General features: G+C 44.1%; 1 protein-coding gene across 1 annotated transcript; it reads left to right on the top strand.

Moving 5' to 3' along the window:
• Positions 1 to 15,460: 15,460 nt before the first annotated feature.
• On the top strand, positions 15,461 to 67,270 carry LOC123991130 (trace amine-associated receptor 13c-like). Its single transcript, XM_046292398.1, has 3 exons — positions 15,461 to 16,410; positions 65,023 to 65,290; positions 66,956 to 67,270. Exons 1-3 carry the CDS (start codon positions 15,461 to 15,463, stop codon positions 67,268 to 67,270), a joined length of 1,533 nt encoding a protein of 510 aa, XP_046148354.1.
• Positions 67,271 to 67,835: the final 565 nt, after the last annotated feature.

The following is a 67,835-nucleotide window of genomic DNA, read 5'->3' as shown; positions in this document are numbered from 1 at the left end:
GAGCCAACATCTTAAGACATCAGTCAGGAATTTAACCTTTTGTAACTAGGGGGCAGTATAAAAACGTCCCCGTTTTAAACAAGATATTTTGTAACGAAAAGATGCTCGACTATGCATATAATTGACAGATCAAATCAAATCAGCTTTGGATAGAAAACACTCTGACGTTTCCAAAACTGCAAAGATATTGTCTGTGAGTGCAACTGAACTGATGTTACAGGTGAAACCCAGATAAAAATCCAATCAGGAAGTGCCGCATTTTTTTAAACCGCCTCATGCCAATGACTCCTTATATGGCTGTGAATGAGCTACGAATGAGCTTATGTTTTCTACGTATTCCCCAAGGTGTCTACAGCCTTGTGACGTCTTTTTTATGCATTTATGTTCAAGAATAGCCGTAAGGGACCACGTTTAGCAAGTGGTCACATGGTGGCTCCCTCAGAAAATCTTGCGTAAAGTACACAAGTCGCCATTTTTCCAAAAGCTTCTTATGAGAAACCATAATATATACGGATATATTATCCAATTGTCATGTGAAAAACACCTTGAGAATTGATTCTAAACAACGTTGAACATGTTTCTGTCGATATTATGGAGCTAATTTGGGAAACATTTTGGTGTTGTAGTGACCGCATTTTCCGGTCGATTTCTCAGCCAAACGTGACAAACAAATGGGAGCTATTTCGCCTACAAAAATAATATTTTTGGAAAAAAGGAACATTTGCTATCTAACTGGGAGTCTCCTGAGTGAAAACATCCGAAGTTCTTCAAAGGTAAATTATTTAATTTGATGTGTCTCAATATATTTCATTTGTGATTTTTATGAATAGGAAGATTTTGTAGGAAGATTTATGTCCGCTGCGTTATCCTAATTCGTTTGAGGCTATGATTACGCTCCCGGATCCGGGATTGATAGTCGCAAGAAGTTAAAGCTTAGTCGCAAATGGGTCTTCCAAATGGAAAATGACCCCAAGCATACTTCCAAAGTTGTGGCAAAATGGCTTAAGGACAAAGTCAAGGTATTGGAGTGGTCAACACAAAGCCCTGACGTCAATCCTATAGAAAATGTATGTGCAGAACTGAAAAAGCGTGTGCGAGCAATGAGGCCTACAAACCTGACTCAGTTACACCAGATCTCTAAGGAGGAATTGGCCCAAATTATTGTGGGAAGCTTGTGGAAGGCTACCCAAAACGTTTGACCCAAGTTAACCTGGCTTTTGGTGAGGGGTTCCACTAGCGGAACGGGTTACCAGAAGCACATTTTTTTAAATTGTACACCTGTCTGGGAACGGGGTTTCCCGTTCCGCTAGCGGAACCCCTCGCCAACAGCCAATGAAATTGCAGGGCGCCAAATACAAATCAACAGAAATCAAATGTCTCGAACATAGAAGTATTTTACACCATCTGGGACTGAGTAGGTGGCAGTTTACTCTGGGCGCACTATTCATCCAAAAGTGAAAATGCGGCCCCCTATCCCAAAGAATTTAAACAATTTAAAGGCCATGCTACCAATGTATGTAAACTCCTGACCCACTGGGAATGTGATGAAAGAAATCAAATCTGAAATAAATAATTATCTCATATTATTCTGACATTTAACGTTCTTAAAATAATTTGGTGATCCTAACTGACCTAAAGCAGGGAATTTTTATAGGATTAAATGTCAGGAATTGTGAAACTGAGTTTAAATGTATTTGGCTAATGGATATGGAAACTAGCCACTTCAACTGTATAGTTATTTACATGAGTATGCATCAATAATAAACAGAGTAGCAGCAGTGTAAAAGAGGCAGGGAGGCAATGCAAATAGTCTGGGTAGCCATTTGATTAGCTTACAAAAATAACGGCGAGCGTTAAAAGCCAGCCCTGCCAATGAAATGCAAGATGTGAAACTGAAGTTTTTTAGACTTCCAATATTCAATACAACAAAATAAGATTCGGAAGGATGGCCTTGTGAAACTACAGGACACGTCACGGCATATGTCATTTGGCCAGTGCATTATAAAATTGACAGTAAGGCAGTTGATAAGATGGTACATCTTTATGGTGTATTTGCTAATGGCATTTCATAGGAACATTCCATAGACTTGTAAAAATGTCCATCTGAACTGAATTATGAAACAATGATTCAAGTTGAGGGAGACAGTTACATAATATTTGTCAGAGATCACCCTGCAGTAGTCTGACCCAATCATATTGTTTGTATAGTTTGTTATTGCCTCAGATTCCAGAGGGACCTGTTTGCACTGACCTGCAAGGCTCTGTAATAATGACACTTACATCACTCTACCAATTAAAGGTATCAAATAAGAACACACAAACACGCGTGGGCGCACACACACACACACACACACACACACACACACACACACACACAGTCAGACACACACACACACACACACAAACACACACACAGTGAGACAGACACACACAAACACATACACACATCTAGTACACTGTAATTTCATCTCTCTTCACCTTCACGATTCTCAAAGAGCATATTGCATCAGCAAAACTCAACCTGTGCTCTGTGACTGATGTCACTGGCACAATAATGTAAGTGTACACCTCTTTAAATTATGTTAGTTTGACTTTAAGTTTCTCACATCAGAGGGTCCTGTTATCACCTGTATGCACGGCTCCGGAATAATGAGGTTCAAAACTCTAAGGAATTCTACCAATTAAAGGTGTTGGAGACACAAACACTTTACTCAAGGGACCCAATAAGGCCCCAATAGAGCATAAACATTCAAAGTGACCTGATCAGAAACTCGGCATCCTGTGTGGAAAATAAACATCTTAATCGTCCAAGAGGAAAGTTCCTCTTCGACCGAGGCAAAACTGATCTGAAACTCCACATCCTGCATGGAAAATAAATATCTTAACCAATAGTCCAAGACGAACGTTACTCTTGAACCAAGGCCGAGGGTGACACTGACTTTGAAGTACCAGGCAGGGCTACATCATTGTGAGAGTCTGACTCACCTCTGCTACACATTTGACATTTCAGTCATTTAACAGATGGGGTGAGGAGTAATTTCCATTTAGCCACTCTACCATAAAGGCCTGATTGGTGGAGTGCTGCAGAGATGGTTGTCCTTTTGGAAGGTGCTCCCATCTCCACAGAGAAACTCTGGAGCTCTGTCAGACTTACCTTTGGGTTCTTGGTCACCTCCCTGGCCAAGGCCCTTCTCACCTGATTGCTCAGTTTGGCAAGGCGGTCAGATCTAGGAAGAGGTCTTGGTGGTTACAACACTTCTTCCATTTAAGCATGATAGAGGCAACTCTGTTCTTGGGGACCTTATGTGCTACAGAAGTGTTTTGGAACTCTTCCCCAGATCGGCGCCATGATACAACCCTGTCTGTGAGCTGTATGGACAATTCCTTCAACCTCATGGCTTGGTTTTTTCTCTGGCATGCACTGTCAACTGTGGGACCTTATACAGTGGGAAGAACAAGTATCTGATACACTATTTTTGCAGGTTTTCCTACTTAGAAAGCATGTAGAGGTCAAATTTTTATCATAGGTACACTTCATCTGTGAGAGACGGAATCTAAAACAAAATCCAGAAAATCACATTGTATGATTTTTAGGTCATTGCATGACAAGTATTTGATACATCAGACAAGCAGAACTTAATATTTGTTACAGAAACCTTTGTTTGCAATTACAGAGATCAAATGTTTCCTGTAGTTCTTGACCAGGTTTGCACACACTGCAGCAGGGATGTTGGCCCACTCCTCCATACTGACCTTCTCCAGATCCTTCAGGTTTCAGGGCTGTCGCTGGGCAATACGGACATTCAGCTCCCTCCAAAGACTTTCGATTGGTTTCAGGTCTGGAGACTGGCAAGGCCACTCCAGGACCTTGAGATGCTTCTTACGGACCCATTCCTTAGTTGCCCTGGTTGTGTGTTTCAGGTCGTTGTCATGCTGGAAGACCCAGCCACGACCCATCTTCAATGCTCTTACTGAGGGAACTAGATTGTTGGCCAAGATCTCGCGATACATGGCCCCATCCATCCTCCCCTCAATAAGGTGCAGTCGTCCTGTCCCCTTTGTAGAAAGTTATAGAAATAATAATAGAAATATTATTATTATTATTATGTAGAAAGAATGATGATTCCACCTCCATGCTTCACGGTTGGGATGGTGTTCTTGGGGTTGTACTCATCCTTCTTCTTCCTCCAAACACGGCGAGTGGAGTTTAGACCAAAAAGCTCTATTTTTGTCTCATCAGACCACATGACCTTCTACCATTTCTCCTCTGGATCATCCAGATGGTCATTGGCAAACTTCAGACTGGCCTGGACATGCGCTGGCTTGAGCACGGGGACCTTGCGTTCGCTGCAGGATATCAATCCATGGCGGCGTAGTGTGTTACTAATGGTTTTCTTTGAGACTGTGGTCCCAGCTCTCTTCAGGTCATTGACCAGGTCCTGTCGTGTAGTTCTGGGCTGATCCCTCACCTTCCTCATGATCATTGATGCCCCACGAGGTGAGATCTTGCATGGAGCCCCAGAATGAGGGTGATTGACCGTCATCTTGGACTTCTTCCATTTTCTAATAATTGCGCCAACCGTTGTTGCCTTCTCACCAAGCTGCTTGCCTATTGTCCTGTAGCCCATCAGGTCTACAATGTGCAGGTCTACAATTTGATCCCTGATGTCCTTACACAGCTCTCTGGTCTTGGCCATTGTGGAGAGGTTGGAGTCTGTTTGATTGAGTGTGTGGACAGGTGTCTTTTATCCAGGTAACGAGTTCAAACAGGTGCAGTTAATACAGGTAATGAGGGGAGAACAGGAGGGCTTCTTAAAGAAAAACTAACAGGTGTGTGAGAGGTAATTCTTACTGGTTGTTAGGTGATCAAATACGTATGTCATGCAATAAAATGCTAATTAATTACTTAAAAATCATACAATCATACACTGTTACCAAATGTTGCATCTGCACTCTTCTTCAAATAAATGTGTTTTAGTCAAACAATACTTTAACTTCTTAGAACTACACTAATTAGCATAACGCAACGGACAAAAAATCTTACTAGAAAATATTCATATTCATGAAATCACAAGTGAAATATAGTGAAACACAGCTTAGCCTTTTGTTAATCACCCTGTCATCTCAGATTTTGAAATTTATGCTTTTCAGCCAAAGCAAGACAAGCATTTGTGTAAGTTTATCGATAGCCTAGCATGGCATTATATCCAGCTAGCAGCAGGCAGCTTGGTCACGAAAATCAGAAAAGCAATCAAATTAAATTGTTTACCTTTGAGCTTCGGATGTTTTCACTCACGAGACTCCCAGTTAGACAGCTAATGTTCATTTTGTTCCATAAAGATTATTTTTATAGCCGAAATGCCTCCGTTTGTTCTTCACATTTTGTTGAGAAATCCACCGGAAATTGCAGTCATGACAACGTCGAAATATATTCCAATTTAGATCCATAATATCGACAGAAACATGGCAAACATCAATTTTCAAGGTGTTTTTCAAATACCTATTCGATAATATATCAACCTGGGACAATTGGCTTCTTAGTAGGAGTGAGAGGAGCAATGGCCGCCTTTGTCTATTACGCACAAATCACTCTGAGAGCCACCAGCTGACCACTAACGCAATGTTGTTGTTCACACTCATCTCTCGAAATAAAAGCCTGAAACTATGTCTCGTGACTGTAGACACATTAGGGAAGCCATAGAAAAAGGAATCTGGTTGATATCATTTTCAATGCTCAATAGGGAGGCATAGGAACGCAGAGGTTTCAAAATAAGAGTCACTTCCTGATTGGATTTTTCTCAAGCTTTCGCCTACAATATCAGTTCTGTTATACGCACAGACAATATTTGTAGGGTGTTTTCTATCCTAAGCTGTCAATTATATGCATATTCTAGCATCTTGTCCTGAGAAATAGCCTGTTTACTTTGGGAACGTTATGAAAATACTGAAAAAATGAAAATACTGCCCCCTAGCCTCAAGAGGTTAAACGTCTTCTACTCCAGAACCGCTCAGAACCAATTTTAGTATATAGCATCTACAGACCCAAGTCTTCAAAACGCAATGTTTTCAAAGACTCTAGTTAAAAAAACATAGCAGTTATAAGCTATTGAACTTTCATGATTTTTTCCCCCTGTCCAACAGTGCCACCATACAGCCAAACTAAACCATACTTTACAGATTAGCTACACTCATGTCGATGAGAATGTGTGCCAAATTTCATCACTCTGAGTGAAACTGATCAAAAGATCTAAACATATTCTAGTGCCACCGTGTGTTTGATCTCAATGTGCTTAGATATGTTCAGTCTTGAAAGTGTTTGGAACACGTGTACCAAGTTATGTTACAATACAAATATCATTGTCTGCGTTACATGCATTTATGTGCTAAACCACGCCCACATGAAGTGTTGATTGGTCAGTAGCGGCCATGTTGTTTGAGATGGTAGCCATTCTGTCAAGCCAAAGGAGGAGACATGGAATTTTTGATTTTGATGGTTGACTTTACAAAAAGGAAGGGGATTAAAACAACAAAGCATAAAATGTTGTCTTGTGACACAGAGGCTAGATTCCAGTGGACTCTTGTCTAATCTTTCACACAAGTGTGACCCGATTCAGGAAACTAGGCATATGTCGCAAGTTATGACTTCACAGGAGAGCTGTTGATAAAAAAAATGTTTTATCAAGATGCTTGTTTTTTTACAGAAATGCCTTCTCAAACATGTAAAATTTAATTATGTGTATGCTCTCCACTTTCTGGAGGACCGAGTTTTTAAGTCAGTGGAATTTGAGTGTGATAGCTAAGGAGATGGAGAAAACACCGGTCTGGATTACATACATGAAGGGCCCTTTTCGGCATTTGCTGTATGATCGATGAGAATATCCATATTGCAAATGTACGGTCCTTTACTAGACATCCGCGAATGTTTTTAAAACTGGTGCACGGCATCGGGCCGTGCACCAGGGCCAGATCTTCCAGGAAGATATCGCATGAAGTCACACGGACATTCGGTTTCCGTTTTATACAGTTTTCAAATTTTGGTCATTTTTCTGCTGCTCCTGAAAATGACACCAAATGGCAATCCATCAAGCCACTATGAGGTCTACCTGTGTTGATTCTAAGCTTCCTGGAGCAACCGGAAGCGGTTAAATTCACCTTAAATGTGTTTTTATATACCCAACCTGCAGTTTGTAATAATCACTACATTCAACCCTTTGTAAATCAGTCAGTTCTAAACGTAAATACTTTAAAGGATTCTGTAAAAGCCTACCCCAATGCTGGGAGTCTCACTGGGGCTTGTGATCCTGGTCGCATTCCAGCCATTGTGTCTGTGAGGGTGAAAATGAAGAAAAGTAACAGAACAGTGAAACCGTATACCTTTCTAGATCCAGGCAGTATAGCTACATTCTGTACAGAAGCACTGCTTCAAGATCTCAAGGTCCTCTGGAAGAAGAACAGACATTCCTCTCAAGACCATGAACAAAGCAGAAAGTTGTGAGTACCTTCGCTGTGTCTGGCTTGTTGATAAGCAGCCTTGATGACAGCAGCTGTATCAAATCTTATCTTCAGCAGCTTGTGCATTCTGTGTACTTTTCTGTGATGTATTCTTCTTTTGACTGAAGCATTGTTGATATTTTTACAATTCTGTGTTCTACCTAAGATTCCCTTGGAAAAAAATGCTGAAAAGCATTTATCATACATGGAAGTATTGTTTTTTTCTACTCTACTGTTCTGTAGAAACTTGTGAACCCAACTATGGTTTGTGACTACTATGATTTAACATTGTAGACAATTCAACCACTGGTGAAATCCCCTCACAATAATCTCATACTGTGTTTTTAGTATATGATTAAATTGAACACTGACTCCCATTCCACGCATCTATCATTATATTTGCTGGTCCTGGTAAAGTTGAATTTTATGAACGGATTTCATTCAATTTGAGTCATTTTAAACAGATTTGTTAAAGGGGAATTTCACCCTGGCTCTGCCACGGAATATATTCATTACTATATTAACGACATTACGCTTTTATCATAAACATCACAATTATCCAAACCAGAAGCTAGAACTAGCACATTTTAATTTCACTGGTAGAATCGGGAAGTGTATTTATCTGCTCGTAGTGAACCACAAAGTCTGGCATTCATAGTGAATGCTGATACTGCCCACTAAAATAGATGAGGCGTGCCCACAAACTTGGATGATGTCATTGTATACATCGAACAAACAACACACAGCAATTTCAGATGTTCTTTCACCATTCTATCGTCCAAAGATTTACCCTGATGCTGCCAATGGCTTGCGGCTATCAAGAAAGAAGCTCCTTACGATGACCAAAGATTATCAGAGGGATTTTCAGGCTGAACTGATATGTTATCCATTTCAACGACAGCTGAGAAATTATGCAATACCATCAAACAAAATTATGATTTTGTTGGGGGGGGTTTCACACCAAACAGAAGATTCTTGATTGAAGGTAAATAAGAGTAGCAATCTGGTAGCCATCTATTACACCCTTTTCTGGAAAACACTCCCTTACTAAAAATATAATTCATAGTAGTTAATAATAGGTCTCTTTGTAAAACTCAGGCTCTCTGGAGGTTATTCTGCAATGCCCTGCTGAAAAATACCCCAAAGTGGCAGCATTTTTTACACAAGCATGAGGGAGAGGACACATCTTGTGGTTACAACAGTAATGATACAACCACCTAATATTTCTCTCTGCAGATTCTCAAAACACAATACAAATACATGTCTACAAAATTCCCCTGCAAAGGTCTACTATTGACAATAACGATCTGTCAAAGTCAATGGGCTGGGGGAGGTTTATAGACTGTACTTTGAGATTTGGAAGTGGGGTTTGTCTGTCCAGGGGTATACTTAGAAAGTAAATGTATTATTGTGTACGAGAGTGATTGAGGTGCCATTTCTCAATCTTCCATACACAACAATTCATACTGTGCAAGAACTGCCCTCCTTAAGACTTTTCACACCATCTTTAGCCTCACAAAAGCAGCTCCCAATGACCCTCATTGTCACGCCGTGACCTTGGAGATCCTTATTGTTCTCTGTTTTCTTGCCATGTGTGTGTGGTTCCCAATCACAGGCAGCTGTTTATCGTTGTCTCTAATTGGGGATCATATATAAGCTGTCATTTTCCTTTTGGGTTTTCTGAGGTCTTGTTTTCTGTTTAGTGTCTGTACCTGACAGAACTGTTCGCTTTCGTTTTCGCCATGAGTTTTTTTGATAATAAATATCATGAACATTTTCCACCCTGCGCTTTGGTCCATTCCTTTCGACGAGAGCCGTTCCAGAATGTCCCACCAAAAACAAACCAAGCAGCGTGACCAGGAGGAGCAGGGATCCTGGGTCCGGGAGAAAAGGGAGTGGAGGACATCCTGGACCTGGGAGGAGGTAATGGCAGCGGACAAGACCCTGCCATGGAAGCAGGCGGAGGTAGCGAGAGAGGAACGGCGACGATACGAGGAGTTGAGACAACAATGGAAGCCTGAGAGGCAGCTCCAAAACATTTTTGGGTGGGGGCACACGGGGAGATTTGCAGAGTCAGGGTTTAGACCTGAGCCAACCTGAGCCAACTCACCGTGCTTACCGTGGGGAGCGTGTGACCGGTCAGGCACCTTGTTCGGCGGTGATGCGCACTGTGTCTCCAGTGCGCATTCACAAGCCCGGTGCGCTCTGTACCAGCTCCCCGCAGTTGGCGTGCTAGAGTGGGAATCCAGCCAGGACGGATTGTGCCGGCTCAACATTCCTGGTCTCCGGTGCGTCTATTCAGCCCAGGTTATTCTGCGCCAGCTCTACGCACGGTATCCCCAGTTCGCCAGCACAACCCAGTGCAGCCTGTGCCAGCTCCCCGCACTTGCCAGGCTACAGGGAGTATTCAGCGGTTTGGCTGTGCAGGGGTATGCTAAGACAGTACATTTATTGTTGTGTATGAGAGATCGTTGGTAGGATAGTTTGGCGATGTCATTTACAAAATAGTCTCCAAAACTCTACTCAGAAAATTGGATGTAGTCTATCACAGTGCCATCCATTTTGTCACCAAAGCCCCATATACTACCCACCACTGCGACTTGTATGCTCTCATTGGCTGGCCCTCGCTTCATATTCATCGCTAAACCAACTGGCTCCAGGTAATCTATAAGTCTCTGCTAGGTAAAGCCCCGCTCACTGGTCACCATAGCAACACCCACCCGTAGCACGTGCTTCCGAAGGTATATTTCACTGTTCATCCCCAAAACCAACTCCTCCTTTAGTCGCCTTTCCTTCCAGTTCCCTGCTGCCAATGACTGGAACAAATTGCAAAGATCACTGAAGCTGGAGCCTTGTATCGTCCTCACTAACATTAAGATTCAGCTGTTAGAGCAGCTTACCAATCATTGCACCTGTACAAAGCCCATATGTAAAACATTCCAGGACCGTATCTCTCCAGGAACATGGTTGCAGACCCCAGTTCTACATTTTTTATTGTATTTTTTTATTTCAACTTTATTTAACCAGGTAGGCCAGTTGAGAACAAGTTCTAATTTTTAACTTTGACATGTAGAATCACCATAATACATGGATATTTTCTATCAATCTTCAAAATGTGTCTGCCTTTATGGATTCACAGAATATATTTATATGAGCTGTACAGGGCTCTGTAGCATCAAACAGACGCTAGACATTCAGATATCCAAAGAATGTTTAAATGTCAAAGTCTAAAATACAGGGGGGTGTTTACACTATTCAATGCTAACTCAAGAGAACTGGGTATTCAACAAGAAGGTTATATGGTAAAAGCAAAGTAAAATGTTTTACTATGTGTAGTACAGTTCAACATGTGCAAGTGTGTATTGGGTGTAGAGACACACGGAAAACAGATAACTGTAGCTACAGATTGTTACACCAGTTAATGTGATTTACCCAAAGATTTTTGCCGACATTTTGTCTATTTCAAGTCTTCTCTCATTGATCGAGACAGGAGGGTGTCCATCACAAAGTGCTGCATGTCATGATGACAGAGATCTCTAAATCAATGAAAGAAGACTGGAAATAGACAAGATGATGGTGTACACATTGTTGGATTACTTCATGGAGCAAAACAACTATTTATTTTAGGAACAGATCAATTTTCTAAATTCAAACTGGCCCCCTGAAACGGGACACGGACATTTTATGAGACTCCTGCTTCCCCGAATCGAGGATGAAGACCACATCGATAAAGTTGGTTAACAATTATCTGTGCTACACCAAACAGTACCTATCTTGTAATGGATACCAAAAATATTTGGTTAAATCTGTAAGGACCGATTCTGGAGTAGAGAAGCAGGTACGGGGAGCCAACATTAAATCAGGAACAGACAAGGAACAAGATATGAACACGGGTAAACAATGACAAACAATAATGAATACTGAAGCGGGGAACAGAGCGGGGGAACAGACAGATTTAGGGGAAGTAATGACAGAGGTGATTGAGTCCCGGTGAGTCTAATAATCTCAGATGCGTGTGACGAGGGAAGGCAGGTGTGCGTAATGATGGTGGCAGGAGTGTGTAATGCGGGGCAGCCTGGCGCCCTCGAGCGCCGGGGGGGGAAGAGCGGGAGCAGACGTGACAAAATCACATTATCTGGTGTAACAATAGGTAGCTAAGAGAACTGGTGGTCATGATGAAATTGCCATTCACAAAGAAACATATAGTATGATCAGTGTAGTAAAGATCAGGGAATACTATGAAAAGAGTGATGCCATGAGCAAACTGCCATTCAACTCGCCATGAGTCATTTTCTTGAAATCCAGCAGAATGTTTTAATCCCTCGAGAGGGATACAGTTCACAGCATACAGTTCTGCTACAATGACACACTCAGGCAAAGGAATTCTGTTTGTGTATCTAGAATCCACTCCAGGAAGATTGAACTGCCAGCATTTCATCAACATTAGGGTAGACTGTTTGGACATGCATACATGTGTGCAGGCAGAGAGATTACATTTACACCAATATCTAGCCTAATAGAAATAAGTATGACATAACCCTCAACCTTTGCACAGTGACCATACCATACAAATGTACCTAGGTAGGTAGAAAGACAGTACCTACCTATAGCCATGTCTATTAGGCATGCTTATGCTACTTTTTTAAATAGTAAAACCAGCTTCAGTTTTAGAGATTTACAACAGTAAATTGTTGTATTATTGTTCCTCCTCACTCTTTGCTAGTAAACATAGTTAGCTAGCTTGCTTGATATACAATACTTGTTATTTACATCTGTTTGGACTCCTATATTGCATCATGTCTCTCATTCAGTGGGCTTGCAATTCATCCACAGTCATAATCATAACCAATGTCAACCCTCATCAATTATGTTACATAGCTAGCTAGTAAACACGATTTACAGTTCCTGATGTTACACGTTTGCAAACAATTTACAAACACGAGGTGTGGAACATAACAAGTTAGCAGGTGCCATGCTATCTACCGTTAGCTAGCCAACTCCATTCCTGTGCTAACGTTTGCTGGTAAAGCTAGCTTTAGGTGGCTGGTTGTAATGTTGTAGCTTGCTGTTTAGTAGCCATATCTACGACTAAAATGTAATCTATTTTAGCCATAGATATGGCTACAGGTAGTTTTTTTTAGCTAACTTAGCTAGCTAACTACCTAGCTAGCTACCAAAAATATAAATAATTGAATTTCCCATCACAGTAACACAGTAGTATGTTAGCCAGTATTACACAATATGGGTTTCAGTAGATAAACTAAAGCTAGCTAGCTAGCTAGGTGGCTTGCAGAAAAAATTACTTACTAGGCACCGCATTTGTCATCTACCCTATTGGTGCTGGAATTGGCTGTAGCTGAGTTTCCCAACTCTTTGTTTCGAATCCTCTTCGCTATATTCTGGATGAAACATGTTGAATGTTACCATGTAGCTAATAGAACATAAGAACAAATGTTGCGTTGAATTTGGTGAGAGGAGTCACTTGAAGCTATTTTTTGCCCAAAGGATTTTGTTGTTAGAAACCACCTCCTTTTAAAAAAAGCATGCCTTGGGGAGAGACCGGGGACAGAGCATGAACCACCGCCTAACATAAGATGTAGTCTTTTAGAGACTGGAATTATCTGCTTGTATATTTAACAATGAATCCGCCAATAGGAACATCGCTGAAAGACGTCCAATGGCTCTATCGAACAAAGACAACCATATTGTATAGTGCAATCAGTATAACATAAAGCCTTCGCAAAATGTCACAAAGCAGGACTACATTTTTATTTACTTGGTAATTATGTATGAAACACATCTCACTTTCCTAGAAATGCCTCGGATATGGTGAAAACAAGCCCACATTCCCAAAGTGTCACGACTTCCGCCGAAGTCGGTCCCTCTCCTTGTTCAGCGGTCGACGTCACCGACCTTCCAGCCACCGCTGATCCACTTTTCATTTTCCATTTGTTTTGTCTTTGTTTTACACACCTGATTTCAATCGCCCAATTACTTGTTCATTATTTAACCCTCTGTTCCCCCATGTTTTTTTTGTGAGTGATTGTTTGTTGTATTTTTTGTCATGGTGTGCATTTATTTGTTACTTTGTATATTTGACATTTTGAGTAAAATTACGTTGATTACTCATATCAGCAGTCCTTCGCCTGACTCTGTACACCAGCTATACCTAGGACCCATTACACTCAGGCTGAAATTCCCCTTTAATACCACAGCTAATAGTCTGCGTGCCAGAACATTCTATAACAGCATCCCCATTCATAGACCTAACGTTACACTGTTTGAACGCCATTTATAATACATCTAGTTAGTACATAATCAATGCAATGATAATAACATCATCATTGAGATAAAATCACTATGTCTCTAGTCTATTGTCTTTGTTTATTGTGTGTCGATTGGTTTAAAACATATAGCCTACCTTACTTTTATTAGTTCCGAAACAATCAGCTTGCTTGCAAGAGAAGATGTTGCTCCCAAAAAGAATGGCTTATTTAGACAGTAGAGGTTTCCCTGAAGAATGGGCAGAGACGTATCATCTTACCACATTTCTCAGACGCCTAACCAGTGCATCTTGTTTGCAACAAAACTGACTCTGCTTGCAAATTATTCGATCTGTGTCATATAATTCCAGTCAATGTAGCCTACATTCAAAAGTTACCTTTCCACCCCAGAGAGAGGCCCAATGCCGGACAATTTAAGCTTTAACTGCTGGCTACTCTTCTGTGGTTTAACCCAGCAAGATAAGGTCACAAGTGACTCCCTAAACGCTGCCTCAATTGATAGCTACATAGAGTTCGAAATTGTTAGGCTATTACCAAAGCACCTTATACCACCCACCACTGCGACCTGTATGCTCGAGTCGGATGGCCCTCGCTACATATTCACCGCCAGACCCACTGGCTCCAGGTCATCTACAAGTTCATGCTAGGTAAAGCTCCGCCTTATCTCAGTTCACTGGTCACGATGGAAACATCCACCTGTAGCACACGCTCCAGCAGGTTTTTCTCACTGATTAACCCTAAAGCCAACACCTCAACTTTAAACATCTTCTATCTCAGCAGCTAACCGATGGCTGCAGCTGTACATAGTCCATCGGTAAATAGCCCACCCAATTTACCTACCTCATCCCCATACTGTTTTTATTTATTTACTTTTCTGCTCTTTTGCACACCAGTATCTCTACCTGTACATGACCATCTGATCATTTATCACTCCAGTGTTAATCTGCAAAATTGTAATTATTCGCCTACCTCCTCATGCCTTTTGCACACAATGATGTATATAGACTCTTTTTTTATTTTGTTCTACTGTGTTATTGACTTGTTAATAGTTTACTCCGTGTTGTTGTCTGTTCACACTGCTATGCTTTATCTTGGCCAGGTTGCAGTTGTAAATGAGAACTTGTTCTCAACTAGCCTACCTGGTTAAATAAAGGTGAAATTAAAAATTAAAAATTAAAAAATTACTTGACTTGACAAGCAAAATATATATTTTTTTACTACACCCTGGCCAGCTAACATGTGGAGTGCTGACATGTCTCCTGATGTTGTGGGTTCTGTTCCAAACTGAGCAATGACAAAACCCAAAACTGTTAGTCTTACACAGTTATGCTATTTCCCATGTAAAACATTGAGCAAATCATCAAAAGTACTGTAATTTTTCCATTAAAATGTCAGTCAGGCCGAAGGACAGGCTAGTTGGCAACATCCAATCTTGTCATAAATTACATCATGCTTTCACAAATGAATTTTTTATCCAACCCCTTGTTTTTCTGTGCTCACTTGCCTATGTTTTTTGTGTGCGTGCGCGTGCGCGTGTGCAGAGAGACTCCGGAGGGTAATGGCTGTCAGTCATTCAGGGATAAATAGAGAGGCAGAGCTCAGAGTTTGTCAGATGGAGGACCTGACAGGGTCACACACAGGACAAAGCAGGATCGGGACCTCAGCATTTTGATCATTTTCTACAAATGGAGGAACATGAAGATGTTCAATATTGTTTTCAAGACAGAAACTCTTCTTGCAGAAAGGCTTTGCTATCGTCATCTATCTATATAACACTGTACATCTTCTTCTCATTGATTTCAGCAGTTACAGTATTTTTGAACGTACTGGTGATCATCTCCATCTCTCACTTCAAGCAGCTCCACACTCCAACCAACCTGCTCATCCTCTCTCTGGCTGTGGCAGATCTCCTGGTGGGACTGATTGTGATACCAGTAACGACTGTAGCATTAATGGAATCATGCTGGGGTTTTGGGGAATATTTCTGTGTGTTTTATTTCTACATCACTTGTTTATGTGCTTCTTTATCTCTGGGCAATTTGGTCTTGATATCTATTGACCGCTATGTTGCTGTGTGTGATCCCTTATTGTACCACTCTAAAATAACAATAACAAGAATGATGTGTTGTATATCCATTACCTGGTGTTTTTATATCATATATGATGCTGCTATTATAAACATATTTGTAAATGTACAGGTACCCAGTCAGTGTTTGAAAGAATGTTTTATTGTTGAAGGGTATATGTGGGGTAATATAATTGACCTTGTAATTACAATGGTTGTCCCGTGCTCTATTATTATAACACTTTATTTGAAAATCTTTGTGGTGGCCAGATCACAGGCCAGAAAGGTATTTTCAAAAGAGGCTGCCAGTGTGTCTGGTGGTAAAACTGTACAGGCAAATAAGTCTGAGAGAAAAGCAACAAAAACTCTGTCTATTGTTGTTATCAACTATCTCATTTGTTGGATTCCAATTCAATTTTATTTATTTTTTCTTTTCATTGACAATGTATCATTATTCATAATCAGTTTTCTTCCACTTGTTAATTCCTTAATTAATCCAATAATTTATGCTTTCTTTTATCCATGGTTCAAAGTGACAGCTAAAATTATTTTAACTCGGGTGAAGTTAAGGTGTTCATAGTTCCTATGTTTTTACTCCCTAGTTTGACATAATTATGTTATACTATTTGTTGTTTTTGTTTCTTTCATGGAACAATATATTGACACTACCTTGCTCTGTGTTCTCATCATAGATACATGTGGTGTTTTTTGAGAATGATTTGGCTGGATTGGATTGGAATGACTTGGAAAAGGCATACGCTTGTTTTATAGAAGACATTGTAGTCATTTTGGGTTGTATATTCCAAATACTAAAGTCTGTGGTTGTTCCATATTATTTAATGATCAATTCTATGCAATTATTCAAAAAGTACATTTTGTGGATGTCTGTAGGTTGGTTAACATCACCCTCTAGTGGCTTAATTGCGACACAGCGCCTTTAACAAGTGGAGTACTGTTTAAATGTACAATACCTCATGATATCAGATAACTTCCAGGTCTAAATCAATGGTCTATTGTATAAGTATTTGATGGTAAAATGTAAGAAGATGCAATTATGGGTAACCCTTTATAATAACATTCAGTAATAAAGCATTTGTAAGGCATTTCCAGTTTGTTCACCATTTATTAATCATTATTCCCACGTTAGTTAAGTGTTACTCAGCTAGGTATTCTCACATTTATAAATTACTACTATATGCAATAATGATTAAACACAATAATGCAGGAGACCACAGCAGACACTTCAATCTCAACATACTGGCTATGAACACTACCACTACTCTCACTACATCGGTGCTGCCAGGTCAGGGGTCACACCAGATCAGCTCTGTCAGATGCTGTTGAGTCTGAATGAATATAGAGATTAGTAAGACTTTATAATAGCACTTTGTAATAAACATTTTATGATGGATTAGCAAATAGTTTATTCATTATTCATTTATCATTACTCTCAGATGTGTTTTAGCAAGCTAGGTATTCCCACATTTATAAACAACTTACATTTACATTACATTTAAGTCATTTAGCAGACGCTCTTATCCAGAGCGACTTACAAATTGGTGCATTCACCTTATGACATCCAGTGGAACAGCCACTTTACAATAGTGCATCTAAATCTTTTAAGGGGGGGGGGTGAGAAGGATTACTTGATCCTATCCTAGGTATTCCTTAAAGAGGTGGGGTTTCAGGTGTCTCCGGAAGGTGGTGATTGACTCCGCTGTCCTGGCGTCGTGAGGGAGTTTGTTCCACCATTGGGGGGGCCAGAGCAGCGAACAGTTTTGACTGGGCTGAGCGGGAACTATACTTCCTCAGTGGTAGGGAGGCGAGCAGGCCTTCTTTAGTATGTAATAATGATTCATAAGATGTTTATTAAATATCCTTATAAACCACTTACTGATCATTAGTCAAGTTGTTTGCTAGTCTCTAATCTAAAGGGAGGACTATTCATACTTTCTTAATACTTTGTAAATGTTTGAACAGTGACCAGATTAATTTATCACAAAAAGATGGACATGCTATTGGTAGACTTTCCAGCAGTACCTGATGCTCCTTACGGTTTCAAAATGACCTAGAACATATCAATGGTTAAACAATAAACACACAACACAGAGGATGTTGAAGGAAATGTATTGAACATTTTATTCCAAAACAGTCACACTGTTGTAGTAGTGTGCTGAAGGATGGTAACATTATTGTCTGTTGGCAGTGACTACCAAAACCAAAGTGTGGATTGCAGTCACTCATGAGAGCAGTTCATAGACTGCTTTCCTTGGTAATAGAACCAATATATGAATACATCATTGAACTGAACATTATGTTTAAATGGTTACCACCTCTAATACACTACAAGTGAAGTTGTCCAAATACATACTACTTTTTCAAATGGGGGGACTAGATACATAAGGTGTTTTTGAAAATTCCCTCAAATAAAAGGTGACATTCTCTAATGTCTCCTCATATGAAACATTTGATCTCAAATCCAAAATGCTGGGGTAAAGAGACTAATTTCTAAATTGTTTTACTGCAGTGTTTTACACCCACTGGGCTCACACTGGTGGAATCAACGTCGTCATGATGAAGTTGCTGGTGTCGTTCAGTTGGGAACGGGCAATATCTGTGGCAGCGGAGCAATGATCCAGTCCTGGCAGAAACATCCTTGAAGTTGATATGGAGGGCCTCACCATGAAGTAGACAGCACTCCACTTCTGTAGAGGGCGTCACCATGAAGTAGACAGCGCTCCTCTTCTGTAGGGGGCGTCACCGTGAAGTAGACAGCACTCCTCTTCTGTAGGGGGCGTCACCATGAAGTAGCACTCCTCTTCTGTTAGCTTCCAGATCTGCCAGTCAACCAGTCTCTTCCAGATCTGCTAGTCAACCAGAATCTTCCAGATCCGCCAGCCAGCCAGGATCTACCGGAGCCTACTACCTGCCTGAGCTTCATCTCAGTACTGGGCTTCCTCTCAGTACTGGGCTTTCTCTCAGTACTGGGCTTTCTCTCAGTACTGGGCTTTCTCTCAGTACCGGGCTTTCTCTCAGTTCCGCGCTGCCCCTCAGTCCCGAGCTGCCTCTCAGTCCCGAGCTGCCCCTCAGTCCCGAGCTGCCCCTCAGTCCCGAGCTGCCCCTCAGTCCCGAGCTGCCCCTCAGTCCCGAGCTGCCCCTCAGTCCCAAGCTGCCCCTCAGTCACGAGCTGCTCCTCAGTTCTGTGGGGTTCTGGGTGAGGACTATTAGGTCATGGTCGGCGGTGAGGGTGGATTATCCCAGGACGCGAAGGGGAGGAACTAGGACATTAATGGAGTGGGGTCCACGTCCCGAGCCGGAACCGCCACCATGGGCAGACGCCCACCCGGACCCTCCCTATGGTTTTGAGGTGCGTCCGGGATTCCGCACCTTAGGGGGGGGTTCTGTCACGCCTTGGTCTTAGTATTTTGTGTTTTCTTTAATTATTTGTTCAGGCCAGGGTGTGACATGGGGTTATTGTATTGTCGTATTGGGGTTTTTGTAGGCATTGGGATTGTGGTTGATTAGGGGTGTGTCTAGTATAGGCTTGGCTGCCTGAGGCGGTTCTCAATCAGAGTCAGGTGATTCTTGTTGTCTCTGATGGGGAACCGTATTTAGGTAGCGTGGGTTTCACTTTGTATTTCTTGGGTGATTGTTCCTGTCTCTGTGTAGTTTCACCAGATAGGCTGTAATTAGGTTTCACGTTCCGTTTTGTTGTTTTGTATTTGTATTCAGTTATTTCATGTACCGCGATTCATTCATTAAAGACATGATTAACCACCACGCTGCATTTCGGTCCGACTCTCTTTCTACAAACGAAGAACGCCGTTAAACTTATACACACAATGTAAGTGGGTGGAATAAGAATATGTACATGTAAATATATGGATGCGCGATGGCCGTCCGGCATAGGCAAGATGCAATAGATGGTATAAAATACAGAATATAGTACATATGAGATGAGTAATGTAGGATATGTAAACATTATTAAAGTGGCATTATTTCAAGTGACTAGTGATACCTATATTAAATCAATTTATTAAAGTGACCAGTGATTTGAGTCTGTATGTTAGCAGCAGCCTCTCTATGTAAGTAAGCATTTCACTGTAAGGTCTACTACACCTGTTGTATTCTGCGCATGCAATAAATAAAATTGGATTTGATTAGACCGTTGCTCCACTCGGAAGCAAATAATCATGTCTAACCTTTAACCTTTTAAAAATAGTTCTCAGGGGGAGCATAATATGATGTCTCTCTCTCTCTCTCTCTCTCTCTCTCTCTCTCTCTCTCTCTCTCTCTCTCTCTCTCTCTCTCTCTCTCTCTCTCTCTCTCTCTCTCTCTCTCTCTCTCTCTTTTTGTGTGGTTGGAGACAGGTGTGCTGGAGTCAGAGCAGATCCCTACCAGCTGCAACCCGTTCCATAAACAGCACCTCTACATATAATCATTCATGCCACCTCCACTCTACCAGATCGTAATCTCTGCTCAGTCAGTTGTTATCCGAGCCTTTTGTCAATTCTCTAGATCCTGTTGCCCTGCTGTGCTTGTTTCCCTGCCTTACACCGTTTTGTCTTCTAATTGCAGTACTGCTCTGTCTCTGGCTCCTGTCTCCCGTACCACATCTCACCACCAACCACCTTGCTCTGGACACCCCGCCAACCCGGATGTCCTAGCCGTGTCTGAATCCTGGCTCAAGAAGGTCAACAAAAATCCTGATATTTCGATCCCTAACTATAACATTTTCCGACAAGATTGAACTGCCAAAGGGGGCAGGTTGCCTGCAGAGATCTGTCAAACTATCCAGGTCTGTACCAAAACAATTCAACCTTCTACTTTTAAAAATCCAACTATCCAGGAACAAGTCTCCCACCGTTGCCGTTTGTTATAGACCCCCTACAGCCCCCAGCTGGGCCTTGGACACCTTACGTAAATTGATTGCCCCCCATCTATCTTCAGAATTCGTACTGTTAGGTGACCTAAACTGGGACATGCTTAAAACCCCGGCCGTCTTACAATCCAAGAGAGATGCCCTCAATCTCAACCTACCAGGTGTTCAACAAGGTTCTCAGTGATCACTGTGTTCAACCAGGATCTCAGTGATCACTGCCTCATTGCCTGCATGAGTAATGGATCCGTGGCCAAACGACCACCCTTCATCACTGTTAAATGCTCCCTAAAACACTTCTGCGAGCAGGCCTTTCTAATCGACCTGGCCCGGGTGTCCTGGAAGGATATTGACCTCATCCCGTCAGTAAAGGATGCCTGGATGCTGTTTAAAAGTGCTTCCCTCACCATCTTAAATAAGCATGCCCATTCAATTGTAGAACTAAGAACATATAGCCCTTGGTTCACCCCAGACTTGACTGCCCTTGACCAGCACAAAAACATCATGTGGCGTTCTGCATTAGCATCGAATAGCCCCAGAGAAAATCAACTTTTCAGGGAAGTCAGGAGCCAATATACCTCGTCAGTTAGGAAAGCTAAGGCTAGCTTTTTCAAACAGAAATTTGCATCCTGTAGCACTAATTCCAAAAGGTTTTGGGACACTGTAAAGTCCATGGAGAATAAGAGCTCTTCCTCCCAGTTGCCCACTGCACTGATGCGAGCAAACACTGTCAACGCCAATAAATCTACGATAATAGATAATTTCAATAATCATTTTTCTAAGGCTGGCCATGCTTTCCACCTGGCTTTCCCGGCCCCCGCCCCCACCTCCTCTTCACCCAAATACAAACAGCAGATGTTTTGAAAGAGCTGCAAAATCTGGATCCCTACAAATCAGCTGGGCTAGACAATCTGGACGAGACAATCTGGACTCTCTCTTTCTAAAATTATCTGCTGAAATTGTTGCAACCCCTATTACTAGCCTGTTCAACCTCTCTTTCTTATCGTCTGAGTTCAACCTCTCTTTCGTATCGTCTGAGATCCCCAAAGATTGGAAAGCTGCCACAGTCATCCCCCTCTTCAAAGGGGGAGACACTCTAGACCCAAACTCTTATAGACCAAAATGCATCCTGCCCTGCCTTTATAAAACCTTCGAAAGCAAAGTTAACAAACAGATCACCGACCAGTGTGTCAAATCAGAGACCTCTGGCAGTCTCTATCGGGGTGCCACAGGGGTCAATTCTCAGGCTGACTTTTTTATGTATACATCAATGATATCACTCTTGCTGGTGATTCTCTGATCCACCTCTACGCAGACGTCACCATTCTGTATACATCTGGCACTGTGCTAATAAACCTGCAAATGAGGTTCAGTGCCATACAACACTTCTTCCGTAGCCACCAACTGCTTTTAAATGCTAGTAAAACTAAGTGCATGCTCTTCAACTGACCGCACCCTCCCACCCGACTAGCATCACTACTCTGGAAGGTTCTGACTTACAACATGTGGACAACTACAAGTACCTAGGTGTCTGGTTTCCTCCTTTCCTGTAAACATACAGGAACTCAAATCCTTCTGTTCACCTGATTTAGAATTCCTCACAATCAAATGTAGACCGCATTATCTTCCAAGAGAATTCTCTTCGATTATAATCACAGCCGTATATATCCCCCCCCAAGCAGACACATCGATGGCTCTGAACGAACTTTATTTAGCTCTTTGCAAACTGGAAAACATTTATCCGGAGGCTGCATTCATTGTAGCTGGGGATTTTAACAAAGCCAATCTGAAAACAAGACTCCCTAAATTTTATCAGCATATCGATTGCGCAACCAGGGGTGGTAAAACCTTGGATCATTGTTACTCTAACTTCCGCGACGCATATAAGGCCCTGCCCCGCCCCCCTTTCGGAAAAGCTGACCACGACTCCATTTTGCTGATCCCTGCCTACAATTAAAACAAGAGGCTCCCACGCTGAGGTCTGTCCAACGCTGGTCAGACCAAGCTGACTCCACACTCCAAGACTGCTTCCATCACGTGGACTGGGACATGTTTCGTATTGCGTCAGATGGGAATATTGACGAATACGCTGATTCGGTGTGCGAGTTCATTAGAACGTGCGTCGAAGATGTCGTTCCCATAGCAACGATAAAAACATTCCCTAACCAGAAACCGTGGATTGATGGCAGCATTCGCGTGAAACTGAAAGCGCGAACCACTGCTTTTAATCAGGGCAAGGTGTCTGGCAACATGACTGAATACAAACAGTGCAGCTATTCCCTCCGTAAGGCTATCAAACAAGCTAAGCGTCAGTACAGAGACAAAGTGGAATCTCAATTCAATGGCTCAGACACAAGAGGCATTTGGCAGGGTCTACAGTCAATCACGGACTACAAGATGAAATCCAGCCCAGTCACGGACCAGGATGTCTTGCTCCCAGGCAGACTAAATAACTTTTTTGCCCGCTTTGAGGACAATACAGTGCCACTGACACGGCCTGCAACGGAAACATGCGGTCTCTCCTTCACTGCAGCCGAGGTGAGTAAGACATTTAAACGTGTTAACCCTCGCAAGGCTGCAGGCCCAGACGGCATCCCCAGCCGCGCCCTCAGAGCATGCGCAGACCAGCTGGCCGGTGTGTTTACGGACATATTCAATCAATCCCTATACCAGTCTGCTGTTCCCACATGCTTCAAAAGGGCCACCATTGTTCCTGTTCCCAAGAAAGCTAAGGTAACTGAGCTAAACGACTACCGCCCCGTAGCACTCACTTCCGTCATCATGAAGTGCTTTGAGAGACTAGTCAAGGACCATATCACCTCCACCCTACCTGACACCCTAGACCCACTCCAATTTGCTTACCGCCCAAATAGGTCCACAGACGATGCAATCTCAACCACACTGCACACTGCCCTAACCCACCTGGACAAGAGGAATACCTATGTGAGAATGCTGTTCATCGACTACAGCTCGGCATTCAACACCATAGTACCCTCCAAGCTCGTCATCAAGCTCGAGACCCTGGGTCTCGACCCCGCCCTGTGCAACTGGGTACTGGACTTCCTGACGGGCCGCCCCAGGTGGTGAGGGTAGGCAACAACATCTCCTCCCCGCTGATCCTCAACACGGGGGCCCCACAAGGGTGCGTTCTGAGCCCTCTCCTGTACTCCCTGTTCACCCACGACTGCGTGGCCACGCACGCCTCCAACTCAATCATCAAGTTTGCGGACGACACAACAGTGGTAGGCTTGATTACCAACAACGACGAGACGGCCTACAGGGAGGAGGTGAGGGCCCTCGGAGTGTGGTGTCAGGAAAATAACCTCACACTCAACGTCAACAAAACTATGGAGATGATTGTGGACTTCAGGAAACAGCAGAGGGAACACCCCCCTATCCACATCGATGGAACAGTAGTGGAGAGGGTAGCTAGTTTTAAGTTCCTCGGCATACACATCACAGACAAACTGAATTGGTCCACTCACACTGACAGCGTCGTGAAGAAGGCGCAGCAGCGCCTATTCAACCTCAGGAGGCTGAAGAAATTCGGCTTGTCACCAAAAGCACTCACAAACTTCTACAGATGCACAATCGAGAGCATCCTGGCGGGCTGTATCACCGCCTGGTACGGCAACTGCTCCTCCCTCAACCTTAAGGCTCTCCAGAGGGTAGTGAGGACTGCACAACACATCACCGGGGGCAAACTACCTGCCCTCCAGGACACCTACACCACCCGTTGTTACAGGAAGGCCATAAAGATCATCAAGGACATCAACCACCCGAACCACTGCCTGTTCACCCCGCTATCATCCAGAAGGCGAGGTCAGTACAGGTGCATCAAAGCTGGGACCGAGAGACTGAAAAACAGCTTCTATCTCAAGGCCATCAGACTGTTAAACAGCCACCACTAACACTGAGTGGCTGCTGCCAACACACTGTCATTGACACTGACCCAACTCCAGCCATTTTAATAATGGGAATTGATGGGAAATTATGTAAATATATCACTAGCCACTTTAAACAATGCTACCTTATATAATGTTACTTACCCTACATTATTCATCTCATATGCATATGTATATACTGTACTCTACATCATCGACTGCATCCTTATGTAACACATGTATCACTAGCCACTTTAACTATGCCACTTTGTTTACTTTGTCTACACACTCATCTCATATGTATATACTGTACTCGATACCATCTACTGTATGCTGCTCTGTACCATCACTCATTCATATATCCTTATGTACATATTCTTTATCCCCTTACACTGTGTATAAGACAGTAGTTTTGGAATTGTTAGTTAGATTACTTGTTGGTTATCACTGCATTGTCGGAACTAGAAGCACAAGCATTTCGCTACACTCGCATTAACATCTGCTAACCATGTGTATGTGACAAATAACATTTGATTTGATTTGATTTGGTTAAACTGTAAACTCTCCCTCCAGACTCACATTAAGCATCTCCAATCCAAAATTAAATCTATAATCGGCTTCCAATTTCGCAACAAAGCCTCCTTCACTCATACTGCCAAACATACACTCGTAAAACTGACTATCCTACCAATCCTTGACTTTGGCGATCTCATTTACAAAATAGCCTCCAACACTCTACTCAGCAAACTGGATGTATTCTATCACAGTGCCATCTGTTTTGTCACCCCCCACTGCGACCTGTATGCTCTCGTTGGCTGGCCATCACTACATATTCATTGCCAAACCAACTGGCTTCAGGTCATCTATAAGTCTTTGCTAGGTAAAGCCCTGCGTTATCTCAGCTCCCTGGTCACCATAGCAACACCCACCCATAGCACGCGCTCCAGCAGGGATATTTCACTGGTCATCCCCAAAGCCAACACTTGCTTTGGCCGCCTTTCCTTCCAGTTATCTGCTGCCAATGACTGGAATTAATGGCAAAAATCACTGAAGCTGGAGTCTTATAACTCACTCTGTAACTTTAAGCACCTAACTACCTCATCTCCATATTGTTATTTCTCCTCTTGCTCTTTTGCACCCCCATTATCTCTCCTTGCAAATCATCATCATGCCAAGTCAACAAACAGATTACCGACCATTTCGAATCTCACCATACCTTCTCTGCTATGCAATCTGGTTTCAGAGCTGGTCATGGGTGCACCTCAGCCACGCTCAAGGTCCTAAACGATATCTTAACCGGCATCGGTAAGAAACATTACTGTGCAGCCGTGTTCATTGATCTGGCCAAGGCTTTCGACTCTGTCAATCACCACATACTCATCGGCAGACTCGACAGCCTTGGTTTCTCAAATGATTACCTCGCCTGGTTCACCAACTACTTCTCTGATAGAGTTCAGTGTGTCAAATCGGACCTCTGGCCTCTAATTGCTCTTAAATACAAGTAAAACTAAATGCAAGCTCTTCAACCTATCGCTACCCGCACCTGCCCGCCTGTCCAACATCACTACTCTGGACGGCTCTGACTTAGAATACCTGGACAACTACAAATACTTAGGTGTCTGGTTAGACTGTGAACTCTCCTTCCAGACCTATATCAAATATCTCCAATCCAAAGTTAAATCTAGAATTGGCTTCCTATTTCGCAACAAAGCATCCTTCACTCATGCTGCCAAACATACCCTTGTAAAACTGACCATCCTACTAATCCTCGACTTTGGCGATGTCATTTACAAAATAGCCTCCAATACCCTACTCAACAAATTGGATGCAGTCTATCACAGTGCAATCCGTTTTGTCACAAAAGCCCCATATACTACCCACCATTGCGACCGGTACGCTCTCGTTGGCTGGCACTCGCTTCATACTCGTCGCCAAACCCAGTGGCTCCATGTCATCTACAAGACCCTGCTAGGTAAAGTCCCCCCTTATCCCAGCTCACTGGTCACCATAGCATCTCCCACCTGTAGCACACGCTCCAGCAGGTATATCTCTCTAGTCACCCCCAAAAACAATTCTTTCTTTGGCCGCCTCTCCATCCAGTTCTCTGCTGCCAATGACTGGAACGAACTACAAAAATCTCTGAAACTGGAAACACTTATCTCCCTCACTAGCTTTAAGCACCAACTGTCAGAGCAGCTCACAGATTACTGCACCTGTACATAGCCCACCTATATTTTAGCCCAAACAACTACCTCTTTCCCCACTGTATTTAATTTATTTATTTATTTTGCTCCTTTGCACCCCATTATTTTTATTACTACTTTACACATTCTTTGTAGTGGCTTCCTTTCGTCTTTACCATAGCCACTGCCCAAGCCTGAAGCGGGGTTGTTTGGTACGCATACAGTCCACACTCAAGGTTTCCAAACGGCCAAACATTCAATGACATCCAGGGATATGGTGCAACAAAAATGTTTATTCTTCTTATATCTAACAAATAAATGAGTCTCCAATCAACTTAAAGCACAAAATACTTGATATGGAAAATACATATTATGACCTGTATGTCTGTATGGTCAAAAAAACTATACCGCTCCCGCATCTAGCAAGGACTCCCTCTCCCGAAGGCCCAACTTCCTGCCTTTATCCTAACACACTTACCACAATACAATGAATAGGCAAGAGGGGGGGCAAAAACTAAGTTACACTAACAACAAATGAATATATCTCAATCGGGTAAATATATATCATAAAGGTACGTACCTAATATTTCATCATTTACATTAATATTTAATATATTTACACAAATATACATGGAGCTCCATATGTTAGGTCTTTTATACAAATATGTCCAAATCGGCTCTAACATTCTTCCATACCTTAACCTCTTGCTCCTACCTGACACGCAGGCGTCCCATCTAGACATCTGGAAATGCAAATGCACTACGCTAAATGCTAATAGTACTAGTTAAAACTCAAACGTTCATTAAAATACACATGCATGCATTGAATTAAAGCTACACTTGTTGTGAATCCAGGCAAAAAGTCAGATTTTTCAAAATGCTTTTCCGCGAAAGCATGAGAAGCTATTATCTGATAGCATGTAACACCCCAAAAGACCCGCAGGGGACGTAAACAAAATAATTAGCATAGTCGTCACTACACAAACCGCACAAATAAAATATAAAACATTCATTACCTTTGACCATCTTCTTTGTTGGCACTCCTAGATGTCCCATAATAACTATTGTGTCTTTTTGTCGATTAAATCGGTCCATATATAGCCTAGATAGATCTATGAAGACTGTGTGATAAACAAAAAAAAATAGCGTCTTATAACGTAACGTCATTTTTTTTAATTAAAAAAGTTGACGATAAACTTTCACAAAACACTTCGAAATACTTTTGTAATGCAACTTATTAGGTATTAGTAAACGTTAATAAGCGATCAAATTGATCACGAGGCGAAGTATATTCTTTAGCTGTCCGTCTGGAAATAATGTCTGGGTAAATCTCAACCAAAATATCCGGTCGGAGGCTTGAACAAATGGCTTGTCTCTTCTTCGTTTGACCAAGAAACAAAGCCTAGGCAAATGACAAGACTGTTGACATCGTGTGGAAGCTGTAGGTATTGCAACCTCAGCCCCAATTATTGTGGTTCGCCTTTATCAATGGGTTGAAGTGGCGGATGGATATATATTTCCATTTTCAGTGATCAGATTTTCCTGCGCTTTTCGATGAAACGCACGTTCTGTTATAGTCACAGCCGTGATTTAACCCATTTTATAAACGTCTGAGTGTTTTCTATCCACACATACTAATCATATGCATATACTATATTCCTGGCATGAGCAGCAGGGTGCTGAAATGTTGCGCGATTTTTAACAGAATGTTCGAAGAAGTAGGGGGTAGGAGTAACAGGTTAAGGAAAGATTTCGGCAGTTGCTGTATGGTTAGTGAGAAAGTCCATATTGCAAATGTACGGTCCCTTACTAGACGTCCAAAATCGTTTGTAAAATTTGAGGATGGCGTCGGGCCGAGCGGCAGGGCCGGACCTACCAGGAAGTCATCAAATGAACTTTGACGGACATTCGGTTTCCGTTTTACAAAAATAATAAGATTTTGGTCATTTTTCCACTGTCCCGGAATATCCCACAAGAGGGCATAAGCAATCATATTGCTATTGGACAAAACATCACGATTCACGACGGGGCCTTATCTCGAAAACTGAAAATATTTCGAAGCCGAAACTCGGTGAGCGTAGGTTTGGCATAATGGGCAGTTGGCCCCGAGCAAGATGGCGTCTAGGCCTCAACGGTTTTTGTTTATGGCCATTTATCTGGGATTTAAGGTCCAAAATGAAAATAGAGAAATTATTTTTCCACTTCACGTCAAAGTAAAGGAGACTCCGGTGTCAATAAAAAAAGAACCAGCCATGTATCTATCGTCATTTAAGAGAAATTGTACGATGACAGATTGGTGATGTTCACAGATAGGTGTTTTTTTCCCAACGGTTACAGATCCAGTTGCGGGGTGTTCTTACAAATCTTTTTAAAGTGTGCTGCGGAGCTCTGCGAGATTTCTGTGATTTTCTATGATTTTCTGAAATAACACACACTCACTAAACCCTCTGTAAATGACTCAGTTCTTAACGTAAAGACTTAAAACTCAGGATTCTGTAAAGGTATACCCCAATCAGGATATGAGTTTATTTATAGCTTCCTGTGCCAACCGGAAGTGCCTTAAATGGTGTCACAGTGGCAGTTTCCAAGGGTTAAAAAGGTCAGATCTTTTCAAAACTTCATATGTGTGATTAGGCAACCCCCATAAACTGTAAGTCAGTCATTTCTCCCAACAGATGTCAAAGAAAAGCTCTCTCTCACACACACACAGAAACACACACACAGCAAGGATGGAGTGACAAAGTGCGGTGCTTAAAGACACACAAAGCCTACAATGGCATTTCCATATTCTCTAGGCCGTGCCAAGTTCAACGAGATGCCCCGCTTGACCGTAGCTCGCTCGGTCTAAGCACAGCGACCATTAGAAAAGTAGGCCCAAAATGAAGGCTGGCCCTCAATGTCATTAGCTTTTGGGTGACAGTGAGAGAACTGTTAGGGTGAGAAGCATAATTCGACCTCAGGTACGTTCCTAAGGTCCTCCCGATCCGTGCAAGCCTAACCTTGACCATGTGGCATTAACCCTTAATAGTTAAAAGAAGGTGTTTACTTCAAAGAGTTTGCATTGACTTCTCTCACTATAGGAATACATTGCATGCACCCCTAAATTCAACCTGAAGCCTATATGGGTAATGAATGCCGTATGATCCTGTCTTTGGTAACAGTCCATCAGGCCAGTATGAGGTCTACCTGTGTTGATTCTAAGCTTCCTGGACCAACCGGAAGTGGTTAAAATCACCCTAAAAGTGTATATCCATACCCTGCCTGCAGTTTGATAGACATAGTGCATTCAACCCTGTGTAAATCAGTCAATTCTAAACGTAAAGACTTAAAACTCAGGATTCTGTAACAGCATACCCCATTGAGGATATGTGTTGACTTATAGCTTCCTGTGCCAACCGGAAGTGCCATAATTGGTGTCTCTTGGGCTGTTTCGAGGGGTTAAAAAAGTCAGATCTGTCCAAAACGTCATATGTGTGATTAGGCAACCCCCATGAACTGTAAATCAGTCATTTTTCCCATAAAATTTCAAAGGAAAACTAAATCACACATACACACAACTTGGAAGGAGGGACGTATTGGGGTGCGTAGAGACTGACAGTGGCTCCAATAGTTAGCTTTGTTCGAGCTAAAAAAGAACCGTCAGACCTAGAGTTCCGAAACTTTAGAATCCTGTTCTAGACCTCAGGTCGATAGTGCGTGGTGAGTTAAGTGGCTCTAGAAGGTTCTCGGACCGAGAAACAGCCTCATACATTTGCAATGACTTCAATTCATTTTGACCATTACGAAAATGACGACATTTAGAAAAGTCTCAGAGACACAAGACTAGGTGCATTGAAACCGGTTCGGCCCATAGAGACGGACCCCAACGTTCCTGTCTGATAGCTCATTCAAGGACCCCATAGCAAGGCATGGAAAAAAGTGGATTTTCAGCACCAATTAGGGTTTTATTCGGGCACCGAAGGACCTATCGAGCCGAAACTCGGGATTCCGGATCGCCTCACATAGGCCTTCACATAATGTCCGACCTGGACCCGCAGCTAGAACGTAACTATGTGTTTTACGTTTTTATTATGTTTTAAACTAAAGGCGCTGTGAATTATGGGCCTGCTCTGACATATGTGATAGTTGGCTTCTAAATGAGTTGGAAAAAGTGGTTTTGGTGTCAATTGGTATCAGTTTGGTGTCAGAATGACATCTAATTGACTCATGGACACTGACTTGCTAGTTGACTTTTGTACATTAGCAATATGTTTAAACGGAGAGGGACCCTCACCAAAATGGCATTCTGAAATCAACACAAAAAATGTCATCACCATAGTCTCCAGACTGTGCCGACTTCAACGAGACGCCCCGCTTGACCGTAGCTCGCTCTGAGTGCAGTGACCTTGAAAAAAAGCAGAACCAAAATGAAGCCTGGCCCTCAATGTAATTTGCTTTTGGGTGACAGTGAGAGAACCGTTAGGGTGAGAAGCACAATTCAACCTCAGGTACGTTCCTAACGTCCTCCCGATCCTTGCAAGCCTAACCTTGACTGTGTGGCATTAACCATTAACAGTTAAAAGAAGGTGTTTACTTCCAACAGTTTGCATTGACTTCTCTCCCCATAGGAATACATAGCCTGCACCTCTAAATTCAACCTGAAGCCTATGTGGGTTATGAATGCCTTATGAATCTGTCTTCTATGACAGTCCATCAGACCACTATGAGGTCTACCTGTGTCGATTCTAAGCTTCCTGGAGCAACCGGACGTGGTTAAATTGACCCAAAATGTGTTTTGATGTACATAACCTTCAAAGGTGAAAATGACTACATTCAATCCTGTGTAGATCGTAGATCAGTTAATTCTTAACTTAAAGACTTAAAACTCAGGATTCTGTAAGTTTCTATGTCAATCAAGACATGTGTTTACTTATAGCTTCCTGTGCCAACCGGAAGTGCCTTTAATTGGGTCACACTGTCTGTTTTGAAGGGTTAGAAAAGTCACATCTCTCTAAAACTTCATATGTGTGACTAGGTAACCCTCCTAAACTGTAAATCAGTCATTTCTCCCAGCAGATGTCAAAGAAAAGCTCTCACACGCACACACAGCAAGGATGGAGTGATAAAGTGCGGTTCTCAAAGACACAGAGAGCAGGCAATGGCATAAACATAATCTCTAGGCCGTGCCGAGTTCAACGAGATATCCCGCTTGACCGTAGCTCGCTCGGTCTAAGCGCAGCGACCATTAGAATAGTAGGCCCAAAATAAAGCCTGCCCCACAACGTCATTTGCTTTTGGGTGACATAGAGAGAACCATTAGGGTGAGAAGCACAATTCGACCTCAGGTACATTCCTAAGGTCCTCCCGATCCGCGCAAGCCTAACCTTGACCATGTGGCATTAACCCTTAATAGTTAAAAGAAGGTGTTTACTTCAAAGAGTTTGCATTGACTTCTCTCACTATAGGAATACATTGCATGCACCCCTAAATTCAACCTGAAGCCTATATGGGTAATGAATGCCGTATGATCCTGTCTTTGGTAACAGTCCATCAGGCCAGTATGAGGTCTACCTGTGTTGATTCTAAGCTTCCTGGACCAACCGGAAGTGGTTAAAATCACCCTAAAAGTGTATATCCATACCCTGCCTGCAGTTTGATAGACATAGTGCATTCAACCCTGTGTAAATCAGTCAATTCTAAACGTAAAGACTTAAAACTCAGGATTCTGTAACAGCATACCCCAATGAGGATATGTGTTGACTTATAGCTTCCTGTGCCAACAGGAAGTGCCATAATTGGTGTCTCTTGGGCTGTTTTGAGGGGTTAAAACAGTCAGATCTTTCCAAAACTTCATATATGTGATTAGGCAACCCCCATGAACTGTAAATAAGTCATTTTTCCCATAAAATTGCAAAGGAAAACTAAATCACACAGACACACAACTTGTAAGGAAGGACGTATTGGGGTGCATAGAGACTGACAGTGTCTGCAATAGTTAGCTTTGTTCGAGCTAAAAAAGAACCGTCAGACCTAGAGTTCCGAAACTTTAGAATCCAGTTCTAGACCTCAGGTCGATAGTGCGTGGTGAGTTACGTGGCTCTAGACGGTTCTCGGACCGTCTAGAGTCATGGAAAAAAGTGGATTTTCAGCACCAATTAGGGTTTTGCTCGGACACCAAATGACCGATCGAGCCCAAACTTGGGATTCGGGGTCGCCTCAGCTAGGCCTACACGTAACATAAGAAATGGACCCGCAGCTAGAATGTAACTACGTGTTTTATGTTTTTTTTATGGTTTGAACCGAAGGCGTTGCGAATTTTGGGCCAGCTCTGAAGTATGTCATAGTTAGCTACTAAACGAGTTGGAAAAAGTGGGTTTGGTGTCAGTTTGTATCAGTTTGGTGTCAGAATGATATCTAATTAACTGATGGACGGTGACTTGCTGGTGACTCTTATCCAGTTGCAATATGTTTAACCAGAAGGGGGTTATGGTTCCCATTTGGGAACGAACCCTCCCACGTTCACCTGGAACGTGGCGCAATGGAACGCAAAAAATATTCTTAGAAATATTTAACCTCCACACATTAACAAGTCCAATAGCTCAAATGAAAGATAAACACCTTGTTCATCTACCCAGCAAGTCAGATTTCTAAAATGTTTTACGGCGAAAACATACCAAATATTTATGTCAAACCACCACCAAAGACACAGCTAATTTGAATAGCCAAGTTGAACAAAATATGCAATCAACAAACGCAGGATTAAAAGAAAAATAATTCACTAACCTTTTGAAAATCTTCATCAGATGACAGAAATATAACATGTTACACAGTACATTTATGTTTTTTTCAATAATATGCCATTTATATCCATAAATCTCTGTTTACAATGACGCCATGTTCAAAAAATGCTACTCAAATGTCCGGAGAAATGATGATAGCTCCGTCAGATAACGTCAGATAACAAGCAATACACATCATAAACTTTAACTAAATATACATGTTCTACACGTAGATAGAAAGATACACTTCTTCTTAATACAACTGCTGTGTTACATTTATTTTTAACGTTACAGAATTCGTTCACTAGGCTATAATATGAGACGGCGCTCAGAAATTAGAATTACGTCTCCTCTATCTTGGAGTCCACAGAAACCCAAATTTACCACATAAATATTCCCTTACCTTTGATGTTCTTCCATCAGAAGACCTGGAAGGAGTTATACTTACCAAACACATCGTTTGGTTTTGAAGTCTGTGTCTTTAGGTTATTTTCATCCACCTCTTTCATCCACCTCTGGCCTGCTCGCCTCCATACCACTGAGGAAGTACAGCTCCCGCTCAGCCCAGTCAAAACTGTTCGCTGCTCTGGCCCCCCAATGGTGGAACAAACTCCCTCACGACGCCAGTACAGCGGAGTCAATCACCACCTTCCGGAGACACCTGAAACCCCACCTCTTTAAGGAATACCTAGGATAGGATAAGTAATCCCTCTCACCCCCCCCCTTTAAGATTTAGATGCACTATTGTAAAGTGACTGTTCCACTGGATGTCATAAGGTGAATGCACCAATTTGTAAGTCGCTCTGGATAAGAGCGTCTGCTAAATGACTTAAATGTAATGTAATGTAATATACCCCCCTGTATATAGCCTCCACATTGACTCTGTACCGGTACTCTCTGTACATAGCCTCCACATTGACTCTGTACCGGTATCCCCTGTATATAGCCTCCACATTGACTCTGTACCGGTACCCCCTGTATATAGCCTCCACATTGACTCTGTACCGGTACCCCCTGTATATAGCCTCCACATTGACTCTGTACCGGTAACCCCTTGACTCTGTATACCCCTGTAGTCTCCACATTGACTCTGTACCTGAACACCCTTTATATAGCCTCCACATTGACTCTGTACCAGTACACCCTGTTATAGCCTAGACTCTCCACATTGACTCTGTACCGGTACCACCTGTATATAGCCTCCACATTGACTCTGTACCGGTAACCCCTGTATATAGCCTCCACATTGACTATGTACCGGTACTCCCTGTATATAGCCTCCACATTGACTCTGTACCGGTACCCCCTGTATATACCCTCCACATTGACTCTGTACCGGTACCCCCTGTATATAGCCTCCACATAGACTCTGTACTGGTACCCCCTGTATATAGCCTCGCTACTGTCATTTTACTGCTGCTCTTTAACTATTTTTTAAACATTTTTTTTTACTTTTCTACTTTTTACTTAATACTTATTTTTCTTAAAACGGTATTGTTGGTTAAGGGCTTTTAAGTAATCATTTCACCGTATACAGCGCATTTGACAAATAACATTTGATTGAATGATTGATTGAAAAACAGATCGAAAAGGCCCTGAGTGGAACATCCCAGCCTGGGTATGCATTCAAAGAGGAAGTATTCGGGCGATATGATTTGAAAGCCATTTGAATCTCTTCAGTAGTGTATCGTCCAGACTCCAAAGTGACAATTTTAGATTGTTCTAAATTAAATAGCGCAAATGCCACCAAATCTGTTAGTTCGTATGTATATTCAAACACTTGCACAGAGGTCAACTATTTTGTGCCTGTCTTTAGCTTCAAGTGTGGAGATTGGTTCAAGTTGCTTGATATGATGAAACAAGTACAACAGTTTTTCCACGATCGTAAACATTTACAAAGATGTACTAAAGACAGAACTTGGGCTTAACGGCAAGGTTGGTCTATCATCAAAAAGAAAGCATACGAAACCTGGAAGGCCATGGAGACCCAGTGTGGAAGAGGCAATGTCTGAGGTCCTTACAGCTTGAAGACGGGGATTTGGAGAATGATGGGGGTGTTGGGTTACAATTGCTCCCTGAAAAGGAGGAAAATGCTGATTCATCTTCATCTCGAAGAAAATAATAATAGTCTTTCCTATCAAAAATTATTATACAAATTAACATGTACTATGTAGTAATTTGTAGTATTGTGTCATAATAACAAGTACAATTTATATAAAGGTTTGGTATAAAAACATTTGTGTTATTGTTTAATATTGTATAGTGAAGTTTTTAATAATTGTTATATGTATATATTTCTGTACTAAACATTTTGAAGAAAATACAAATATTTTAAAAGAAAATTGTAGTTACCTTCAATGAATGACAGCTCTCTCTCTCTCCACACAAGATATATTGGTTAGTTGGGGTGTGTGTGTTTTGTGTGTCTAATATATAGTCTAATATTATAGTATTGTATAGTCTAATATTGCATAGAGAACTTTTAATAATTGTAATATGGATGCATTTCTGTCCTAAAGATTTAGAAGAAAATAAAAGGTTTGAAAGAAAATTATGTTAACATTCAATGAATGACATCACTCTCTCTTTCTCTCTCTCTCTCTCTTTCTACACAAGAGAAATTGGTTAGTTGGGGTGTGTGTGTTTGTGTGTGTCTGAGGCCAGGCTGTGTGGATGGTGTCAGGTTACAGTACACTAAGGTACTGAGATGAGACAGCCTATAGGGAGGAGGTCAGAGACCTGACCGTGTGGTGGAAGGACAACAACCTCTCCCTCAACGTGATCAAGACAAAGGAGATGATTCTGTACGACAGGAAAAGGAGAACCGAGCACGCCCCCATTCTCATCAACGGGGCTGTAGTGGAGCAGGTTGAGAGCTTCAAGTTCCTTGGCATCCACATCACCAACAAACTAACATGGTCCAAGCACACAAAGACAGTCATCAAGAGGGCACGACAAAACCTCTTCCCCCTCAGGGGACTGAAAAGATTTGGCATGGGTCCTCCGATCCTCAAAACGTTTTACAGCTGCACCATCAAGAGAATCCTGACAGGTTGCATCACTGTCTGGTATGGCAACTGCTCGGCCTCCGACCGCAAGGCACTACAGAGGGTAGTGAGTTCGGCCCAGTACATCACTGGGTCCAAGCTTCCTGCCATCCAGGACCTCTAAACCAGGCAGTGCAGAGGAAGGCCCTGAACGTTGTTAAAGATTCCAGCCACCTGGGTCATAGCCTGTTGTCTCTGCTACCGCACGGCAAGCAGTACCGGATCGTCTAGGTCAAAGAGGCTTTTAAACAGCATCTACCCCTAAGCCATAAGACTCCTACCCAGACTACTTGCATTGCCCCCCCCCCTCTCCGCTGCTGCTACTCTCTGTTATTATCTATTCATAGCCACTTTAATAACTCTATCGACATGTACATAATTACCTAAATTACCTCGACACTGTCATGCTGGTGAAAGAGGACCCAAAAGCGACTTGGCGAAAACAGAGTCTTTAATCCAGTAAAGTAAATACAATCAAAAAACACAACTTTCACTCGAAATGACGAGGACAAACTGGAGACTCGATCTTGAACAGCAGGTGAACAACAGGTTGCCTCGGGAAGGCACTTGAACCAGACAGACTCAGACACCTGCTCACCACGCAGCATCTGAGGAAAACACGACACGACAGGGCGATACACAAACACAGCACGGTGAATTCTAGACAAGGAACCGACAGGGCAGAAACGAATAACAAGGAGAGAAATAGGGACTCTAATCAGGGAAAAGGATCGGGAACAGGTGTGGGAAGACTAAATGATGATTAGGGGAATAGGAACAGCTGGGAGCAGGAACGGAACGATAGAGAGAAGAGAGAGCGAGAGAGTGAGAGAGGGAGGGGGAGAGAGAGGGATAGAAAGAGGGAAAGAACCTAATAAGACCAGCAGAGGGAAACGAATAGAATGGGAAGCACAGGGACAAGACAAGATAATAAATGACAAAACATGACAGTACCCCCCACTCACCGAGCGCCTCCTGGCGCACTCGAGGAGGAATCCTGGCGGCAACGGAGGAAATCATCAATGAGTGAACGGTCCAGCACGTCCCGAGACGGAACCCAACTCCTCTCCTCAGGACCGTAACCCTCCCAATCCACTAAGTATTGGTGACCCCGTCCCCGAGAACGCATGTCCATGATCTTATGTACCTTGTAAATAGGTGCGCTCTCGACAAGGACGGGAGGGGGGAGGGAAGACGAACGGGGTGCGAAGAAAGGGCTTGACACAGGAGACATGGAAGACAGGATGGACGCGACGAAGATGTCGCGGAAGAAGCAGTCGCACAGCGACAGGATTGACGACCTGGGAGACACGGAACGGACCAATGAACCGCGGAGTCAACTTACGAGAAGCTGTCGTAAGAGGAAGGTTGCGAGTGGAAAGCCACACTCTCTGGCCGCAACAATACCTTGGACTCTTAATCCTGCGTTTATTGGCGGCTCTCACAGTCTGTGCCCTGTAACGGCAAAGTGCAGACCTCACCCTCCTCCAGGTGCGCTCACAACGTTGGACAAACGCTTGAGCGGAGGGAACGCTGGACTCGGCAAGCTGGGATGAGAACAGAGGAGGCTGGTAACCCAGACTACTCTGAAACGGAGATAACCCGGTAGCAGACGAAGGAAGCGAGGGTTTCTGAAAGAAAGGCTGCGTAGTATGCGACCAATCGTCTGATTGGCCCTCTCTGCTTGACCGTTACACTGGGGATGAAACCCGGAAGAGAGACTGACGGACGCACCAATCAAACGACAGAACTCCCTCCAAAACTGTGACGTGAATTGCGGGCCTCTGTCTGAAACGGCGTCTAACGGGAGGCCATGAATTCTGAATACATTCTCGATAATGATTTGTGCCGTCTCCTTAGCGGAAGGAAGTTTAGCGAGGGGAATGAAATGTGCCGCCTTAGAGAACCTATCGACAACCGTAAGAATCACAGTCTTCCCCGCAGACAAAGGCAGACCGGTAATGAAGTCTAGGGCGATGTGAGACCATGGTCGAGAAGGAATGGGGAGCGGTCTGAGACGACCGGCAGGAGGAGAGTTACCCGACTTAGTCTGCGCGCAGTCCGAACAAGCAGCCACGAAACGGCGCGTGTCACGCTCCTGAGTCGGCCACCAAAAGCGCTGGCGAATAGACGCAAGAGTGCCTCGAACACCGGGATGACCAGCTAACTTGGCAGAGTGAGCCCACTGAAGAACAGCCAGACGAGTGGAAACAGGAACGAAAAGGAGGTTACTAGGACAAGCGCGCGGCGACGCAGTGTGCGTGAGTGCTTGCTTAACCTGTCTTTCAATTCCCCAGACTGTTAACCCGACAACACGCCCATAAGGAAGAATCCCCTCGGGATCAGTAGAAGCCACCGAAGAACTAAACAGACGGGATAAGGCATCAGGCTTGGTGTTCTTGCTACCCGGACGGTAAGAAATCACAAACTCGAAACGAGCGAAAAACAACGCCCAACGAGCTTGACGGGCATTAAGTCGTTTGGCAGAACGGATGTACTCAAGGTTCTTATGGTCTGTCCAAACGACAAAAGGAACGGTCGCCCCCTCCAACCACTGTCGCCATTCGCCTAGGGCTAAGCGGATGGCGAGCAGTTCACGGTTACCCACATCATAGTTGCGCTCAGATGGCGACAGGCGATGAGAAATATAAGCGCAAGGATGAACCTTATCGTCAGACTGGAAGCGCTGGGATAGAATGGCTCCCACGCCTACCTCTGAAGCGTCAACCTCGACAATGAATTGTCTAGTGACGTCAGGAGTAACGAGGATAGGAGCGGACGTAAAACGTTATTTTAGAAGATCAAAAGCTCCCTGGGCGGAACCGGACCACTTAAAACACGTCTTGACAGAAGTAAGAGCTGTGAGAGGGGCAGCAACTTGACCGAAATTACGAATGAAACGCCGATAGAAATTAGCGAAACCTAAAAAGCGCTGCAACTCGACACGTGACCTTGGAACGGGCCAATCACTGACAGCTTGGACCTTAGCGGAATCCATCTGAATGCCTTCAGCGGAAATAACGGAACCGAGAAAAGTAACGGAGGAGACATGAAAAGAGCACTTCTCAGCCTTTACGTAGAGACAATTCTCTAAAAGGCGCTGTAGAACACGTCGAACGTGCTGAACATGAATCTCAAGTGACGGAGAAAAAATCAGGATATCGTCAAGATAGACAAAAACAAAGATGTTCAGCATGTCTCTCAGAACATCATTAACTAATGCCTGAAAAACAGCTGGCGCATTGGCGAGACCAAACGGCAGAACCCGGTACTCAAAATGCCCTAACGGAGTGTTAAACGCCGTTTTCCACTCGTCCCCCTCTCTGATGCGCACGAGATGGTAAGCGTTACGAAGGTCCAACTTAGTAAAGCACCTGGCTCCCTGCAGAATCTCGAAGGCTGATGACATAAGGGGAAGCGGATAACGATTCTTAACCGTTATGTCATTCAGCCCTCGATAATCCACGCAGGGGCGCAGAGTACCGTCCTTCTTCTTAACAAAAAAGAACCCCGCCCCGGCCGGAGAGGAAGAAGGCACTATGGTACCGGCGTCAAGAGACACAGACAAATAATCCTCGAGAGCCTTACGTTCGGGAGCCGACAGAGAGTATAGTCTACCCCGAGGAGGAGTGGTCCCCGGAAGGAGATCAATACTACAATCATACGACCGGTGAGGAGGAAGGGAGTTGGCTCGGGACCGACTGAAGACCGTGCGCAGATCATGATATTCCTCCGGCACTCCTGTCAAATCGCCAGGTTCCTCCTGAGAAGTAGGGACAGAAGAAACGGGAGGGATGGCAGACATTAAACACTTCACATGACAAGAAACGTTCCAGGATAGGATAGAATTACTAGACCAATTAATAGAAGGATTATGACATACTAGCCAGGGATGACCCAAAACAACAGGTGTAAACGGTGAACGAAAAATCAAAAAAGAAATAGTCTCACTGTGGTTACCAGATACTGTGAGGGTTAAAGGTAGTGTCTCAAATCTGATACTGGGAAGATGACTACCATCTAAGGCGAACATGGGCGTAGCCTTCTCTAACTCTCTGAAAGGAATGTCATGTTTCCGAACCCATGCTTCGTCCATGAAACAACCCTCAGCCCCAGAGTCTATCAAGGCACTACATGTAGCACCCGAACCGGTCCAGCGTAGATGGACCGACAAAGTAGTACAGGATTTTGATGGAGAGACTTGAGTAGTTGCGCTCACCTGTAGCCCTCCGCTTACAGATGAGCTCTGGCTTTACTGGACATGAATTAACAAAATGTCCAGCAACTCCGCAATAGAGGCACAGGCGGTTGGTGATCCTCCGTTCCCTCTCCTTAGTCGAGATGCGAATCCCTCCCAGCTGCATGGGCTCAGACTCTGAGCCAGAGGAGGGAGATGGTTGCGATGCGGAGCAGGGAAACACCGTTGATGCGAGCTCTCTTCCACGAGCCCGGTGACGAAGATCTACCCGTCGTTCTATGCGGATGGCGAGAGCAATCAAAGAGTCCACATCTGAAGGAACCTCCCGGGAGAGAATCTCATCCTTAACCACTGCGTGGAGTCCCTCCAGAAAACGAGCGAGCAGCGCCGGCTCGTTCCACTCACTAGAGGCAGCAAGAGTGCGAAACTCAATAGAATAATCCGTTATGGACCGTTCACCTTGGCATAGGGAAGCCAGGGCCCTAGAAGCCTCCCTACCAAAAACTGAACGGTCAAAAACCCGAATCATCTCTTCTTTAAAGTTCTGGTACTTGTTAGAGCAATCAGCCCTTGCCTCCCAGATAGCTGTGCCCCATTCTCGAGCCCGGCGAGTAAGGAGTGAAATGACGTAAGCAACCCGAGCTCTCTCTCTAGAGTATGTGTTGGGTTGGAGAGAGAACACAATCTCACACTGCGTGAGAAAGGAGCGGCACTCAGTGGGCTGCCCGGAGTAGCAAGGTGGGTTATTAACCCTAGGTTCTGGAGGCTCGGCAGGCCAGGAAGTAACAGGTGGCACGAGACGAAGACTCTGGAACTGTCCAGAGAGGTCGGAAACCTGAGCGGCCAGGTTCTCCACGGCATGGCGAGCAGCAGACAATTCCTGCTCGTGTCTGCCGAGCATGGCTCCTTGGATCTTGACGGCAGTGTAACGAGCGTCTGAAGTCGCTGGGTCCATTCCTTGGTCGGTTCCTTCTGTCATGCTGGTGAAAGAGGACCCAAAAGCGACTTGGCGAAAACAGAGTCTTTAATCCAGTAAAGTAAATACAATCAAAAAACACAACTTTCACTCGAAATGACGAGGACAAACTGGAGACTCGATCTTGAACAGCAGGTGAACAACAGGTTGCCTCGGGAAGGCACTTGAACCAGACAGACTCAGACACCTGCTCACCACGCAGCATCTGAGGAAAACACGACACGACAGGGCGATACACAAACACAGCACGGTGAATTCTAGACAAGGAACCGACAGGGCAGAAACGAATAACAAGGAGAGAAATAGGGACTCTAATCAGGGAAAAGGATCGGGAACAGGTGTGGGAAGACTAAATGATGATTAGGGGAATAGGAACAGCTGGGAGCAGGAACGGAAGGATAGAGAGAAGAGAGAGCGAGAGAGTGAGAGAGGGAGGGGGGAGAGAGAGGGATAGAAAGAGGGAAAGAACCTAATAAGACCAGCAGAGGGAAACGAATAGAATGGGAAGCACAGGGACAAGACAAGATAATAAATGACAAAACATGACAGACACCGGTGCCCCCCCACACATTGACAAATTGACAGATTGTACCGGTACCCCCTGTATATAGCCCAGCTATTGTTATTTCCTGCTGCTCTTTAATTATTTGTATATCTTACCTCTTTCTTTTTTAGGGATTTTGATTTTCTTAACCTCATTGTTGGTAAAGGGCTTCTAAATCAAATCAAATACATTTTTATTGGTCACATACAAATGTTAATGCAAGTGTTGGGAAACGCTTGTGCTTCTAGTTCCGACAGTGCAGTAATATCTAACAAGTATTCAAACTAATTCAAAACGACTAACTTATTGTCACGCCTTGGTCTTAGCATTTTGTGTTTTCTTTAATTATTTGTTCAGGCCAGGGTGTGACATGGGGTTATTGTATTGTCGTATTGGGGTTTTTGTAGGCATTGGGATTGTGGTTGATTAGGGGTGTGTCTAGTATAGGCTTGGCTGCCTGAGGCGGTTCTCAATCAGAGTCAGGTGATTCTTGTTGTCTCTGATGGGGAACCGTATTTAGGTAGCGTGGGTTTCACTTTGTATTTCTTGGGTGATTGTTCCTGTCTCTGTGTAGTTTCACCAGATAGGCTGTAATTAGGTTTCACGTTTTGTTGTTTTGTATTTGTATTCAGTTATTTCATGTACCGCGATTCATTCATTAAAGACATGAGTAACCACCACTCTGCATTTCGGTCCGACTCTCTTTCTACAAACGAAGAACGCCGTTAAACTTATACACACAATGTAAGTGGATGGAATAAGAATATGTACATGTAAATATATGGATGCGCGATGGCCGTCCGGCATAGGCAAGATGCAACAGATGGTATAAAATATAGAATATAGTACATATGAGATGAGTAATGTAGGATATTTAAACATTATTAAAGTGGCATTATTTCAAGTGACTAGTGATACCTATATTAAATCCATTTATTAAAGTGACCAGTGATTTGAGTCTATGTTAGCAGCAGCCTCTCTATGTAAGTAAGCATTTCACTGTAAGGTCTACTACACCTGTTGTATTCTGCGCATGCGATAAATAAAATTGGATTTGATTAGACCGTTGCTCCACTCGGAAGCAAATAATCATGTCTAACCTTTAACCTTTTAAAAATAGTTCTCAGGGGGAGCATCATATGATGTCCGAGGATGAAATGTCCAGGGAATGTCTCAGTCAATCCCAAAACCTCCAGAGGCCTCTCTCTCTCTCTCTCTCTCTCTCTCTCTCTCTCTCTCTCTCTCTCTCTCTCTCTCTCTCTCTCTCTCTCTCTCTCTCTCTCTCTCTCTCTCTCTCTCTCTCTCTCTCTCTCTCTCTGTGTGTGTGTGGTTGGAGACAGGTGTGCTGGAGTCAGAGCAGATCCCTACCAGCTGCAACCCGTTCCATAATCAGCACCTCTACATATACTCATTCCTGCCACCTCCACTCTGCCAGGTCGTAATCTCTGCTCAGTCAGTTCTTATCCTAGCCTTTTGTCAATTCTCTAGATCCTGTTGTCCTGCTGTGCTTGTTTCTCTGCCTTACACCGTTTTGTCCTCTCATTGCAGTACTGCTCTGTCTCTGGCTCCTGTCTCCTGTACCACATCTCACAACCAACCACCTTGATCTGGACACCCCGCCAACCCGGATGTCCAAGCGGTTTCTGAATCCTGGCTCAAGAAGTTCAACAAAAATCCTGAAATTTCTATCCCTAACTATAACATTTTCCGACAAGATTGAACTGCCAAAGGGGAGAGTTGCAATCTACTGCAGAGGTAGCCTGCAGAGTTCTGTCAAACTATCCAGGTCTGTGCCAAAACAATTCAACCTTCTCCTTTTAAAAATCCAACTATCCAGGAACAAGTCTCCCACCATTGCCGCTTGTTATAGACCCCCTTCAGCCCCCAGCTGGGCCTTGGACACCTTACGTAAATTGATTGCCCCCCATCTATCTTCAGAATTCGTACTGTTAGGTGACCTAAACTGGGACATGCTTAAAACCCTGGCAGTCTTACAATCTAAGGGATATACCCTCAATCTCAACCTACCAGGTGTTCAACCAGGATCTCAGTGATCACTGCCTCATTGCCTGCATGACTAATGGATCCGTGGTCAAACGACCACCCTTCATCACTGTTAAATGCTCCCTAAAACTCTTCTGCGAGCAAGCCTTTCTAATCGACCTGGCCCGGGTATCCTGGAAGGATATTGACCTCATCTCGTCAGTAAAGAATGCTGGATGCTGTTTAAAAGTGCTTCCCTCACCATCTTAAATAAGCATGCCCATTCAAAAATTGTAGAACGAAGAACATATAGCCCTTGGTTCACCCCAGACTTGACTGCCCTTAACCAGCACAAAAACATCATGTGGTGTTCTGCATTAGCATCGAATAGCCCCAGAGAAAATCAACTTTTCAGGGAAGTCAGGAACCAATATACCTCGTCAGTTAGGAAAGCTAAGGCTAGCTTTTTCAAACAGAAATTTGCATCCTGTAGCACTAATTCCAAAAAGTTTTGTGACACTGTAAAGTCCATGGAGAATAAGAGCTCTTCCTCCCAGTTGCCCAATGCACTGATGCTAGCAAACACTGTCACCGCCAATAAATCAACGATAATAGATCATTTCAATAAGCATTTTTCTAAGGCTGGCCATGCTTTCCACCTGGCTTTCCCGGCCCCCGCCCCCACCTCTTCTTCACCCAAATACAAACAGCAGATGTTTTGAAAGAGCTGCAAAATCTGGATCCCTACAAATCAGCTGGGCTAGACAATCTGGACGAGACAATCTGGAGTCTCTCTTTCTAAAATTATCTGCTGAAATTGTTGCAACCCCTATTACTAGCCTGTTCAACCTCTCTTTCTTATCGTCTGAGTTCAACCTCTCTTTCGTATCGTCTGAGATCCCCAAAGATTGCCAGCCGCAGCCCAGCCACAGTCATCCCCCTCTTCAAAGGGGGAGACACCCTAGACCCAAACTCTTATAGACCAAAATGCATCATGCCCTGCCTTTATAAAACCTTCGAAAGCAAAGTTAACAAACAGATCACCGACCATTTCAAATCCCACCGTACCTTCTCCATTATGCAATCTGGCTTCCGAGCTGGTCACGAGTGCACCTCAGCCATGCTCAAGGTCCTAAACAATACCAATACTGTGCAGCCGTCTTCATCAACCTGGCCAAGGCTTTCGACTCTGTCAATCACAGCATTCTTATCTGCAGACTCAATAACCTTGGCTTCTCAAATCACTGCCTCACCTGGTTCACCAACTACTTCTCAGGTAGAGTTCAGTGTGCCAAATCGGAGACTTCTGGCAGTCTCTATCGGGTTGCCACAGGGTTCAATTCTCAGGCTGACTTTTTTTATGTATACATCAATGATATCACTCTTGCTGGTGATTCTCTGATCCACCTCTACGCAGACGTCCCCATTCTGTATACATCTGGCCCTTTTTTGGACACTGTGCTAATAAACCTGCAAATGAGGTTCAGTGCCATACAACACTTCTTCCGTGGCCACCAACTGCTTTTAAATGCTAGCAAAACTAAGTGCATGCTCTTCAACTGATTGCTTCCCGTACCCTCCCACCCGACTGATAGAGGAAAATATAGTTTAGATGATCAATTATGTATACTTTAATGATTAGAACCATTCATGCTAATACTATTATGTTATGATTTGAAAAGTATGGGTTCTTAATTGTACTGTTACTGAAAATGTAAGCAGAAATTAATTGTGTCTGTGTCTCCTGGGAAAGTTTTAAAGCAGAGATAAGATAGTACTTCAAACAGATAAGAATGTTTTGGTTGGATTCCATTAGCAGAGAGAAGTATATCCTTTAGGCAGGTTGGAATGTAGTTTATGAGGGGAGTGAAACTATCTCCAGGACCGAATACTATGCCATTGTAAGACTGGGAGAGGGGGTGTAACTGATGACGTCATTTTATGTCTTCTTCAGATTTAAAATGTAATGTTCTTTGTATTTTGGGTCAGTACTCATCAAGAATAAATGCTGAACTTGTTTTTTAAGACTGGTCTCTTGCTAATTCATGCAAATGATAAACTTACAACTTATCATGAATTAGAAATGAGTGCGAATTTAATTGGTTTTGGCAATAAAACATAAGGGAATTTAAAATTCCTCTATCACCGACTAGCATCACTACTCTGGAAGGTTCTGACTTACAACATGTGGACAACTACAAGTACCTAGGTGTCTGGTTAAACTGTAAACTCTCCCTCCAGACTCACATTAAGCATCCCCAATCCAAAATTAAATCTATAATCGGCTTCCAATTTCGCAACAAAGCCTCCTTCACTCATGCTGCCAAACATACACTCGTAAAACTGACTATCCTACCAATCCTTGACTTTGGCGATCTCATTTACAAAATAGCCTCCAACACTCTACTCAGCAAACTGGATGTATTCTATCACAGTGCCATCTGTTTTGTCACCCCCCACTGCGACCTGTATGCTCTCGTTGGCTGGCCATCACTACATATTCATTGCCAAACCAACTGGCTTCAGGTCATCTATAAGTCTTTGCTAGGTAAAGCCCCGCGTTATCTCAGCTCCCAACACCCATCCATTGCACGCGCTCCAGCAGGGATATTTCACTGGTCATCCCCAAAGCCAACACTTGCTTTGGCCGCCTTTCCTTCCAGTTATCTGCTGCCAATGACTGGAATTAATGGCAAAAATCACTGAAGCTGGAGACTTATAACTCCCTCTGTAACTTTAAGCACCCAACTACGTCATCCCCATATTGTTATTTCGCCTCTTGCTCTTTTGCACCCCCATTATCTCTCCTTGCACATGATCATCTTCACACCTATCACTCCAGTGTTAATGCTAAATTGTAAATATTTCACCTCTATGGCCTATTTATTTCCTTACTTCCCTACTCTTCTACGTTTGCACACACTGCACAGAGATTTTTAAATTGTGTTTTTGACTGTACGTCTGTTTATGTGTAACTCTTTGTTGTTGCTTTTGTCGCTGTCAGACATAGGTGTATAGGTGGCAGGGAAGTCAGGCGCAGGAGAGTCAAAAGGAGTGTAAAATGGAGTCTTTTAATAAAGTCCACGGAGTATGCTCCATCACACTAAAATGTACACATACAAACAAACATGGGTACGAGGACCCGACACGCACCTATACAACAAGCAACTACACTGACAATAGAACAATCTGACAAAGACATGAGGGAAACAGGGGGTTAAATACACAACAGGTAATGAATGGGATTGAAAACAGGTGTGTGGGAAGACAAGACAAAACCAATGGAAAATGAAAAAAGGATCAATGATGGCTAGAAGACCGGTGACGTCGAACGCCGAGCACCGCCCGAACAAGGAGAGGCAACGACTTCGTTAGAAGTCATGACAGTCGCACTGCTTTGCTTTATCTTGACCAACTTGTTCTCAACTGGCCTACCTGGTTAAATAAAGGTGAAATAAAAGTAAAACAAATAAATGTACGGCAGGACCAAACCAGAGAGAGAGGTCGGAGCAAGCCCATGTAATGCTTTGTAGTTTAGCAGTAAAACCTTGAAATCAGCCGTAGTTAACAGGAAGCCATTGTAGAGAGGTTAGTTCTGGAGTAACATGATCAAAGTAAAGCATTGCTGTAGTCTAATCTAGAAGTGACAAAAGCATGGATGAACTTTTCTGCATCATTTTTGGACAGAAAGTGTTGCACGGGTGATCACTGAGGTCCTTCACAGTTTTATTTGAGATGACTGTACAAGCATCAATATTAATTGTCAGATTCAACAGAATATCTCTTTGTTTCTTGGGACCTAGACCTAGCATTTCTGTTTCGTCCGAGTTTCAGAGTAAAACATTTGCCGCCATCCACTTCCTTATGTCTGAAACACAGGCTTCCAGGGAGGGCTTTTTTGGGGCTTCTTTTTCATCTAAATGTACAGCTGTGTATCGTCCACATAGCAGTGAAAGTTAACATTATGTTTCAGAATGACATCAGCAAGAGGTAAAATATGTAGTGAAAACTATAGTGGTCCTTAAACAGAACTTACAGGTGATTTGTCAGAGGACAAACCATCCACAGAGACAAACATATCTTTCCGACAGATAAGATCTAAACTTACGAAGATTTGCATTGTTCCCCCTCTCTTTTTATTATCTACGCATATTCGCTTTAACTCTACCTACATGTACATATTACCTCAACTAACCAGTTCCCCAGCACATTGACTTAGAACCGGTACCCCCTGTTTATAGCCTCCACATTGTCTCTGTACAGTAACACTCTGTATATAGCCTCCACATTGACTCTGTACCGTAATACCGTGTATATAGGCTCCACATTGACTCTGTACAGTAACACTCTGTATTTAGCCTCCACATAGACTCTGTACCGGTACCACCTGTATATAGCCTCCACATTGACTCTGTACCGGTACACCCTGTATATAGCCTCCACATTGATTCTGTACAGGTACTCCCTGTATATAGCCTCCACATTGACTCTGTACCAGTACCACCTGTATATAGCCTCCACATAGACTCTGTACCGGTACCCCCTGTATATAGCCTCCACATTGACTCTGTACCGGTACACCCTGTATATAGCCTCCACATTGACTCTGTACCATAACACTCTGTATATAGCCTCCACATAGACTCTGTACCGGTACCCCCTTTATATAGCCTCCACATTGACTCTGTACCGGTACCCCCTGTATATAGCCTCCACAATGATGCTGTACCGGTACCCCCTGTATATTGCCTCCACATTGACTCTGTACCAGTACCACCTGTATATAGCCTCCACATAGACTCTGTACCGGTACCCCCTGTATATAGCCTCCACATTGACTCTGACCGGTACCCCCTGTATATAGCCTCCACATTGATGCTGTACCGGTATCCCCTGTATATTGCCTCCACATTGACTCTGTACCAGTAACGTAATCAACACTGCTAGCTAGCCAGCTAGCCCCCGAATAGCAGCACTGCAGAAACTATTACACTCAACGGAACGACTTGATTAGTGTAGTGTCAACAACGCAGCCACTGCCAGCTAGCCTACAAAGTCAACAACGCAGCCACTGCCAGCTAGCCTACTTCAGCAGTACTGTATCATTTTAATCATTTTAGTCAATAAGATTCTTGCTACGTAAGCTTAACTTTCTGAACATTCGAGACGTGTAGTCCACTTGTCATTCCAATCTCCTTTGCATTAGCGTAGCCTCTTCTGTAGCCTGTCAACTATGTGTCTGTCTATCCCTGTTCTCTCCTCTCTGCACAGACCATACAAACGCTCCACACCGCGTGGCCGCGGCCACCCTAATCTGGTGGTTCCAGCGCGCACGACCCACGTGGAGTTCCAGGTCTCCGGTAGCCTCTGGAACTGCCGATCTGCGGCCAACAAGGCAGAGTTCATCTCAGCCTATGCCTCCCTCCAGTCCCTCGACTTCTTGGCACTGACGGAAATATGGATCACCACAGATAACACTGCTACTCCTACTGCTCTCTCTTCGTCCGCCCACGTGTTCTCGCACACCCCGAGAGCTTCTGGTCAGCGGGGTGGTGGCACCGGGATCCTCATCTCTCCCAAGTGGTCATTCTCTCTTTCTACCCTTACCCATCTGTCTCTCGCCTCCTTTGAATTCCATGCTGTCACAGTTATCAGCCCTTTCAAGCTTAACATCCTTATCATTTATCGCCCTCCAGGTTACCTCGGAGAGTTCATCAATGAGCTTGATGCCTTGATAAGCTCCTTTCCTGAGGACGGTTCACCTCTCACAGTTCTGGGCGACTTTAACCTCCCCACGTCTACCTTTGACTCATTCCTCTCTGCCTCCTTCTTTCCACTCCTCTCCTCTTTTGACCTCACCCTCTCACCTTCCCCCCCTACTCACAAGGCAGGCAATACGCTCAACCTCATCTTTACTAGATGCTGTTCTTCCACTAACCTCATTGCAACTCCCCTCCAAGTCTCCGACCACTACCTTGTATCCTTTTCCCTCTCGCTCTCATCCAACACTTCCCACACTGCCCCTACTCGGATGGTATCGCGCCGTCCCAACCTTTGCTCTCTCCCCCCCGCTACTCTCTCCTCTTTCATCCTATCATCTCTTCCCTCTGCTCAAACCTTCTCCAACCTATCTCCTGATTCTGCCTCCTCAACCCTCCTCTCCTACCTTTCTGCATCCTTTGACTCTCTATGTCCCCTATCCTCCAGGCCGGCTCGGTCCTCCCCTCCCGCTCCGTGGCTCGACGACTCATTGCGAGCACACAGAACAGGGCTCCAGGCAGCCGAGCGGAAATGGAGGAAAACTCGCCTCCCTGCGGACCTGGCATCCTTTCACTCCCTCCTCTCTACACTTTCCTCCTCTGTCTCTGCTGCTAAAGCCACTTTCTACCACTCTAAATTCCAAGCATCTGCCTCTAACCCTAGGAAGCTCTTTGCCACCTTCTCCTCCCTCCTGAACCCCCCCCCCCTCCTCCCTCTCTGCAGATGACTTCGTCAACCATTTTGAAAAGAAGGTCGACGACATCCGATCCTCGTTTGCTAAGTCAAACGACACCGCTGGTTCTGCTCACACTGCCCTACCCTGTGCTCTGACCTCTTTCTCCCCTCTCTCTCCAGATGAAATCTCGCGTCTTGTGATGGCCGGCCGCCCAACAACCTGCCCGCTTGACCCTATCCCCTCCTCTCTTCTCCAGACCATTTCCGGAGACCTTCTCCCTTACCTCACCTCGCTCATCAACTCATCCCTGACCGCTGGCTACGTCCCTTCCGTCTTCAAGAGAGCGAGAGTTGCACCCCTTCTGAAAAAACCTACACTCGATCCCTCCGATGTCAACAACTACAGACCAGTATCCCTTCTTTCTTTTCTCTCCAAAACTCTTGAACGTGCCGTCCTTGGCCAGCTCTCCTGCTATCTCTCTCAGAATGACCTTCTTGATCCAAATCAGTCAGGTTTCAAGACTAGTCATTCAACTGAGACTGCTCTTCTCTGTATCACGGAGGCGCTCCGCACTGCTAAAGCTAACTCTCTCTCCTCTGCTCTCATCCTTCTAGATCTATCGGCTGCCTTCGATACTGTGAACCATCAGATCCTCCTCTCCACCCTCTCCGAGTTGGGCATCTCTGGCGCGGCCCACGCTTGGATTGCGTCCTACCTGACAGGTCGCTTCTACCAGGTGGCGTGGCGAGAATCTGTCTCCTCACCACGCCTCTCACCACTGGTGTCCCCCAGGGCTATGTTCTAGGCCCTCTCCTATTCTCGCTATACAGCAAGTCACTTGGCTCTGTCATAACCTCACATGGTCTCTCCTATCATTGCTATGCAGACGACACACAATTAATCCTCTCCTTTCCCCCTTCTGATGACCAGGTGGCGAATCGCATCTCTGCATGTCTGGCAGACATATCAGTGTGGATGACGGATCACCACCTCAAGCTGAACCTCGGCAAGACGGAGCTGCTCTTCCTCCCGGGGAAGGACTGCCCGTTCCATGATCTCGCTATCACGGTTGACAACTCCATTGTGTCCTCCTCCCAGAGCGCTAAGAACCTTGGCGTGATCCTGGACAACACCCTGTCGTTCTCAACTAACATCAAGGCGGTGGCCCGTTCCTGTAGGTTCATGCTCTACAACATCCGCAGAGTACGACCCTGCCTCACACAGGAAGCGGCGCAGGTCCTAATCCAGGCACTTGTCATCTCCCGTCTGGATTACTGCAACTCGCTGTTGGCTGGGCTCCCTGCCTGTTCCATTAAACCCCTACAACTCATCCAGAACGCCGCAGCCCGTCTGGTGTTCAACCTTCCCAAGTTCTCTCACGTCACCCCGCTCCTCCGCTCTCTCCACTGGCTTCCAGTTGAAGCTCGCATCCGCTACAAGACCATGGTGCTTGCCTACGGAGCTGTGAGGGGAACGGCACCTCAGTACCTCCAGGCTCTGATCAGGCCCTACACCCAAACAAGGGCACTGCATTCATCCACCTCTGGCCTGCTCGCCTCCCTACCACTGAGGAAGTACAGTTCCCGCTCAGCCCAGTCAAAACTGTTCGCTGCTCTGGCCCCCCAATGGTGGAACAAACTCACTCACGACGCCAAGACAGCGGAGTCAATCACCACCTGCCGGAGACACCTGAAACCCCACCACTTTAAGGAATACCTAGGATAGGATAAAGTAATCCTTCTCACCCCCCCCCCCCCTTAAAAGATTTAGATGCACTATTGTAAAGTGGCTGTTCCACTGGATGTCATAAGGTGAATGCACCAATTTGTAAGTCGCTCTGGATAAGAGCGTCTGCTAAATGACTTAAATGTAATGTAATGTAACGTAATGTACCCCCTGTATATAGCCTCCACATTGACTCTGTACCGGTACACCCTGTATATAGCCTCCACATTGACTCTGTACCGTAACACTCTGTATATAGCCTCCACATTGACTCTGTACCGGTACCCCTGTATATAGCCTCCACATTGACTCTGTACCGGTACCCCCTGTATATAGCCTCCACATTGACTCTGTACCGGTACCCCCTGTATATAGCCTCCACATTGACTCTGTACCGGTACACCCTGTATATAGCCTCCACATTGACTCTATACCGTAACACTCTGTATATAGCCTCCACATTGACTCTGTACCCGTACCCCCTTTATATAGCCTCCACATTGACTCTGTACTGGTACCCCCTTTATATAGCCTCCACATTGACTCTGTACCGGTATCCCCTGTATAAAGACTCCACATTGACTCTGTACCGGTTCGCCCTGTATATAGCCTCCACATTGACTCTGTACCAGTACCCCCTGTATATAGTCTCCACATTGACTCTGTACCGGTACCCCCTCTATATAGTCTCCACATTGACTCTGTACCGGTTCTCCCTCTATATAGCCTCCACATTGACTCTGTACCGGTACACCCTGTATATAGCCTCCACATTGACTCTGTACCGTAACACTCTGTATATAGCCTCCACATTGACTCTGTACCGGTACCCCCTGTATATAGCCTCCACATTGACTCTGTACCGGTACCCCCTGTATATAGCCTCCACATTGACTCTGTACCGGTACCCCCTGTATATAGCCTCCACATTGACTCTGTACCGGTACCCCCTGTATATAGCCTCCACATTGACTCTGTACCGGTACCCCCTGTATATAGCCTCCACATTGACTCTGTACCGGTATCCCCTGTATATAGCCTCCACATTGACTCTGTACCGGTTCGCCCTGTATATAGCCTCCACATTGACTCTGTACTGGTACCTCCTGTATATAGCCTCCACATTGACTCTGTACCAGTACACCCTGTATATAGCCTCCACATTGACTCTGTACCGGCTATCCCCTGTATATAGCCTCCACATTGACTCTGTACTGGTACCCCCTGTATATAGCCTCCACATTGACTCTGTACCGGTACCCCCTGTATATAGCCTCCACATTGACTCTGTACCGGTACACCCTGTATATAGCCTCCACATTGACTCTATACCGTAACACTCTGTATATAGCCTCCACATTGACTCTGTACCCGTACCCCCTTTATATAGCCTCCACATTGACTCTGTACTGGTACCCCCTTTATATAGCCTCCACATTGACTCTGTACCGGTATCCCCTGTATAAAGACTCCACATTGACTCTGTACCGGTTCGCCCTGTATATAGCCTCCACATTGACTCTGTACCAGTACCCCCTGTATATAGTCTCCACATTGACTCTGTACCGGTACCCCCTCTATATAGTCTCCACATTGACTCTGTACCGGTTCTCCCTCTATATAGCCTCCACATTGACTCTGTACCGGTACACCCTGTATATAGCCTCCACATTGACTCTGTACCGTAACACTCTGTATATAGCCTCCACATTGACTCTGTACCGGTACCCCCTGTATATAGCCTCCACATTGACTCTGTACCGGTACCCCCTGTATATAGCCTCCACATTGACTCTGTACCGGTACCCCCTGTATATAGCCTCCACATTGACTCTGTACCGGTACCCCTGTATATAGCCTCCACATTGACTCTGTACCGGTACCCCTGTATATAGCCTCCACATTGACTCTGTACCGGTATCCCCTGTATATAGCCTCCACATTGACTCTGTACCGGTTCGCCCTGTATATAGCCTCCACATTGACTCTGTACTGGTACCTCCTGTATATAGCCTCCACATTGACTCTGTACCAGTACACCCTGTATATAGCCTCCACATTGACTCTGTACCGGCTATCCCCTGTATATAGCCTCCACATTGACTCTGTACTGGTACCCCCTGTATATAGCCTCCACATTGACTCTATACCAGTACCCCTGTATATAGCCTCCACATTGACTCTATACCAGTACCCCTGTATATAGCCTCCACATTGACTTTGTACCGGTACCCCCTGTATATAGCCTCCACATTGACTCTATACCAGTACCCCCTGTATATAGCCTCCACATTGACTCTATACCAGTACCCCCTGTATATAGCCTCCACATTGACTTTGTACCGGTACCCCCTGTATATAGCCTCCACATTGACTCTGTACCGGTACCCCCTGTATATAGCCTCCACATTGACTCTGTACCGGTACACCCTGTATATAGCCTCCACATTGACTCTATACCGTAACACTCTGTATATAGCCTCCACATTGACTCTGTACCCGTACCCCCTTTATATAGCCTCCACATTGACTCTGTACTGGTACCCCCTTTATATAGCCTCCACATTGACTCTGTACCGGTATCCCCTGTATAAAGACTCCACATTGACTCTGTACCGGTTCGCCCTGTATATAGCCTCCACATTGACTCTGTACCAGTACCCCTGTATATAGTCTCCACATTGACTCTGTACCGGTACCCCCTCTATATAGTCTCCACATTGACTCTGTACCGGTTCTCCCTCTATATAGCCTCCACATTGACTCTGTACCGGTACACCCTGTATATAGCCTCCACATTGACTCTGTACCGTAACACTCTGTATATAGCCTCCACATTGACTCTGTACCGGTACCCCCTGTATATAGCCTCCACATTGACTCTGTACCGGTACCCCCTGTATATAGCCTCCACATTGACTCTGTACCGGTACCCCTGTATATAGCCTCCACATTGACTCTGTACCGGTACCCCCTGTATATAGCCTCCACATTGACTCTGTACCGGTACCCCCTGTATATAGCCTCCACATTGACTCTGTACCGGTATCCCCTGTATATAGCCTCCACATTGACTCTGTACCGGTTCGCCCTGTATATAGCCTCCACATTGACTCTGTACTGGTACCTCCTGTATATAGCCTCCACATTGACTCTGTACCAGTACACCCTGTATATAGCCTCCACATTGACTCTGTACCGGCTATCCCCTGTATATAGCCTCCACATTGACTCTGTACTGGTACCCCCTGTATATAGCCTCCACATTGACTCTGTACCGGTACCCCCTGTATATAGCCTCCACATTGACTCTGTACCGGTACACCCTGTATATAGCCTCCACATTGACTCTATACCGTAACACTCTGTATATAGCCTCCACATTGACTCTGTACCCGTACCCCCTTTATATAGCCTCCACATTGACTCTGTACTGGTACCCCCTTTATATAGCCTCCACATTGACTCTGTACCGGTATCCCCTGTATAAAGACTCCACATTGACTCTGTACCGGTTCGCCCTGTATATAGCCTCCACATTGACTCTGTACCAGTACCCCTGTATATAGTCTCCACATTGACTCTGTACCGGTACCCCCTCTATATAGTCTCCACATTGACTCTGTACCGGTTCTCCCTCTATATAGCCTCCACATTGACTCTGTACCGGTACACCCTGTATATAGCCTCCACATTGACTCTGTACCGTAACACTCTGTATATAGCCTCCACATTGACTCTGTACCGGTACCCCCTGTATATAGCCTCCACATTGACTCTGTACCGGTACCCCCTGTATATAGCCTCCACATTGACTCTGTACCGGTACCCCCTGTATATAGCCTCCACATTGACTCTGTACCGGTACCCCCTGTATATAGCCTCCACATTGACTCTGTACCGGTACCCCCTGTATATAGCCTCCACATTGACTCTGTACCGGTATCCCCTGTATATAGCCTCCACATTGACTCTGTACCGGTTCGCCCTGTATATAGCCTCCACATTGACTCTGTACTGGTACCTCCTGTATATAGCCTCCACATTGACTCTGTACCAGTACACCCTGTATATAGCCTCCACATTGACTCTGTACCGGCTATCCCCTGTATATAGCCTCCACATTGACTCTGTACTGGTACCCCCTGTATATAGCCTCCACATTGACTCTATACCAGTACCCCCTGTATATAGCCTCCACATTGACTCTATACCAGTACCCCCTGTATATAGCCTCCACATTGACTTTGTACCGGTACCCCCTGTATATAGCCTCCACATTGACTCTATACCAGTACCCCCTGTATATAGCCTCCACATTGACTCTATACCAGTACCCCCTGTATATAGCCTCCACATTGACTTTGTACCGGTACCCCCTGTATATAGCCTCCACATTGACTCTGTACTGTATTTTTTTTTACTTTTTACTTAACACTTATTTTTCTTAAAACGGTATTGTTGGTTAAGGGCTTGTAAGTAATCATTTCACCGTATACGGCGCATTTGACAAATAACATTTGATTGAATGATTGATTGAAAAACAGATCGAACAGGCCCTGAGTGGAACATCCCAGCCTGTGTATGCATTCAAAGAGTAAGTCTTCGGGTGAGATGATTTGAAAGCCATTTGAATCTCTTCAGTAGCGTATCGTCCAGACTCCAAAGTGACAATTTTAGATTGTTCTGAATTCAATAGCGCAAATGCCACCAAATCTGTTAGTTCGTATGTATATTCAAACACGTGCACAGAGGTCAACTATTTTGTGCCTGTCTTTAGCTTCAAGTGTGGAGATTGGTTTAAGTTGCTTGATATGATGAAACAAGTACAACAGTTTTTCCACGATCGTAAACATTTGCAAAGATGTACTAAAGACAGAACTTGGGCTTAACGGCAAGGTTGGTCTATCATCAAAAAGAAAGCATACGAAACCTGGAAGGCCATGGAGACCCAGCGTGGAAGAGGCAATGTCTGAGGTCCTTACAGCTTGAAGACGGGGATTTGGAGAATGATGGGGGTGTTGGGTTACAATTGCTCCCTGAAAAGGAGGAAAATGCTGATTCATCTTCATCTCGAAGAAAATAATAATAGTCTTTCCTATCAAAAATTATTATACAAATTAACATGTACTATGTAGTAACGCGTATTGTTGTGTCATAATAACGTGTATGATTTATATAAAGGTTTGGTATAAAAACATTGGTGTTATTGTTTAATATTGTATAGTGAAGTTTTTAATAATTGTTATATGTATATATTTCTGTACTAAACATTTTGAAGAAAATACAAATATTTTAAAAGAAAATTGTAGTTACCTTCAATGAATGACAGCTCTCTCTCGCTCCACACAAGATACATTGGTTAGTTGGGGTGTGTGTGTGTTTGTGTGTCTGAGGCCAGGCTGCGTGGATGGTGTCAGGTTACAGTAGGACCCTGAAAAGGATCATATCGTCTAATATTATAGTATTGTATAGTCTACTATTGCATAGTGAACTTTTAATAATTGTAATATGGTTGCATTTCTGTCCTAAAGATTTAGAAGGAAATAAAAGGTTTGAAAGAAAATTGTGTGAACATTCAATGAATGACATCACTCTCTCTTTCTCTCTCTCGCTCTCTCTTTCTACACAAGAGAAATTGGTTAGTTGGGGTTTGTGTGTTTGTGTGTGTCTGAGGCCAGGCTGCATGGTTGGTGTCAGGTTACAAGCAGAGAGAGATAAGAAACACTGATCAAGGAGCAAAAGCATTATTTTCCAAGAAAATAATAATTAACAGTCTTTCCTACAAATAATAATTATACATTTAAACATTTATTGGGCATTAAAGTGTAGTATTGTTGAATAATAATAAGTAAAGTTTAGTAATTAAAACTTTAGTGGTATAGTTTAATATTGCAAAGTAACTTTTAATAATAGTAATTTGTATGCATTTCTGTACTAAGATTTAGAAGAAAATGTAATCGACCTTTTATGAAATCTCTCTCTCTCTCCACACAAGATAAATTGGTTCACTGGGGTGTGTGTTTGAGCGTGTGGTGTTTCTTTAAACTGTTTAATCTTTAAACTTTTTTAAAAGAGTTCTCAACGATCCATATTGTAATGGTCAACAGTTTGCTGTTCTAGGGGGTCTCTCACACACAAGGGAATTGTATGTACACAAGGGGGAACCCCTAGTGTTGTTCTAGGAGGTCCCTTTCACACAAGGGAAATGTAAGTACAAGGGGGAACCCCTAGTGCTTTTCTAGGGGGGTCCCTTACACACACAAGGGAACTGTATGTACACAAGGGAAACCCTAGTGTCTTTGAATCAATTGTTATAAACCTGTCACTTATATTTTTACATTTATTTAACGTGTCAGTTAACTTCTTGCGGCGACCCATCCCGGATCCGGGATCGTGACTACGGCTCAAGCTCATTACCATAACGCAAAATGCAAAAAAATATTCTTAGAAATATTATTTAACCTCCACCCTGGGAAGGGTGGGGGCGATGACGTCAAAGTTGACCCAACTTTTCTCTTGACAAGAGAGAGTTTGGGAGAAAGGCTGCCCTGAGAGTTCTGCTTTACATACAGACATACAGACATAATTTAAACGGTTTTAGAAACTTTAGAGTGTTTTCTATTCAATAATAATTATTATATGGATATATTAGCAATTTTGGGAAAAAATATTTTCAGTTTACTATGGGCACGCACTTCCTCCAAAGGGGGCAGTATTGAGGCCTAGTCTTAAGAGGTTAAAGAACAAACTCCTATTTACAATGACGGCCTACTGCGGCCAAACCCGGACGACGCTGGGCCAATTGTACGCCGCCCTATGGGACTCCCCAATCACTGACGGATGTGATACAGCCTGGATTCAAACCAGGGACTGCAGTGACGCCTCTTGAACTGAGATGCATTGCCTTATTATTACGGACTACAAATAGAAGCACAGCCGAGAGCTGCCCAGTGACACAAGCCTACCAGACGAGGACATGTACTCCGAGCATGCGCTAACCAACTGGCAAGTGTCTTCAATGACATTTCCAACCTCTCCCTGTCTGAGTCTGTAACAACAACATGTTTCAAGCAAGCCACCGTTGTCCCTGTGCCCAAGAACACTAAGGTAACCTGCCTAAATGACTACCGACCCATAGCACTCACATCTGTAGCCATGAAATGCTTTGAAAGGCTGGTCATTGCTCACATCAACACCATTATCCCCGAAACCATAGACCCACTCCAATTTGCATACTGCACGAACAGATCCACAGATGATGCAATCTCTATTGAACTCCACACTGCTTTTCCCACCTGGATAAAAGGAACACTTATGTGACAATGCTATTCCTTGACTATAGCTCAGTGTTCAACACCAAAATGCCCTCAAAGCTCATCAGTAAGCTAAGGACCCTGGGACAAAACACCTTCCTCTGCAACTGGATCCTGAACTTCCTGACGGGCCGCCCCCTGGTGGTAGGGGTAGGTAACAGCACATCAGCCACACTGATCCTCAGCACGGGGGCACCTCCGGGGGGGTGCTCAGTCCCATCATGTACTCCCTGTTCACTCATGACTGCACGGTCAGGCACGACTCCAACACCATCATTAAGTTTGCTGATGACACAACAGTGGTAGGCCTGATCACCCACAACGATGAGACAGCCTATAGGGAGGAGGTCAGAGACCTGACCGTGTGGTGGAAGGACAACAACCTCTCCCTCAACGTGATCAAGACAAAGGAGATGATTCTGTACGACAGGAAAAGGAGAACCGAGCACGCCCCCATTCTCATCGACGGGCTGTAGTGGAGCAGGTTGAGAGCTTCAAGTTCCTTGGCATCCACATCACCAACAAACTAACATGGTCCAAGCACACAAAGACAGTCGTGAAGAGGGCACGACAAAACCTCTTCCCCCTCAGGGGACTAAAAAAATTTGACATGGGTCCTCAGAACCTCAAAAAGTTTTACAGCTGCACCATCAAGAGAATCCTGACAGGTTGCATCACTGCCTGGTATGGCAACTGCTCGGCCTCCGACCGCAAGGCACTACAGAGGGTAGTGAGTACGGCCCAGTACATCACTGGGTCCAAGCTTCCAGCCATCCAGGACCTCTACACCAGGCGGTGCAGAGGAAGGCCCTAAACGTTGTCAGCCACCCGGGTCAGCCATCCAGCCACCCGGGTCATAGCCTTTTTGTCTCTGCTACCGCATGGCAAGCAGTACCGGATCGCCAAGTCTAGGTCCAAGAGGCTTTTAACCTCTTATAACTCTTGCTCTATACTGCCCCTGTTGGAGAAAGTGCGTGCCCATAGTAAACTGAAAATATTTTTCCCCAAAATTGCTAATATATGCATATAAAAAATATTATCGAATAGAAAACACTCTAAAGCTTCTAAAACCGTTTAAATTTTGTCTCTATGTAAAGCAGAAATCTCAGGGCATGCATTCTCCCAAATGCTCTCTTGTCATGGAAAAAGTTGGCCCAACTTTGACGTCATCTCACACGCACTTCCCAAACAGCTACCGCTCTGGGAACAGTCTGTACGTGTTCAGCGCGAAGCCTGCTGTCAATGGGGCTTCTCATTGTGAGAATCGCGCGCTCACGGGAGTTTGAGCGAGCCGAAACCTCTCGGCCAAGCGAAAAAAAAGGTGACTGTTACGTGCGCTCTGGCCGGGTGATGTATTTTCTTCAGGATCGATTAAACGACGTGTGTGTTTCTGTTCGTCGTCACGATTTCTGTGCACCTTTATAACATGTTAAAGCTTAATTATGAACATAGTTTGACAAGTTTACTCGACATATAATATGTAATTTCAACGTTTTGGTGCGCATCCACTTGAATTTTGCCTACATTTCGACCGAAATGTGGCTATTTTGAGAACCGAAAGACACAGACTGCAAAACTAAACGCTGGTTTGGTAAGTATAATCCCTTCCAGGTCTTTTGATGGAAGAACAGCAAAGGTAAGGGAATATTTATGTGGTAAATTTGGGTTTCTGTCAACTCCAAGATAGAGGAGCGATAATGCTACTTTTGGAGCGCTGACTCCTAGTATAGCCTAGTGAACGCAACCTGTAACGTTAAAAATAAATGTAACACAGCGATTGCATTTAGAAGAAGTGTATCTTCCTATACATATGTAAAACATGCATATTTAGTCAAAGTTTATGATGTGTATTCCTTGTTAGCTGACGTTATCTGCCGGAGCTATCAGCATTTCTCCTGACATTTCAGTAGCATTTTTTTAACGATGCATCATTGTAAACAGAGATTTATGGATATATATTGCAGATTATTGAAAAAAACATAATTAATGTACTGTGTAACATGTTATATTACTGTCATCTGATGAAGATTTCAAAAGGTTAGTGAAATGATTTTTCTTTTAATCCTGCGTTTGTTGATTGCATATTTTTTCCTACTTGGCTATGCAAATGAGCTATGTCTGTGGTGGTGGTTTGACATAAATATGTGCTATGTTTTCGCCGTAAAACATTTTAGAAATCTGACTTGCTGGGTAGATAAACAACTTGTTTATCTTTCATTTGAGCAATTTTACTTGTTAATGTGTGGAGGTTAAATATTTTTAGGAATATTTTTTCGCATTGTGCGTTATGCTAATGAGCTTGAGCCGTAGTCACGAACCCGGATCCGGTATTGGTAGACTATGAGGTTAAACAGCTTCCACCCCTAAGCCATAAGACTCCTACCCAGACTACTTGCATTTCCCCCCCACCCCCCCTCCGCTGCTGCTACTCTCTGTTATTATCTATTCATAGCCACTTTAATAACTCTACCTACATGTACATAATTACCTAAATTACCTCAACACCGGTGCCCCCCCACACATTGACAAATTGACAGATTGTACCGGTACCCCCTGTATATAGCCCAGCTATTGTTATATCCTGCTGCTCTTTAATTATTTGTATATCTTACCTCTTTATTTTTTAGGGATTTTGATTTTCTTAACCTCATTGTTGGTAAAGGGCTTCTAAATCAAATCAAATCAAATACATTTTTATTGGTCACATACAAATGTTAATGCAAGTGTTGGGAAACGCTTGTGCTTCTAGTTCCGACAGTGCAGTAATATCTAACAAGTATTCAAACTAATTCAAAACGACTAACTTATACACACAATGTAAGTGGATGGAATAAGAATATGTACATGTAAATATATGGATGCGCGATGGCTGTCCGGCATAGGCAAGATGCAATAGATGGTATAAAATACAGAATATAGTACATATGAGATGAGTAATGTAGGATATGTAAACATTATTAAAGTGGCATTATTTCAAGTGACTAGTGATACCTATATTAAATCCATTTATTAAAGTGACCAGTGATTTGAATCTGTATGTTAGCAGCAGCCTCTCTATGTAAGTAAGCATTTCACTGTAAGGTCTACTACACCTGTTGTATTCTGCGCATGCGATAAATAAATTGGATTTGATTAGACCGTTGCTCCACTCGGAAGCAAATAATCATGTCTAACCTTTAACCTTTTAAAAATAGTTCTCAGGGGGAGCATCATATGATGTCCGAGGATGAAATGTCCAGGGAATGTCTCAGTCAATCCCAAAACCTCCAGAGGCCTCACACTCTCTCTCTCTCTCTCTCTCTCTCTCTCTCTCTCTCTCTCTCTCTCTCTCTCTCTCTCTCTCTCTCTCTCTCTCTCTCTCTCTCTCTCTCTCTCTCTCTCTCTCTCTCTCCAAAATGCATCCTGCCCTGCCTTTATAAAACCTTCGAAATCAAAGTTAACAAACAGATCACCGACCATTTCGAATCCCACCGTACCTTCTCCATTATGCAATCTGGCTTCCGAGCTGGTCACGAGTGCACCTCAGCCATGCTCAAGGTCCTAAACAATACCAATACTGTGCAGCCGTCTTCATCGACCTGGCCAAGGCTTTCGACTCTGTCAATCCCGAGCTGCCCCTCTGTCCCGAGCTGCCCCTATGTCCCGAGCTGCGCCTCTGTCCCGAGCTGCCCCTCAGTCCAGTAGGATTATATAGTAGGGTCGCCGTAGTTAGGAGGCCAAGGAAGCGGACAAGGTGGCGGACAAAGACTATGGTGAAGTGGGGGCCACATCCAGCACCTGAGCCGTCACGACAGACAGATGCCCACCCAGACCCTCCCCAATTGGTTCAGGTTTTGCGGCCGGAATCCCATTACAACTTTTTGTGTTTTGCCTTCATGATTGTTCTCTAGTAAATAGTAAATTCAACAGAGTGTTAGTCTTGATTATGATAATAATACAATTATTATAATAATATAAATCTGTCAATCAACCAAATTAATATTTTTTTCCATCAGCAGTACTCACAAAGAGTTTTACACATACCCAGTCTAAAAACCTAAGACCAATCGATGCATATGCCGAAGCATAGCATCGAGCAAACACTCCCTAGAAGTCATAAACCTATCATTAAAAGTAGAGAGGAACCATGCTCTGAGGGTTGTGCCGAGTGCACATGTAAGAGAACATGTGCCTCGTATTGTTATTCAAAATGTTCCAATGTTCGCAGATGACCAGCAGGGTCAGATAATGACCCGGGTGGGTTTAGAGTGGGCAAAAGTTCAACACTCAGGATTTAATGTAATATCATTTGTCTGTGTAATAGCGTGAGAGAGAGAGAGAGACAGAGAGAGAGAGAGAGACAGAGAGAGAGACAGAGAGAGAGAGAGAGAGAGAGAGAGAGAGAGAGAGAGAGAGAGAGAGAGAGAGAGAGAGAGAGAGAGAGAGAGAGACAGAGAGAGACAGAGAGAGACAGAGACAGAGAGAGAGAGAGAGAGAGAGAGAGAGAGAGAGAGAGAGAGAGAGAGACGAGAGAGAGAGACAGAGAGAGAGAGAGAGAGAGAGAGAGAGAGAGAGAGACAGAGAGAGAGAGAGAGAGAGAGAGAGAGAGAGAGAGAGACAGAGAGAGAGAGAGAGAGAGAGAGAGAGAGAGAGAGAGAGAGAGAGAGAGAGAGAGAGAGAGAACGAGAGAGAGAGAGAGAGAGACAGAGAGAGAGACAGAGAGAGAGAGAGAGAGAGAGAGAGAGAGAGAGAGAGAGAGAGAGAGAACGAGAGAGAGAGAAAAAAAAGAGGTAAATACACATTTCTTTCAAACCTTTTCTTTTCTTCTAAATCTTTAGTAGAGAAATACATACGTATTACAATTATTAAAAGTTTGCTATGCAATATTGAACTATATCAAGTTTTATTTTTCATGAACCTTTATATAAATCATACATATTATTATTAAACAAATATTACAATATTACCCAATAAATGTTTATATTTATAATAATGTTTTTGTAGGAAAGAAGAAGAACCAGCATTTCCCTCCTTTTCAGGGGCCTATTGTAACAGACACCCCCATCATTCTCCAAATCCCTGTCTTCAAGCATTCACACCCTGACCTGTTTCGCCTGTCCTTGTGTTTGTCTCCACCCCCTCCAGGTGTCGCTCATCATCCCTGGTGTATTTCTCCCTGTGTTTTCTGTCTCTCTGTGCCAGTTCGTCTTGCTTGCCAAGTCAACCAGCGTTTATCTCCGAGCTCCTATTTATCCAATTCTCTGTCTTTCCTAGTCCTTCTAGTTTTGACCCTTGCCTGTCCCGACACCGAATCCGCCTGCCTGACCATTCTTTCTGCCCTGACGTCGAGCCTGCCTACGCTCTGTACTGTTTGGACTCTGACCTCGTTTATGAACTCTCACCTCTACCCAACCTGCCGTTTGCCAACCCCCCGTTTGCCGCCTGTGTCTGCATATGGGTCTCGAGTTGTTTCCTTATACAAGCTGTGAGGGCCTCAGACATGGCCTCTTCCATGCTGGCTCTCCATGGCCTTCCAGGTTTTGTATGTTTTCTTTACGATGATAGATCAAGCTTCTATCAAGTTGTCTTGAGGACCGAAGGAACCACCTTCGTAAATGTTCACAATGGTGGAAAAACTGTTGCACGTGTTTCATCATATCAAGCACCTTAATCCAATCTCGACACTTGAAGCTAACAGGCACAAAATAGTTCACCTCTGTGCAAGCGTTAGAAATGACATACGAACCAACAGACTTGGAGGCATTTGCACTATTGAATTCAGAACAACCTAAAATCGTCATTCAAATAGCTTTCAAATCATCTCGCCCGCAGACTTCCTCCTCCAGTGTGTACCCAGGCTGGGATGTTCCACTCAGGGCCTGTTTGATCTGACAGAGCAAGTCCTATCCTTAGCCATTCTCTGGTGCAAAATGCAGAAAAAAAACACCCAGTTTTTGTCAGAAAAAGGTTGTTGAGACAGCTGTGTGTGAAAATCTTCACGGTTGAATTGCCCGGTTGGAAAATGTAACCCATACGGCCTTCACTCATATCAATCCAACCATTAAAACAATCAGGTGCATCACAAAAAATGTCATCAATGGTTTTGTAATTGTGGCCCAGACAAGGAAGGACACAATACACCTAGAATTGGTCGAGGTGACATGTTTTCTAAGGATTCTGTGGTTTATCTCTCTTGAGGTTTCTTGTCACTCAGAGTGCTTCCAAGACAAGTCTAACACTTACTTATACTCAGGCAGACCTAAACAAAATCATTTTTTCATTCTACAAGTGGTCACAAGCTCACGACACAGCAGCTCCATAAGTTCACTACAAAAATTTCCAACTGTTTCAAATGTTCAAACACATTGTCTTTAAGTTCAAGGTCACTACACGACACATCAATCACCAGGCCATTACTTTTTTTTTATCTCAGACATGTTCTTTACTTAAAAAAACAGCTGCACTATCAAGTTACGTAAGCACACCCTAAATGTGACTCACCACCTGGATTCGGTCTTATGTAGCAACATTTGAATTTCTGTTTTTTACATTGGATAAAAGTAGAGACTTAGAGCTACAAAATGGTATATCATACATTGCATTTGAGGAAACAATGAGAAAGTAATTCTGCTTTGAAATTTGATGAACTTGTAAACTCACTTTTGAGAAAACCGTCTTTGGTACTACTATTGGAGAGCCCTTTGTCTACACCCATTCACACTCTCTTAACAAGCATTTACGCGTTCTGCCCATATAAGACACTTATATGTACCAAAACAAAATCCCCACTAAAAACCACATTGTTGGCACATTATGCTAATTGAGTAACAACTGTCCCATAAACGGGACACCAATCCCTACTAACAGATCTTTGTCGCTCCATGCCCCCCCTGCTGGAGTCTGCATCGAGTCTGCCAGAACGTCGGGAGCACCACCTCCCCCGAGGTGATCTAGGCGCTCTTCCGACCGACGTCCCTCTAGCCCCCCCCCCTAGCATCAGGTCCACTTCTTATCCCCAGGGCAGCCTAGCTCCCAAGCATATGAACTCCAGAGTGCACAGGCCACGACACCAAGGTCTGCACTCTCCTCAGCCAGCTCTTTGACTAGCCAGAGTTAAGAAGACTCCTGCTCCAGTCGTGGAGCCAGAGCCAGCTGCTACCATGGGGCATCTTCTGCTTACCGTTGCGGAGTCGTCCTCTTCTCCCAGTGGGGCAGAAGCTCGGGTGTCCGAAGTCCAACTGTCTGCTACCCTGGAACCTTCAGCCACAAACACTCCACCTGGTCTCCCTCAGGAACCCAGCACAGCTCCTGGCCCAGAGCCCTCACTGAATTGGTTGCCCGCTCCTTGGATGGAGCCACAGCCAGCAGCTACTGCAGAGTTCAAGTACAAACCCCACCTGCTAGCTCCGTAATAGTTCCGGCACAAGGGTCCTGCTACCTCCAGACCTCGCCTCAGGGGACCTGCCAGACATCACCCCGGGAGACCCACCAGAAGTCACCCCTGATGTCTCCCCTGATGTAGTTGTCCAATTATTTTCCTTCCCGGGAGGGCTAGAGTTCCTGTCCCACCCGGCAGGGTTAGATATACAGTTCTGGGCCTACCTGGCAGGTGTAAAGTGACCAGGCTTTGAGTGTCCTGCCCCTTAAGTAGGTCCAGTGTATCATGCCTTCATGGTAGGTTCAGAGCACTTCCTTCCCAGTAGTGTTACAGTTCCCTTCCTTCCCTGTAGGGTCAGAGTTCCCTTCCTTCCTTGTAGGGTGAGAGTTCCCTTCCTTCCCGGTTCCCTGCCTTCCCAGTAGGCCAAGTATGTTTTGACCCTTAAGTAGGTCTAGTGTATCCTGCCTTGCCGCACAGTCTGCAGGTCTCCAGTCTCCTGTCCTTAGTTATAGGCAGTTGCCTATGCCACCAGGTTTAGAGCCTCCTGCCTTACTAGGAGCCAAGTTTGTTGTATTCACAATCTGCAGACATAGTCATCCCACAGCTACTTATCCCACCATGCTTAGAGCTGCTAAGCCACAAATTACCTGTACGAGGTTCTCAGTCCTCAGCCTTCGTCAGCCCTCAATCCTTAGCACTAGGTCATTGG

The sequence above is a fragment of the Oncorhynchus gorbuscha genome, linkage group LG01 (assembly GCF_021184085.1).
Source record: "Oncorhynchus gorbuscha isolate QuinsamMale2020 ecotype Even-year linkage group LG01, OgorEven_v1.0, whole genome shotgun sequence".
In the NCBI taxonomy this organism is placed as follows: Eukaryota; Metazoa; Chordata; class Actinopteri; order Salmoniformes; family Salmonidae; genus Oncorhynchus; species Oncorhynchus gorbuscha.
This window is presented reverse-complemented; position numbering and strand designations above follow the sequence as displayed.

Excerpts from the sequence above, each read along its gene's own strand:
- LOC123991130 (XM_046292398.1), top strand. The coding sequence starts at position 15,461 with ATGGAGGAACATGAAGATGTTCAATATTGTTTTCAAGACAGAAACTCT. Across the intron at positions 16,411-65,022 it reads TTAACTCGGGTGAAGTTAAG|TCCTTCTAGTTTTGACCCTT; the intron begins GTGTTCATAGTT and ends TGTCTTTCCTAG. Across the intron at positions 65,291-66,955 it reads TCCATGGCCTTCCAGGTTTT|TGGGGCAGAAGCTCGGGTGT; the intron begins GTATGTTTTCTT and ends CTCTTCTCCCAG.